The 72,089-nt window shown below is 37.5% G+C and overlaps 1 protein-coding gene across 1 annotated transcript; it reads left to right on the forward strand.

Moving 5' to 3' along the window:
• The first annotated feature begins 2,072 nt into the window (after positions 1–2,072).
• On the forward strand, positions 2,073–29,885 carry LOC140243794 (uncharacterized). The gene is made up of 6 exons (XM_072323463.1): positions 2,073–2,475; positions 16,952–17,248; positions 22,967–23,418; positions 24,254–24,476; positions 26,114–26,257; positions 28,921–29,885. The coding sequence occupies exons 1-6, from the start codon at positions 2,193–2,195 to the stop codon at positions 29,220–29,222; spliced, it is 1,701 nt and encodes a 566-aa protein (XP_072179564.1). The 5' UTR covers positions 2,073–2,192; the 3' UTR covers positions 29,223–29,885.
• Positions 29,886–72,089: the final 42,204 nt, after the last annotated feature.

Here is a 72,089-nt window from a genome sequence, read left to right on the forward strand (position 1 = left end):
CATCGTATCGCTAGAATGGTAGAACATTCTAAATGGAGACAATGTCCCAACAAGAGGCTTCATGACAAAGGTTCTCCCCTGCTGGAAAAAGGAACTCAGTTCTCCACAGTGTGAAACAAAATGTGAAACACAATGTGAAATCTATTCACATCGTTAAATTCGAGCGTTTCAACATTCTGAACACATTGTGAATCATCAGTTCATTCACGGTGTGAAGCAAAACATTACTATGTGTACTCTCTGTGGAAAAACCACACCAGTGTGAAATCACCTCCACACTGTTAAATTCGAGCGTCTCACATAGTCGACTATGTGAACATACTGGGAACACACTGAGGGGCACACTTTCAGCAGGGTCAAAAGGAGTCCTCAGAAGCCTCTTGGACAGAAGTCTCCAACTTGGTTAATCTTCAACCGTCTTTTTCTCGAGGACTTTCAAGTTTTGTTAACTTTTTTCGTAATGTATATTCCTCAAGAATGCGTTCAAGCGGAATTTGCGATACTCGCGTTAGCACTAGACCCATGCAAAAAGTATCTTGTCTTTCATTCGACACAATGGGCGTAGAAATCTCAAAGTACGATAAAGACTTCAGTGAGCCAGTTTACGGTTCCACGTTGCGATCGGTAGAAAAAGGTCATTGTACAATGAGGTCCGTTTTTCTTTCATTGAAATAAACATCCGTGATGTAATGGCTATTCGTATAATCCCTTTCTATGACATCCACCTGACAGCACGTCTGCATGGTATTTGGCAATATCCAAATAAAAATGCATTCAATACAAAACAAAGAAATGGATCAATCCCTGCTGAAGTGTTAATTGAAGGGCGATTGTGGTCATCTGGTCTATACGCAACTTCATTATTTGTTTGAACATGAATTTATTCCATAAATTGTTACTCCTGGGAAGCTTATGCTATTTTACCGCCTGAACACGAGTGAAGTGCTCAGCCGACTGAGAAAAAAAAAAGAAAAAAAAAAAGAGAAAGGTGATTTCTACCAATAGTACGTAACGTGAACTGGCTTAATATGGAAGAAGACGATCCATGGGTGCGGAGTCCAAATCTCTTGTCCAATAGGAACTTACCAAACCGAAAGATCACAGGGGAAAGAGAGCATGAGAGAGAGTGTGTTTGTACCGATCGATGATGACTGCGCTGGTGCGTGCACTTGTTGTATTATTTTTCCAGTACCTAGTGTTTCAAGGACGACCATGGAGCTCAGTCCATGGAACGAGAGAGCTTAGTGCACTGCAGGTGGAGAATCCTGTGAGATTGAAAGGAGCATACCGCGGAGAGGAAGCTGGGGAGGAATGGGAGCACCATCGGCGTTGTGATGCCGTGGCACTAAGTGGTTGACCAAGAACAGAATTAATAGGAAATCTCTGGTGTCTTTTTTTCCGGTTTACTACAGAGCAAACTCCCTGCTACTTTTAGCTTGCAAGGTGAGAAACGGACGCGACTTGATTTTACATGCCAGGGGAAGTTTACAGAGGTAGAAAAGGTAATGATCTAGCTTACAGGGTCCGGACCGTAGCATTTCGGCATTGTACTGAGTTTTGGCAGACTTGGTTTAAAGGGACTGTGCAGTACTGGTTGAGGTGGGGATTCATGTTTTGAACATTCCTAAGTGAGATAATGAAAAGCCTCTTATCAAATATGAAAGAGCATGTAATTCTAAGAAGGATTCAACGTTTATTTGATGAAAATTGGTTTTCAAATGGCTGAGATATCCAAAAAAGTGCTAATGATAAAAGGCGACATGCCACAACTTTATTAGGATCTCTTTGTTTCACCTTGTTTTTGGATATCTCAGCCATTTCAAAACCGATTTTCATCGAATAAACTTTTGATACCCCTTAGAACTGCATGCTCTTTGACATCTCATAGAGTGGTTTCTGAATATCTCGCAAAACATTAAAAGCTAAATCCTCACCTCGACCAGAACTGTACACACCCTTTAAAGGATTTGAAGCTTTCGCACATTAACGATTTGGCAGTGTGTTTGAAGTCATTCCTATCCACGACGCACTCCATATGATTTAATTTTTCCTCTCTTTTGTATCACAGCTGATTCCCGTTGCGACAAACTCGCAGAGTCGCTGTAACTCGAAGGCGAGCTCGCATCGCGATAGTCGCCTCTAGCTCTCCCGGGCGCGGTTCCTTCCTTTTCGTCGTCAACAAAGCCGCCGAAATGACGGGTGGCAGGTCTCTGCGAGGCAAGGCCAAATCTTCGGCTCGTCGAGAACTCGACTACGAGCATCTGTCGAAGGTGGGAGTCGGGGAAGAGGAGAAATACATTAGCAAGTCGTTGATTCCTCTCTACAAGAGACTCTGGGTGGATCCGCTTTACTTTAGATATATCACCACTGTCGTCTGGGCCTTGGGCGTGGGCGTAACGTTCGGCATCATCGGCGACTTCTCAATGTTCTTCATCTTCCTCGAAAGGGACTTCGATTCTTCCATATTAATACTGAGTAAGTTTGTTCTTTTTTTTTCTTAAGTTTTGATCACCTTACTATTAGGAGGAATTTGTAACATTGTTCAAAGTCATTATAGGCACATTGTTTTCCGTGAAAATTTTCAAAAAGTTTTAAAGTGTCACTGCTCCTACCCTACCGCTTTTTAATGATTTTGCACAGTTTTAATGAGTTTTACACATCAAAAGCGATGGAGAGTTACCTTGTAGGGTGCTATTAACAGTGAAACTTTGCTCTCTGTTCAAAGTGATTTCAAAGCCAAAAGAGTTAAACAACAACAATAACAACAACAAAGCCAAACCAGTGGTTTAATAAGGGTTTTATGTGCCCGCTTGTTTCTAATCATTGCAGTTCGTTGTTTGATAAGTATTACCGTAAAGTTATAGCAAAGGTACAAAATGAAATAATTTTATCTGAACTTGCGAGACCGTTATTAGAATTAAAACAGTTAGTCCAGACGCAATGATATTAACTTTTTATCTTTATTGAACAATATCTGGATGAATCAGAACTTACATCAATTGATTACCGCTAAGTTAGTTAATTTTTCAAAGTTTGTCATGTTTCTGACATAACATGTTTATTGGTCAATTTCATAATCATTATCAAATTCAATGAGATGATTGTATCATCGCACCACATTATATCTCAAAGCGACCAGTACAAAAATTATATCACCAAAGTGCGTGTGGGCTTGCGTGTGTGTGTCTGTGTTCGTTAAAGGAGGGTACAGTATTGGTGGAGATGAGAATTGGGCTTTTAACTTTTTGCGAGATACCAAGAAAACACTTAAGAAATAGTACAGAGCATACCATTTTAAGAGGAATTCAAAGTTTATTCCAATAAAAATTGGGTTTGGAATGACTGAAACATCCAAAAAAAAAAAAGTAAAACAAAGCGATCGTAACAAAGTGTGGGTCCCACACTTTGTTAGAATCGCTCTGTTTTGGGTATCTCAGCCATCTCAAAACCAATTTTAAATTTCATCAAATGAACGTTGAATTCCTCATGGAATTACATGCTCTTTCATATTTCATAGGACGTTTCTCATTAATCTCACTTAGGAATTTTAGAAACCTGAATCCCCACCTCAACCAATACTGTACAGTCCCTTTAAACCATTGTAAGAAATTGTAAAGCCCTGACGTCGTCGCCGCATCGAATTTACATAATTACGTGGTTGTGATCAGTATAAACGTGTCGATAAAATATTTGAAATTTTAGAAAGATTCGTTCTTCTGACGTTATGTCCGATTATATGCAACTTCTTACCACCCCTAAATTCGTTAACAGTTCGTTTTTAGAAAGGTCCGTTATTTCCGAAGGTTTATTCCGCAGGGTCCTAAGTCCGAAAATGAATTAAGACTTGTTAATCCTAAAATGAAACAGAGTTCCTTGTTCCGAAGGTTTATCAATCCGAAAATGGGGGGAAAATGAAAGGTTCGTTGTATTTTGAAGCTTTATTAACCCGAAAATAAAAAACAAAGTTCATTATTCCGGAGGTCCGTTAATACGCTCCTGTTGTTGCTGCTTGGGTTTTCTTCATATTTTCGGATTAACGAGCCTTTTATTTCATTTCGGACTATAGAACCTCAGGAACAACGAACCTTTATTTCAATTTCGGATCAACGTCATATACCTTCGGACTAACTAGTGCTAACGAACATTATGGAATAACGAACCTTCGAAATAACTTACCGAATATTCGGATTAATGAACCCTTAATTCTAATTTTCGGACAAAATTCTATAGAGACCTACATAGATTCAGAATAACGAACATCACCTTTTATGTTTCCAGTCAGCTTAAGATACAGAATGGCAATTCGCTTTAAAGCTGTTACAGTATAAAATAAGCAAGATCGGTATCATTATTTAGGGATGCAAGACGGCGGTCTCAATTCTGTCTCTTTCTGTCTATGATGTACAGCCATGAAGATTTTTTTTCCCTCTTCTTTGACGCAAAGGTAGTCTCATCCGATTGCACCGGTGAGAAACGGCACTTAAAAACAAGAAGAACAACAACTGTCTATTATGTTCGATCCCTCGAATTCCCGGGCCAATTTGTCCTTCACATATCACGCTGCTGTGCATGGACTTGACAGTGTGATTCAGGTCATCCTGTATTGGCCCGTGTGTGTCGTATCTGCGTGTTATCTTGGAATGGTTATCTGTGCAAACAAGATACATTAGGTCATCTTAAAGGGATCTATAGTTTTGGTTGAGACCTTATTTCAGGTTTCTAACATTTTTTGGTCAGATAATGAGAAACCTCTTATGAAATATGAAAGATCATGTAATTCTATGAGGAATGAAATGTTTATTTGATGAAAATTGGTTTTGAAATGGCTGAGATATCCAAAAAAAGAGCGATTTTGATAAAGTGTAGGACCCACACTTTATAACGATCGCTTTGTTTTACTTTGTTTTTGGATGTTTCAGTCATTCCAAACCCGATTTTCATCAAATAAACTTTGAATTCCTCTTAAAATGGTATGCTCTGTACTATATCATAAGTGTTTTCGTGGTACATGTATCTCGCAAAAAGTTAAAAGCCCAATTCTCATCTCCACCAATACTGTACCATCCCTTTGATGAACCTATTGTCTATAATGTTCGATTCCTCGAATTCCCGGGCCAATTTGTCCTTCACCTCACGCTGCTGTGCATGGACTTGACAGTGTGATTCAGGTCATCCTGTATTGGCCCGTGTGTGTCGTATCTGCGTGTTATCTTGGAATGTTTATCTGTGCAAACAAGATACATTATGTCATCTCAGTGAACCTATTGTCTATATAATGTTCGATCCTTCGAATTCTCGGGCCCACTTGTCCTTCACATTACGCTGCTGTGCATGGATTTGACGACTTTCAGGTCATCCTGTATTGGCTCGTGTGTTTCGTTGTGGCCAGCGCCACGTTTTTGTAAAAAGGGAGGGGTGGGGCAGTTTCTGCCGAGTTTTATCAGCTGACAAGCAAGCAAATAAATAAATAGATAAATAAATAAATAAATAAATAAATAAATAAATAAATAAATAAATAAATAAATAAAAAAGGCCCTTAGCGCAATTTTCTCCCGCCACTTTCGGATTTCCTCAGCTGACAAGAAAAAGAAAAAAGAAAAAAGAAAGAAAGAAAGAAAGAAAGGAAATAGCCCTCAGTGCAACTTTCTCCTGCCACTTCCGGACAAGCAAAAAGACGAAAACAAAATTAAATACAAAAAAAAAAGGCGTACAACGCAACTTTCTGTTGTCACTTCCGGGTTCCCCAGCTGAAAAACAAGAAAAAAAAAAAAAACACTCCTAAAGCCCTCTAACCACGTCTTTTTTTTTTCTTCTTTTTTATGGTGCCACTTCCGGGGTAAAAAAAAAAAGTGGGGAGGGGGCCCAAGTGGTTACCCTCCCCCCCCCCCCCCCCGGTTCCGCCCGCCCTGTCGTGTCTGCGTGTTATCTTCGTGTTTATCACCAGATGTCTATGCAAACATTATATCCTATTTGTATTGCGGGTAAACAGCGTTAGTAATGTTATCATCGTGACTCATTTCATTAAAGTTGACAGGCACTCACTCGTATACCTGTCAAACATGTAAAAGATATATTTATGACTGACTTTCTTTCAGTGATCATGTTTGTTTTTTGTTTTTTGTTTTTTAGACAGCCTGCATTGAGCCTATAATGTTTCGAATGATCTTACACGTTTCTTTCTGTGAATTAAATAGACCCTTAAATACGAGTAGTACATTATTATTATGCACATTACGTTGACTTTTTTTTAATCTTCCTTGTTTATAATAATAATAAGTAAGGTTATTCATTTTCTACAACTAAAAACGTAAAGCAAACTCCAAAACGACATAACGATGAAATGGTAAATGATGTCCAGATCAGTTCTGTAGCCGCGACGGGAAAGAATCATGTCGTGGTAATCAGATACCACCAATTGCTTTGCGGTAGCATAACCAAGATAACGGTATTTGCGACTAAAACAAAAGCTCCAAGGTAACAAACATGTTTGTGATATGTTAGCATTATGCGGCCAACATTCCCCAGTCTACAATCCAGGCCGCCACCCCTCGTATCCAAGATATTACTCAATGCGTAATCGTCAACTCGTGCTCTAACTTAAAGGGATCGTATAGTTTTGGTTGAGACAGGTTTTTATCATTTTTTGGTGAGATAGTGAGAAACCTCTTATGAAATATGAAAGAGCATGTAATTCCGAGAGGGATTCAATGTCTATTAGTGATGAAAATTGATTTTGAAATGATCAAGATATCCAAAACAGAGCGATCCTAATAAAGTGTGGGAACCACATTTTATTACGATCGTTTTGTTTTACTCTGTTTTTGGATGTGCTGTCGTCGCTGGACAAGGCTAGTCGCGATGCCATTAGTGGCGGGTCCAGAGGGGCCGCACCGGGAGCGCGCCCCCTCTTTATTTTTTGTTAAAACCAAAGAAATAAAAAAAAAAATGGGGCCGTTTTGAGGTACATTTCCCTTAGTCATTGGTGGCGACAGGCTAACACATTCCACCAAAATGAGCTAGATTGACGGGCAATTTCATTGCAAACACACTCAAACGTGTATAAAATACATTCAGCATTTTCTTTTTTCGCCGTTACCTTGAGTCCTCGCGATTATTACCAGCATATTTATCATCATTGCTCTGTGGAACATATCATTTGCAGAAATATTTCATAAAACTATGTAAAACCCCCTTCCGATAAGAATAGAATCCGTGCTGTAATGGGATTTGTCGTTCTTAGATTGGGATATCATCTACAAACTCCTATGTCTTGGTCTGTCTTCTGTTCATCATAAATGCTTGTCACTTTTTGACTAGACGTTTCCACATTGTCATATTCTCTTCTTCAAAATATTTTACTTCCGTTTAGACTTTGAATAGCTTATCTACTTTCACGGTATATGTATTTTGATGTTCCCAAAGTTGTGATAAAGTTACGGCATGGATTTCAAATTCCTCTTGTGATATGGGAATTCCTGAGCTGGACGAACTAAACGTCAGCTCATTGACATGCCTGTTATGTTCGCTCAGATCACACCGCCCAGGCTGGGCGCTTGACCTCTTGTCGAATAGCAAATGACTCAAAATATCACTCGGAATTATCTGCCGTCATGGATGACAACATATTGGTAGTGACACGTAAGATAATACCATAGGTCAAGCCAAATATGAAGGTAATGTAATTTTGTAAGGACTATACATGGAGGTAAGGAGCCTACTGCCAAACATGGAGATTACGCCGTAAAAGAAGAAAACGAAAAAGGTTAATTATGCCATACCTGAAGTATGACTGACCCAAGAAAAGAGAAGATTTACGACAGTGGAAGCAATTGCTGCACAAAACAACCAAGATCTAACGATGAAGGGGAATCTAGACAAATGTTTCACATCGGGTACGTACAGTTGGAACCTTACGTAAATCGACAGTGCCATGTACGGATTTGTAAAATTCATTGTGGTTCTTCAGCAGAGAAACCAATAGGTGTACTCTGGAAAAGGAAAAAAATACACTGAAGAAGGATGATGACAAAGAAGGCTCACATATTTCAGTAATATAGCAAAGTAATTTCACTACAATACCAATTTGCTTAAGAAGTGTAGAATTTCATAGCTGGGCACCCACTTGTGCATTCTTATGAATATAAGGTTGCTATATGTCACTTTATCTGTTCAAATGCAAAAATCTAAAAGTCATCTGGAGGTCTCCTTTAAAGTTCCCACGCTCTCTTGTGGAACAAACTGTCATAAAGCAAGATTCTACAAAAGCGATGCCATTGGATATAGCAGTATAGGTCACGAATGCAAACGTATAAGGCCTATACTTCGTGGCGGTAGTCTGTCAGAGTATCCTACCCTGATTGGGCTCATCCGTTTCCATGGTGATGACTCACCCTTGACCTTGCCCTGGAAGACGTACAAGACATCAAATTCCTCAGAGCTTTGTCGGAATTACGTTGCGTAATGCAACAGCCAGAAATGACGTGTTATGACGATTTCTAGTACAGAACATAATCTTTTCAATGTGGACATGGAGATGAAATGAATTTTAAGGGACAAAAAGGCTGTTCTCAAATGCTTATTCGTAGGCCTATATTCTTCTATTGGTCTCAACACACGCTCTGATATCGACGTACAGAACTTTTCAACCCTACAATCGCTGACCAGTCCCAAAGAGTCCTAAGTAAATCTGTCAATTTCACTATACTTAGGAGTGTCAACGTAATGTAGTCTAGTTAGCTGTAGTTATGGATAAATGTAGGGCCTACATTCTCGGAAAGTGGAAATGCATATCTTTCTGCATAGATGCGAAAAACACTGCCATCTTTGAGGGTGAGACGTGAGCCGTTAGTATGCGCCTTTTCGTAGCTCCGAGGAGGGCAATTCATCACCTTCAATCCGGGAAAATTGCATAAATGGTTGGAACATAATATTATTGGTTTACAGGTTACAGAAACATTGCATTTTCTTTTATGTTTCTCACTCTTCGGGTGACTGCATAGCTCTCTACCTAAAACGCTCTCACCCGATTCAGGTACACCCGTTAGAAGTTTGAGCAGGTCGCGGGCATGAAACGTGTGACATTCTCATTGAAACTCAGCAGTGCCTTCACAACATGTATATTTTTGGCTTCATGTTTATAGTAACACGTGTTGGTCTCCGCGATTCGTCTGTGATGTGCCGTACCTTTATACTTTTCCAATACATTAGCTAACAACGTACCAAAACAAATAAGAATAGTTATTGGGTCACCTGTCCGCGGCACTCAAGACAGACCATGGCTTTTCAGTCATGTCTTAAAAGCGTGACGTTGCCTGGCAAACGGTGTGGAATTTGAAACTAGTGTGCAGTGGATACCACACCAGGTCCCGTTCTATGAAAAGATATAATCGATTATAAATTTCTCTACCACACAGGCTGCCATGGACTCAAATCAACTCAGAAATCAATTATATAATCAATCATAACTCTTCATAAATTAGGGTCCAGATATGCGCGCTCTAAGTAATACAGCGCTCATTGTACTATTAATCAAGTCTGTGTGTGCGTGTGTCAGTATGTGTGATGTAGTGTGTGTATGATTGTGTGTTTGTTTGTTGGGGGAGGGGTAGCTTTAGAAATGGGAGAAGGGATCCATCAAAACAAGGGTTCTGACAGCAGCTTCTGCGCGCCTGTTATGGCGCCACATCAGCACTCTTGACTCATAGAAGGCACCTTCGTAGCGTTTTATTTTGTTATTCTTGAACAGAATTTTCAGAAACCATAGTCTACAGTTAGCAGACGCAAGGAATTTGACTTTGGTACTTGACAGATCTGTCACTCATAAATATATTGTGGTTTGTTTGTTTGTTTTTTAATCTTAAAACTTCCTATACGCTCTAATGGACTGCATTTATTTTGTGCCATCTGTTGTCGAATTGACGCTCTGTAACAATGCCTCACGCGATGCGAACATGCATCGAGGATTTTAATATTGCTTGCCTCCACCTGCACCCTATCCAACTCGCACACAGTGTCATGGTTTGGTAGGTCCATGTAGGTCCATACTGTACGTAGGCCTAGTAGATCCATGGTGATACGCTTATACCATGGAAATATCACACAACTTTAACTGAACCATGAAAGAGCGTCCGTGTTGCCGATTCCTTAGAGCATATTCTGGATTTTGTCGTGTTTCTACTGCTTGAAACTCCCTTTGTCGCTGAAATGATGAAGATATGAAACTCAAAGGGATTGTGACCACTCAAATCATCCTATGAGTATCTATCTTCTTTTTTTTTTAACTAGAACAAAGCAATGACGTCCATGATCAGTAGTTTACGAAGGCTCATAAATTTCAAACCCTTATTGTTTGTTTGTTTTATTTTATTCAATTACGGGATAAAACGCCTTCGATCAGCCAGATAAGGCTGTTTTCAGTGAGGCCGTGCCAGTGTTACAACGACAACAAAACAACACAACAGTTAACAAACCAATCAAAGCAAATTAACATTTAAAGCAAGCATAACATAATCAATGCATTTCCACATCTAGCATAGCAGAAACTATATACCAAGAAAAAAATGTAGACGTAGTCATTAAACACAAACGCTACAAAAGAGGATGACACAAACAGGTTCACGTAAATGCAGACTAATTAGCTCAAACATAAATGAAATCCATACTATATAGCACACAAATTCTAATATTTTTTTCAAAAGTTTTTAAATTACCTATTATTCTTACATTTTCAAATGATGGCAATAACAGATTACTGATGTAATAATTTAGAAATGAATATTGCAGCATGTTTTTCCAACGGTTACTTTATTGCTTCCACCCCAGATAAGTCATATAAAGCTCGAAAATACTAAAACGATTATCTACTAATAAAATGGTGCGGAGAGCCCTTTTCTGCAAAACGCTTATTTTACTTATTAGAATTTTACTCGCGTTCCTCCACACAGTTGAACAGTAATCCAAATGGGGCTGAATTAAACCTTTGTATAAAATAAAGGCGGTGTCTTGCGGAATATATGACCTTATTCTCTTGAAGCATGCAGTACAAGAGAAGAGAGTTTGACCTTTACATTCGCAATGTGTTCCATGTCAGAGTGTCGTTTGAGGTCACATGTAAGTACTTGCAGGAGTTTCTTTACTATACGCAAAAATCAATCACAGCAACCTTAACGTTATCAAAGAGCTTTTTTTTTTTTGAGCATGGGTGTGACAATCATTTATTCATATATTCTACTTTAGCAAGTTACCCTAGTGACAAAAACAGTTAAACGGTATTATGCTAAAACGTTCAAAAAGACTCATCCTGTCTCTATAGCTCGCCTGATTTCTGCGCCTGAATTTTACAAGTAGGTGCGATTATAAACACTCAAACCACTCCATACGCTTGGCTATTCAGCACCTAGTGACAAGGCTCCACACAATAGGCTCGTAACATCATCTGACGCCCACAAGTAGGAAGTAGACATTTCGTCTTCAACAGATGTAGGGAAGGTGGAATGCTAACGAAAGAAAAAGATTAAATTTGCATTATTCCGTCAATAATTCAAGAGTTTTTGTCGAGGAAAAAATCTGTAGGTAGTTCATAAAAGTCAATCTTGTTATGAACCTGAACTCTGCAGTGATCCATGATACGTATCATTATCCTTTCACATAGTGGGATACTACGCGAAACGAAGATTTATTATGGCAAACAACTTAGGTCATATTTTTCTTTTACCCCTTTCGGGTTTTTAGATTTTTGTCAAATTTTTAGCGTTTAAATCGATCTAACTTTTACGAAAATTCAATCTCGATTCAGCAACATTTCAATTCCGATCCAGATAATTTGGCAAAACAACGTATGTCGACTTATGTTGTTTTGTCAAATCACAGCAAGGACACGAGGGTCAGTGTTGTTTTTGCCAAATCACAGCCAGGACATGACGTTATTTTGCCAAATCACAGCTGATAAATACAGGAGGATGTGCCCGGAGCTTGTTTAACAACCAAGACAACGTATGTTGTTCAACCAAATTACAGTGAGTTTAAAGGAGACCTCCGGATGATTTTCAGACTTTTACATTTGAACAACTACTGTATAACCCATGTCATCAACACTGTTCAGTCTAATTTGTTTAAGATTTTCAGACTATTGTTTCTCTGCTCAAGGACCACAATAAATTCCAAAAATCTATACATGGCGCTGTCGATTTATCTACTACATGATGTGAAATTATGAAAATCGTCTGGAATGCCCTAAAGGACAAAGATTTGGTTTGTAATGTATGTATGACAATTTTAATATATTTTTTCCTATGGCCTATAGTAACGAAACATTTCGTTCACTTGCTCCCTCCTACACATGACATTCATTGCTCGTGAATGAATTCAGGCACCTGTTTCTGTCAAAAGTGTTACAAAAACAAAACACACATGCTTGCCTGCTTTTATCGCGTCTTCACGGCCGACAGCCAGCCTGGATTAAAACATTACTTGAGATATTATAAAAAAAAAACGAAAAAAAAAACACAACAAAACTACTTGCTCTGAAGATAATAAAATCCATTAAATCAAGAAAAATGCATGAGCAGTTGTAGTTTATATTGGATAATCATCGCTCAAGCAATTTAATTTTAGGAATACACGTACTTTATACACAACAGAAAACATATATTTTGGCAAGTCGATTGACTTGTCATTCAGTTTTTCACATTTTTCGCAGATGTTTTTCCGAGTAAACATTTACAGTAATAGAAGACTTGTATTTCGTACCAAAGCAACGTTCCGTGCAAGTCCACGTGTCCACCTCAGTAGTTACCAATTTTGTTACACACAATTTGTCATGTTTTACTTATGAGGTTTGCTAGCTGCCCCCATCATTGGTGTTTATTCGAAAGCAATGACACCTCGGCCAAATAAGACCAAAAATACGAATGAGGGAAACGGTTGTTTTGTCATTGACGAAGCTCGATTACACAATTGTCATTGTTCAAACATCTGAATGTACTCATTATGTAACGATACACATAATCAGGTGGCAACGGAGATTATCAAATAAAAAAAAAATACTTCTGTTAGGAGTCCATTACGAGCATATAGTCGGTCCATGCTATAGAAGGTATAACAGGACCATAGACCTAATACACACATGGACTATGAACGGTTTTATTTCGCTTAGGTGCCTTTTCGGACTTACCTGCCTTTGGAAAATCGACAATGATGGGGAGCAGCAAACCTCAAATCATGACAAATTTCGTGTCACAAAATTAGTAATTACTGAAGTGGACGCTTGTGGACGCGCATGTAACGTTGCTTAATGGTAAGACATCCTATCATTTACTGTCCATGTTTACTCCGAAAAAGTGTGCGAAAATGGGAAAAATTAGGGCCTAGATTACAAATTACAACCATCCTGCCGAAATACTTGCTTTCTCTCATAAAGTACGTGCATTTCGAAATGAAATTAACTGAGCGATTATTTCCCAATGCATACTACAACTGCACATGCACTTTTCTTGATTTAAGAGAGTTATTATCTTCTGCGCATGAATCTTAAAGCGCCGTCTTGTTTTTACTCCAGGCTGGCTGTCGATGATGCAGATGAGATCAAAGCAGGAAAGCATTAGCATGTTATTGTGACGCTTTTCAAAGAAACAAGTGTTTGAATTAATGAACGAGCGATGTATGTCCATGTGTGGTAGGTCCATGATATGACAAGCCTTCCGCAGGGAGGTGATTGAGAAGGAGTGGAACCTCTTATCTGTTCTGTGCAAATTTATGCGTAGGTTATAGTATTTATTGAATGCTTAGCAATCAATCCACTGGCTTTGATGTTCGGTAATCCAAGTCGCTCTTCCATAAAGTTTTGATATTTGGGCCAAATAATAGGTTCTTGATTCTAACTATATCCTATGCTGTATTTCATTAAAAAATGTTGAAGTCGTCTGTGATTTTTTTTTTTATTTTTTATTTAATGTTATGGAATAAATCTCTTCAGCTTTTTTTCTTAACAAAAGGCCGGTCAGTTTCTTTTCTTCTAATCTCCTTGTCATCAATACCCCATCCAGGACTGAAAAGAGGAACATTAATATCGCATAAAAAGTTAGCATTAAAAATCTTGCTCATTTTTGTGCAAAATGTTGCTTACCAGGTTTAGTACCTGAATGTGAAATCTTTGCGATTAAGTAATTCCTAATGCATATTTCTGCATGCTTAACTACAATTTGTAGCATAATACAGTTAAAAATACATTTTTTTTTTACTGATCTTTGTTCACGTGTCCTGTTCGTATATGCACACTATAACTGCTGCTCGCTCGGTTTGTCGTGAATAATAAGTAATGATGCATACGTAAATAGCTTGAATAGAAATGTGGTCCTGTGTCAAAACAGTGCATGAACACTACTATAGAACACATGCTGTTGCTTTAAACAGCTACAGAAAAGGAGAGAGAGAAAATGGGACCCTAGATGGGGCACATGGGCGGCACGGCACATTCATAGGTATAAAGGAGAGACACAATAGTCATCATGTACATGCACTTATTTTCTCTCCCCCTCTAACATCGCCCTGCTTCCGGCAGGCTTTGCAGTTAATATTGCTATCAGGGCAACTTTTGTGGATTAAAAAAAAAAAAAATATGCCTAAAATGTGCATACATTACAGAATACTGATCTTTAACGCCTGATTCGAAGGGCCAGCAGTGGCCAGAGTGTGCTGACACAACAATGCATTCTGCAAAATTCCGCACTACGAGACTTACCCTAATTTCCAAGTCTTGAGGGTTTTTTTTTATGACCCCCTCTATATTCTTCTTACGGATGTAACGTTTTCAGTGCTCTAATCTTTTCCTCACAGAAGGAAAGTATTAAAAATCTTTCCTGCGTGTAAGAGGAGTCCCAGACTTTCAACAACAAAAAATAGAACCATCTCATGCCTAGCTTCTTGTTGTTGTTGTTGTTTTCAAACCTCGAATGGCTAATCGTGGTGAGGACGCGTTTCGCAGAACGGAAAATGCTTAATTTCCCCATTTGTAACCGCAGGATCGCAATTAATCAATTACCCTGTTGCTGTCTTTACATCCCGTCCAATTTTGCCCCAAGTTTCGCAGTGTGGAAGGGAAAGACGCGATTCAAGTTGGCACTTTATAGATAGGCCTATATAGTCATGTAGAGATCCCAAGCCTGCAATGTCAATCCGGTATTTTACGTATTTTCTGTTCGAACTTTTATGTACGAGTTTTCTTTATGTACGTACAGGGAATTCCCCCCCCCCCCCCAAAAAAAAAGGGGGGGGGGGTGTGGTAATCGTATTTGAAAGTCTGCATGATCATCAATAGGATAAATGGATAAGGAGTGAAAGAAGAAATACCTTCGGTCCATGGAAATTCGTTTCGTTCAGATGTTTGAAATAAACTGACATTTTGAGTGTGAACCTGACTTAATTATTCAATTCAATTCAATTCAATTCATGCTTTATTTCATTTTTCGAAAAGAACATAAACATTTCACTTTCTTTGGTAACAGAGAATAAGGTTGCATAGTCAAGACAAAGTAAATTGAGAAAAATAAAATCGAAGAACCTTTGAATAAGAAATACGTTGTAATGAAACTTGACTGAAGTGATAAAGACGACATAATGCGTAAGACATCGAAAAATGGAGGGACCCACTAAAAAGACAATGCTTGTAGAATGTGGGCCCCTCAAGTACAGAATGTCAATAGAAATTGAACTGATGCAAAAAGGGGAAGAAAGACTGGGAATAAAGTAAAAAAGAAAAAAGTCTGGAAGCCCTCTAGGAAGATAGAGTATCAAACAGACATTCAGGCGAGTAAACAGAAAACGAAACTAGGACGGCGAAACTAATAAAGGGGGACTCATAGACAAGACAGAACGAGACAAGACAGAACGAGACAAGACTAATATAACAGGAAGACAATACAACGGACAGAAAGACAGAGCAGATCCAATGATCCTCGACAGAATTCATTGAAAAAAATGATGGGATGCGTGAAAAGGATACCATTATATAGAAAAGTATAGAGAAATAGATGCAGAAATAATATAAATGAAATCAAACCTACTCTGTAGGTGTCTCAGGACAAGAGAGACGAGAAAATACGGTATATCACTTGTAAGCCAAGTTCTTCGAAAAGGAATTGAAATAAGCCAACAGGCTAATTCAATTCTGTGGGATCATGAAATTGCAATAAAGAAAACTTTAATCTTCTTTTAAATGAATATATAGAGGGGGAATCTTTTATATCATTATTCAGGAAATTCCAGTAAGTTGGGCCAGTGTAAATAAGTGTGTTCTTAGCAAACATCGTTCGTAAAAGAGGTAAATGAAATTCATTGGAGCGTCGAGTGGGATACTCATGGAATGATTGATTTCTTTGAAACATAGAAGCAAAAATGGACGGGAGTGAGTCGTTGCTGTACATTATCAAAGAATAATTCATCCTCCCCCCCCCCCCCCTCCTCCCTGGGTTTGTCGATTTCACTCAATGATAATGCAAGATGATATCTGTCTGATTTGCTCTGCGATTCAAGTTCATCTCGCGGAGCGTGCTTTTGATCACATTTCATCCGTCTCATCTTTTGCACCACGGGATCTCCCACTCTTATATCAGGGCATATTATCCCCTGATTGTAAAACTTTGCGAAGAGTTAACAAGGGACCAAAGTCGCCTTCACTTAAAAAAAAAAATAATGATAATAAATGAATAGATAGATAGGCCTAAATACAAAAATCTTTGGACAACATCATTTCTGTCGTGATTATAAAACACCAACATCATCAACATTAGCTGTGCTCATGACCTTGCAGAATGATGGGCATGTGAGAAGAAAAGGAGAAGAAAAAAAAACCTAAAGAGCTCAAAAGATTGGGGATGAGACACTCAGCGGTAGAAAGACTACAATGAACGAATCGGTCAGTGAAATTAAAATTTTACTGTGTTCCCTTCTGTTCTAGGTTGGTTGGGTGCGCTTCCCTGGGTTGTCTGCTGCTTATTCTCCCCGCTAGCGAACATCATCGCCTCGATGTTCGGCTATCGCGCCACGTTATCGGCGTCGTGCTTCGTGGCGGCTCTGGGTCTGCTCACCACGAGTTTCGTCCCGAATCTCTGGATGGCGTTTATCACATACAGCCTCACAGTGGGCGGAGGAGCAGTGGTGCTATACACGGCTGGCTGCGTCTACATCACCAGTTACTTTGACAAGCGTCACTGTACAGGTCCGGTCTCGGCAAATGGAGTGGCGTTTGAAACAGGTACGATATGAATATATCCCTACCATACATCTTAGTGTCTAACATTAAAAGCCCTCCATACACAAAAGTAGTTTAATGGGATGATATAGTATTGGTTGAGGTGAGGTTTCAGCTTAAAACTTTTTGCAAGATACTTAGAAACCATTTCATGAAATATTTAAGAGCATACAATTCTAAGAGGAATTAAAAGTTTATTTGATGAAAATCGGTTTTGAAATGGCTGAGATATCCAGAAACAAAGTACAACAAAGCGTTCCTAATAACAGGTGGGTCTCACCTTTTATTAGGATTGCTTTGTGTTAGATATCGTGGCTATTTCAAAACCGGTTTTCATCAGATAAACTTTGAATTCCTCTGAGAATTACAATGCTCTTTCATGTTTTATCAAAGTTTCTCATTATCTGAAAAAAATTGTCATTAAAGAAAAGTTGAAAACCTGAGACCCTATTTCAACCGAAATTGTACCACCCCTTTAAATCAAATTTGTGATTTAAAGTTAGACCGTGGTCGAACCAAGGAGGTCGAACTCAAGCCCCAAACAAGGCCATCAGAGCACGAGTATTTAGTGCATGGAATGTGGGTTCATTTTTGCGCAATGTTCAGTTCATGCGCAATTGCGCGATCGAAATTTGCATGGCTCCTAATTCTTACAAGATTTCCTTTAATGACTGCTATTATTATGTGAAAAGGGAAAAAAATCAGACCGACTTTAAGCAGGTCAGTTGAAGACCAATGAGGTAATGACATCAGCCCCTCTGAATTTCACAACTTTGTTCAAGGTCCGATTCTGAAGAAACCTCCAGGCATTCTGGTATTGCTTGCTCCTGCATGTTTACCAAAGCTAGATTGAAACATGATTTGAAATTGCACAACCAGTGCCATATAAGACCTTTTTTTTTTTTTTTTTTTTCAACATAAATCAAAAGTTTAGCTGACGCGGAGTTTTGTGGACTTTCAATTCGATTACCCTTGCACGTATTTTTTCATAACTAAAAGGATTCGTTGTCACGGTCTGGAGTTCAACATTCAACAACCATTACGGCATAATTTACGAAGTGATAAGTCCCATTAGCTGTCTCCGAAAAGGCCAAGAAATATGACATGATGATATGAAGACAATGGAGTCGAGGGCATCAGTATACAGGGTGGCCCAAAAAGAACGGAACGCTTAAGATCTTGTATTTCAGCAATATCGTTGCAAACATGTCATCATGTTGCATACCATTAGAAAGGCCATTCTTTTTCCAATAGAATGTCACCAAGCTTTTTAATTTCAGACAATGCCTTACGATTTTAGGCCCATTTTTGTCAACCCATGCAATTTTCAAAATGTGATCATTTTGCACTCTCAGAGATACACAACCCAGTGAGAATTCGGCTTACCGTAGAACCAATAGCGTTCGCAATGTGCGGAATGTGGGGCGGACAGTGTTATTGTCGTCAGGTCGTCTCATTCACAATGGTAACGGACAATGACAGCCACATTCCACACATTGTGAACGTTACTGCTTCTATGGCAAGCCGAATTCTCGCTGATTTCGGTGTCTCTGAGAGTGCAAAATGATCACGTTTTGAAAATTGCAAGGGTTGACAAAAATGGTCCTAAAATCGTAACGCATTAACTGATATTAAAGAGCTTGGTGTTATTCTTTTGGGAAAAGAATGGCCTTTCCAATAGTATGCAAAATAATGACACATTTGCAACGATATTGCTGAAATTAAAGATCCTAGGCGTTCCGTTCTTTCTGGGCCACCCTGTATAATTAGAAACTAAACAGGCCAAAGCTCAGATGCACAGGCAAAACGTGAATACATTGACCTGTGATGATCAGGCATTAGATAGTGTGTTACAATGTATGATATGATGATTACCAAAACGTCATATATGGGCTGTGTTTCTGTTTGATGATTTTGAAAACTTCGTTTTTCCGTCTCTTTTTTTCCTGTGTTTTTTTTTACATGACTTACATGTTTGTATGCGAATGTGTTTCTTTTTTGTCTCTTTTCTTACAAGGCAATTTTCCTAGTTTGTTAGTTCAGCAATTAGTTACCAATTATGAAAAGACTGCGAACTATACATACCCTGCTCTTTAGCACTCTCCTCCATTTCCAACAATTGCGATTCGGTATCTGCCATAAAAGCCACAATATCTATTGTACTTCAGTTAACAGTATGCCACTTAATGACAATATTTATGTGTGTGTGTGTGTGTGTGTGTGTGTGTGTGTGTGTGTATGTGTGTGTGTGTGTGTGTGTGTGTGTGTGTGTGTGTGTGTGTGTAATTGTATGTGTTCAAATGTCTTCTTGCAATTTCATGTTTGTTTGTAATGAAATAAAATGAATGATGTTATGCATTTAACTGGTTGTTGAGCTTTGTAGCCTGGAATGTAATATGCTTGGTCGAGCTCTGCACACATTGCTTATGCGGGTTACGAAAACACTGTTTTACCTGGTTTCATACCTGCTTGGCAGGAAGAGTGAAATCTGCAGACTTTCACGGGGATGCGGCTCAATGTTTGGAACTCATTTCAACTTCACCTTTCTTTCTAGTCTCAGATTTCGTAAAATATAAGTCATCGTCAACTATTGCCAGAGATTCCGTAGATTTGGCGACAGTATGAAGCAATGACAGTTCATGTTTGACTTAATGCCATTATCTTGAATAAACCAACAATGCCACTATGATATACTTGTATCTTCATATCATTGTGTCTACACCAGAGAATGAAATGCTGTCAAAACCGGTTTTATGAAATGTTTACACACTCCAGTGGGCTGTTTCTTCATCCCACATAATCCTATTGTGTTTACCAGAGAATAGCGTTTGCCACGTAAAGAAATGAAGACCCGTTTAAACCGGTTCCCATCAATAGGGATATATTATGAGGTTATGTGTTTCATGGCTGAGCAAAATTTAATTTTTCCCTCTATTGATTTTGATATCATGAAACAAAAGACGTGCATGCATGGGACACTTCTTTCAAAACTCCGGGATTTGGGAAATTGTGTTCACAGCTTTTGAAGAAACAACCAGACACAGATTTTTTTGTTTCATGAAATGCACTCGTGAGCATAATCTTGTTCACATCGTTGTCTCTCCCTCTCTCTCTATCTCTCTCTCTCCCTATCTCCCTCACACACACACACACACACACACACACACACACACACACACAATCTATTCACATTTTGTTTTCTCCCTTCCCCTTCTGGTTTCAAGATGCGGGAGTGAAAAAAAAAAACACACACACAAGTGTTTTTGTTAATGTCTAGTTAGCCATATCGATCCATGGCTTTATTTAGCTGGCCCTTCATGGACAAGTGCTGGGTACATTCAAACTACTGAACAGACCTTTGACTGAAGTATCCTGAAATCTGTAAATGACTGCATGGCATACCATCAGACCAACAGAATGATGTCACACCATAAGAGTGATTGTTTATCAAATGAGCATCTTTGATGTAACGTTTATTCAAGAATCCTTAAAAAAAATGGTGCTTGCCAGCATATCCACTTGACAGCAAAATAGGTGTTTGGCAGTATCAATTAAAAAACAAAAGAAGATTGTTACTACATTCAATGCAAAGTAATGAAATGGATGTTTTCTAGTCTGGATTCCTGATCACCCACGCCAGCTCATTCTTTGTTTGAACATGAATAATGAATCCATATCATGTCGGGCAAGCTGAAATGCATTATGTCGCTTTGAAAAAGAATTACGTGCCTATAAACCAACTGAAAAAAAGGGAAAAGAAAGCCAGTACCCATGCATGTGCACATGAGCTAACTCCAAACACACTTATTATGTTGCATGACTCATCGTGTTGTCCTCATCGGGCTGACAACTCTTGAGTTTTACTGACTATTTGGGAATGGTCATTAAGACTGCAAAACCAGAAAAAACTTGACACAGCATCGCCAATTTGAGAGAGAAAGTGAACTTTAATCTTCATTACAAAATATGTGCATTAGAGTTTTAAAAGTTTTTGATAATTGTGCAGCCCGAACGAACAGTGGTATTTGACGAAATGAGGGCTCAAAGGGTTGTTTTTTGTGTTTTTTTTTTTGGTTTTTTTTTAAGGTTTTAATGCTTACGGAATACTAGAGTGATGATCATCACAAAGTGATTCAGCGCAAAACCTTAGGAGACTGACAATATATATGTTGGGATGATAGGCTTGTTTACAAGTAGTGTATACTAAAATTCAACTTATATTTTTTCAAGGTAATCCAACCAACCGAACACACCGAATGCCCTTCAATACTTGCATTAGTTTGAGCTATTTCGGGCAAGCCTCTGTCAAAACAGGCAACAGGCCTTGGGAAAGCTCTCTGATGGCCAAGAAAAATCATTATTATACGAATTAAGACATGCATATATTTTGTTTGTGTTGGTATTAAAAACTGGGTCATTTGGGCCATGTCAGTGTCCGCTCGCAACCAGACACATGACGGTTGAAGCGAGCGACTTCAATGCCCGGGAACGTAGGCCGACGAACTCACACAACAGTCAGTTCCCTGAAACCCTGGAGAAAAAAACAAACAAAAACAAAACAAAACAAAACAAAACAAAACAAAACCGCCTATATATAATAGACTCTAAAAGATAAGACGTCACTGAACAACAGCTTGTTCAAACACTTCTATTTTCATACATATGCCACAAACACATATGTTATCAATCAAGTCAACACATTCTGAACTCTGTGAATACATAATAATGATTTGACAGAATAACCGTTGGACTATGTACTCATTTGATACGAATTAATATTTGATATACTGACAATAAGAATGAGGAGATGAAGGTATATCGTGGCTAATTATCACAGAATATGAGCATGTCAAAGAAGGTGCATTTTGTAGAACAGCAGTGTCATTAACCTTGATTCGTGGGGTTGGACTTTATTTATTTTGAGCATGGTGTGATTGTCATGCTATTATAGAAGTAGCACCACCATAGATAACTTGTAACTGGTCTTCTTACCCATCAGCAATACTCCTGCTGCTTCTCCAGCCCCCCCCCCCCCCCTCATCCTTCTTCCTCCATCCCCAACCCAACCCCTCCCTTTCTCTCTCGGGTGAATCGTCAAACTAGCACCAATTCATTTTCTTAGTGGCCAACATAGGAGCACGTGTCGGGGCGGATCCAGGAAATCCGTGAAGGGGAGGCGCCTTTATAAAACAAAAGGGGCGCTCGCCACCTCCTCCATTTTTTTCTTTTTATTTCTTTTGTTTCAACGAAAAATAAAGAGGGGCGCCCCCCTCCCCCCCCCCAAAGTAGGTCCGCCACTGCGTGTTTGCCTTATGTTGTCTTCTGTCTGAAAAAAAAAAAATCATCCACCGTCAACTGCGATGCTGCTGAGAAATGTAAAGTATTAGCCAGACCTTTCCCGGCGCTGTAATGCAGGGGCAGATAATGATGTCATATACAACTTGTTTCCCGCCACAGAACAGCGGCAATCTCCTCTATGTTATTTCCGACCATTATTTTGTTTTTCTCCGAGAAGTATAGTCTGTCAGAGGTTGGTCAGCATGCCTCCATTGTACAGTATAAAAGGTGCTGGAAAAATAATGTTAACGTGTCAAACGAAGAAATATATTGTTAGTATACCCACAGGCAGTAAATCTCGTCGCTGATTTACATAGAAACCACTCTCCTGTCATAAATTCATAAAGATAACAAGATTGAAATAATCCTCTGGTTTCTTCACAGCTATCCTCGTCTTCAGTCCGATCATTCAGACCACGGCCGAGGCGTGGGGATGGCGATGGTCTATTCGTCTGCTCTCGTGCTTCACGATGACGACCGCCTTTCTGCTGGCGATCTTCATCAGGCCGGCCCCGGACAGTCTGCGCTTCGACAACGAAGACGACGAAACTGAAGGGGAACATCGCGATAACCCCGACAGGAAGACGGCAGAACACAAAACTGTCGAGGATGGATCGGGCGGCGAGCTCAAATATGATGATAAAAATAGGACTGACGACGTTGGAGAAAGAGAACCGATGAATAAGAAAATGGAGACACACACCGCAAAGCCATGCACAGCGCTCCGGAACATACTGAAACGATATTTGATTCTTTTTCGCAAACCAGCTTTCTGGCTCCAACAAATCGGCATTATCATCTCTTTCACCGCTCTGTCTTTCAACCATATCAACTTTGTAAGTTTCAAATTCGCCACTCAACACTCTGGTTATTCTCATTCAACAAAAAAAAAAAAAAAAAAAGAAAAGAAAAAGAGATCATGGTTGTATATTTCCCTGTAGCATTGAGTAATTAGGTTTGTAGTCATAATCATATACCCCCCCCCCAAAAAAAAAAAAAAAAAAAAGAGGAACGCCCACAAAAGAACCCCAAAAAATCAACCAAAAACAAGAACCAGAAACTAAAACAAGCAAACAGACGCTGCGTGTCCATTGCCCTTTCCATTTCAAAAATTTCACGTGTAACAGAAGTGAAGTTGTAAAATCATATTAAGTACCTTCTAACCAGAGTATTATCAAGTATTGTAAGACTGTGAGATGTTAGTTCTACATTTTGCGAAAGCTTCGAGACTTACTGATGTCTCTTAATGTGTACATGCTGTAAAAGTCGATATATTTGAGTGAGTATTTTTCGCGTGTTTTAATTCCGCGGCATCAAGACATGAGCAACTGGAACATTATAGCAAGCAAGAATATTCACGTGCTTTTATTTTCTGGTTTCTGGGGGGTGTTTCATCAACGTTTGTCGGCGCTGACAAATTGAATCACCATAGTAACAGTCAGTGACTAGAGCATCTCAGCCAATCAAAACCAAGGATTTTGCTGAAATTGGTCAGCGCCGACAGTGGTCGGCGCTGACAAGCGTTGATGAAACACCCCCCTGGTTGCGCGATAATGCGCGAAAGTTTCAATACGGCGAAAATGTCACTCTAACAGTAATATTTGACCCATGTCCCCCCCCCCCCCCCCTCTCTCTCTCTCTCTCTCTCTCGCTCTGTTCTCCTGTTCTCAGGGAAGCTACCTCACATCTGTCGGAGTGCCGGACAAGAAAACCGCTGAGCTGCACTCCTTCCTGGCGGGCAGCGCCCTCATCGGTCGTGTGTCCGTCCTTTTTGTGCACCTTCTTCCTTTCTCCATCCTCCTCACCTACCCTGTGATCGCAGCGATAAGTTGCATTCTTCCCGTATGCGTACTCTTCGTGCCTCATGTCAGTATTTTCTACATCTACGCTGTTGGTGAGTTTCCGTTAAAGTTCTTTAATGGAATGATAATAAAGGTTCCGTGACATTTGGTCCTGCGACAATTGCTCTCATGAAATATTAAATTGCACGCTAAGCCAAATACAAAACCTACTCACAAACATAACTCTAACCCTAATCCTAATCCTCACATGAAAAACTAAACGTAAATCCGATCAAAAACCTAACCCTAACCTTCAAGGGATGGTACAGTATTGGTGGAGATAAGAATTTGGCATTTAACTTTTTGCGAGATACCAAGAAAACACTTATGATATAGTACAGATCATACCATTTTAATAGGAATTCAAAGTTTATTTAATGAAAATCGGGTTTGGAATAAGTGAAACATCCAAAAACAAAGTAAAACAAAGCGATCGTAATAAAGTATGGGTCCCACACTTTATTAGAATCGCTATTTTTTTGGATATCTCAGCCATTTCAAAACCAATTTTCATCAAATAAACGTTGAATTCCTCATAGAATTACATGCTCTTTCATATTTCATAAGAGGTTTCTCATTATTTCAACGAAAAATGTTAGAAACCTGAAATCAGGTCTCAACCAAAACTGTACGATCCCTCTTAAGTCCTCGGAGAAAATAAGACGGGAGCAGTTGTCGTAGGAGCACATGTCGTATCACCGATAATATACATGTACTGATTTTATCTTGAGAGGGAATAGGGTATGATGTTTTGCCCCACTCTGTAATTATTGACTCATGAAGTGTTTTTTCTCAGGCGCTAAACCTACAGGGGAAATGAAATCATGTACAAAAAGCTGCTGAAATTATACTATATACATAGGGAAAGTCAAGGTCTAAAATATTGCTCTCCGCACCTCTGTTCTAACTTAATCTCCTGTTTCGAATTTGGATTTGCGCGATGAGATTGAATCACGATTTGTTGGAAAACAAGTAATTTATGTTAGCATATACAGTAAATGGCCTATTCTGATACAGCAAAGGCCTATTCTTTTATCAGAATTTATCGATCGTCACATGAGAGTGTTCAGCCTGTGCTAGAGTTTTTCCGCCGATCGTTATATTCATTAAATCCGAATTTAGTGATGTATTTTGTCTTTTGATGGATATGATTATTTTTGAGACCGTCTTCAGTGAATCAAAGGTTGCTTTTTACTTTATGAATTTCCATCGTAGGACGATCTTTTATCGACAGTAACTGTTGTAGAATTTTTAGAAATTGGTGCTGGACATGAGATACCTACCGAATCAGATCAGATGTTCTTAGCTTGGTCAGTTTCAGAGATTACGGTCAGTTGTGTCTATATGAAAAGACTGCACAATTGATTTTTATTGATTTTCCTCTGTTTGGGTGTATGCTGTAAGTAACAGATGGTGACATCTCATATGTTAAACGGGATATTTTAGAGGAGAAATTTGTTAGTGAGAGATTTATAAGTCCTCTTTCACTACTTTACCAAGCTCTTGTCTCAGACAGTTTCCTGTGGGGACTTCCACCCAAAGACAATATTTTATAAAACAATTATCACCCTCTCACGGTGACCGTAATTTGTAGACCCTGTCAACAGATATCGTAACACATCTCATTGCATGGCGTTTGTTGTAAGTATGGGGCTTTTCTTCTTTATATTCATTATTATGATGTGCATAGTAATTGGATTAATGCGCGGCCTCTACTTCTCGCTGACTACCGGGGTCGCTGTAGAGGTCAGCGGGCGGGAGCTGGCGGCAGAGGGCTACTCGTCGGCATTCGTTTCCTGGGGTCTGGGGAGTGCCCTTGCAGGTTTTGTGCCAGGTATAGCTGCCTATATCGAAGCCTAAATCTCATTGTAACTGCCACTGTTTATTGAGGACATAAGTATCCGCGGCCGGGGAAATAGTTATGTTTACCACGGAGCTACAAACGTTGTAGCTCCATGTGTTTACCAACCCTTGACGTTTCTGCTGGGTTGTGTGTGTGTGTGTGTGTGTGTGTGTGTGTGTGTGTGTGTGTGTGTGTGTGTGTGTGTGTGTGTGTGTGTGTGTGTGTGTGTGTGTGTTTTCACAAAGAAATTCCGCTCACATATAAACCTTCAGATACAAACAAAATGATACCACATTTCATGATCATGGTATAAATGATACGATTTGTTAGACAGCTACAAACAGCCTAAATGATATGAATACGATTCCAGTTAATATTGGATACAAAACCTTTAGTTGTTTTTTTTTTTCTGACATGACATATTGATCCATACCTTCTTCGTTTGCTTGCTTTGTTTTTGTCGCTCTTAATTTTAGAGATAGGGGTAGGAGAAAGTGATAAAAGAGATAAAAAGGTTTAAGAATAAGAATCCAGGACGAACACAATGAAAAAGGAGATAAAGATGACTCTATTGGGCGGATTACAGACCCAGGAATCAATTGGGCGCTTTTGCATTATCTGTAACCTAACGTTTACGCATGGCGTGTAACATGTTCCGAACATCTAAATAAACAAATTCGTCTGGCGAGTATGTCGAAAATGATCAAAATAAAGCCAACCTCTATTCGTCTATTGATTCTGACGTTGCTCCGGGCTGGTTCCACATACTTCATACCGATCCTTTAAACACAAAACTTGCTTGTTTGCAAACATATAGCACATACGTGATGTACATACCTTTGAAGGTGGCGGCGATCATCACTTCAAACCCAAAGAGCAATGTGGATTGAGTAAAAGCAGTAACATTAATAGACCACATAAGTGAAAGTTTGAGGGAAATCGGGCATTCGATGCAAAAGTTATGAATTTTTTGAAGTTTTGGTGTTGGAACCGCTGGATGGGGAGACTACTAGAGGTTATGACGTATAATGAGTGATACACGCCATTAAAACCAAAACAAGAACAACAACAAGTATGAGTGGACAACAATATAAAGAAAATATAAAAGGAATTACACAAAAATTAACTTTTCTAGCAAAATGAAAAGTACTTGACTAACCACTTTCAGAAAGCAGGGGGAATTATAGTGTTACCCCTAGCATATGTCAGTATCAAGTTGATGGAGTGTGTAATTTTCATGAAAATGAATTTTTATTGAATTCCCTTTTTATTTTCATTATACTGTAGTCCACTCATACGTCATAACCTCTAGTGGTCTCCTTACCCAGCAGTTCCGACACCAAAACTTTAAAAATGCATAACTTTTGCATCGATTGCCCAATTTTCCTCAAACTTTCAGTGATTTATTGTGTTCTACTAATGTTACTGCTTTCACTCAATCCACATTGCTCTTTGGGTTTGCGGTCCTTTTAACAAAACAAAAATTATCTCATTCATCGACGAGTAGAATACGATTTATTATTCCTAGCGGAAGTAGAAAGAGTGTGTGTGTGTGGGGGGGGGGGTTCGGGAGATTGTTGGGAGTCTCGAGTGGCAGTCTTGGGCAAGTAAATCAATTGTCATGAGTCACATGAGTCGTGTTGGTGTCCGAGAAACAAGATATTTCCTCATTTCCATTGCTCAAATATTTTCTCCTTATAACAGGTTGTTTTTTTTTTCTAATTGTCAGTTTTCTTTTATTCCACATATATATATATATATATATATATATATATATATTTCCTGTTTTTTTTTTTATCCACTTTTTACCTCTTTCCTTGTTTGGGAAAGGCAAGGTTTGTATAAGCTGACACAATGATATTTACTTGTGAAGTCATTTATGGAAAGAAAACCAGTAAGGAAAGATGACTTGAAATTGATGCAGATTTTACAAACAATTGCATATAATTGTGATAATACAAAGGCACTGCAAGTGAGTGACAGTTGAAGGTTTAATGGTCATAATCGGGTCCATGCACATCTTTAAGAACACAAACATGATTTTAATGAGTAATAAGAACATTGAACTTCACATTTACTTAAGCTTCCGTCTTAGGCGAGCCAGTCTAATGTCATTGTCTACCTCTCAAAATGGTTTGGTTTTTTTTTTCGCAATACAACATGTTCATGTATCATTAAAAATTGATAATTTTTTTTTTATCGCATAGCTATAATATATACATTGTATATAAACTAATGTTTAATTGTGCTTTTTACGTGTTTTATCTACTTTTTAGCTTCTTATTATTTTGGGAGGGCCACTTAATCATAAGCTGACTGGATGATGTTTATTGCTGAGATCTTTCATTGAAAGAAAAATCAATGTTATAAAACACATGGCCGACCGATAAGAGCTTAAATTCGCGCAGATGCAAACAATGGTTATTGTGTATCATCATGGCACTAATACTTGTCGATTTAATCTTTGATATATCAAAAGGAAGAGAACCGTTAATACGGAAAAGTAAATTATGGTACTGTAGTTACAAGTTTTATGTTTGGGTTTATCATATGAATACGGACTCATTGCAAAATAATAAGTGATTACGTTAGTGACAAAGGACTTAATTAAGTCTTGTTCCACAATCTAAAGATTTATTTATTCTTTTTTCCAGGTATCACCCACTCTATTTCCGGATCCTACAGAGCCACAATCGCAGTATGCGCCTCGTTCTGGGGTATATCTGCAATCTTATTCTTCTTCGTCTATCTGCTGAATAGACGTTCGACCAGAGCGAATAGCGACTCTATCACATCAAGCACCAAAGAGGATCCAAAAGCGCAAGACCGCGTCATTGTCAAAGGAGGTAACAAAGCGCTGAGAGACATCGAGAAGAAAGACAGGTTGGAACACACCTTTGCGTCAAATCCCGCGCCAGAAATGCTCTATGTGGTTGACAAACTGTCCAGCGTATGACGTCATGATTTATATTCGTAATAACCGGACGCTGACAGCTCGATATATACAATACTCCATACCATGTGTGGTTCGGTAGATTTTCTCCAAGTCATTCTTATACTCGCCAATTTTGCAATATTTTGCAACAGCAGGGGTGCTTCTAGGTTAAGGTCATGTTCGATACGTTACAATGCAATCACATCAGATATGTTTAAGAGGCTAAGAAGAGAAGACTTTAAAGAGTATATATTTGACTCAGATGTGACTGTGGTTGAAGTAACGGAAATTAAACTTAAGTCAGAGAAGGTGAAGTTATTATTAACACGTGATTAACTGACTGGGAGCGAGAGTGTGTTCAATACTATATAATCAGCCCAACTGAGGCTGTTGTGACGTGTGATGTGTGTTACGAAAATCCTTGTCTTTCATAATTTCTGACAGTTCTGACAGCATTTTGTACTGTGTAGAGAAGTGTCTTTTTTCGTACCTCTATTTGGTGTTTATTGTTTATTTGTTGCACACACGAGTGTCTGTGTGGATAATGGAACCACTGCATTGGTCCCTCTTTACGGAAGGGATCATCAGTCTACATTGTGTGTAGATTTGATCCAAGTGAGCTCTAGATGTCCTATAAGTGAATAAATAGTAATATTTTGTATATAAGGAAGGTACATTGAACATATTGACAAATACAAAAGTGCATGATTAATTTACACTTGTATAGTGTATAAAAACATCCTGACTTCAAGCGAACTTCAAATGAGAAGTGCGTACATGTATACGTCCCCTGGATAAGATGTTCCCACCCATCCGGGAGCAAGATGGGTCCTTGGAAATGTTCAGGGTAATTATTATGGTGACAGAACCCTGTGCAGCGGTTGTTTGACACTGAACAGGATGCTGAAGAGGCCACCTTGTACAAACAAGATATTGTTGTTTTTGTATGATTATGACTATTATCATTCCTTTCACAATCACAATGTTCAATGTACAGCTATAAAGTTCTCATACTGTCAAGTTTCATTTAACTTTTGGTGGCTATCTGTCGTTTCGGGTTGGGCGTAAAATGCATTCACCTCTGAGAGCGGTTGTATAGTTTTGAAATGATAAAGGTGTATAAGAAAATGGACATGTATTTCTATCTTTAGAGACTTAAGTTGAAGACTGAAAATGGCTACAGATATTTGCCCTGGACCGACGTTTCCTTTACCCACAACAGCATTTGCACTAATCTGTGAAAACTGCTGCATATATGTATGTATATGTATATATGTATGTATATATATATTACACTGTATATGAAAATGAGCTGTTATCTCAAACTAATGTAGATTCTTTTCACCTTATCAGCATCTTATCTATCTTAGCATACATTACGATACCACTAAATTTCTTTTTTTTTTTAAATGCAAAGATCTGTAAAAACCTTCTCAACTACCTCTGTTATTGTGAAAACAATTTATTCAAGTTTTTCAGCCAGAGTTCATTACACATTATTTTTGCACAACATGTTTAAAGGTAGTAGAACATCGTTCTCAGAAGGGCTCAAAATTCATTTTCCACCTTAGATGGAATTTCCTTGCAATATACTGGATTGGTCTACCAAGCTATGTCTGGCTCTTGTGATATGCCAAAATAGTGAGTTATATTAGAGTATTTTGATGTCAAAGTGTAAATTATTCGATCGAAGTACTCGACTTTTGTTCCTGAAAAGCACTCTAACGTTCAGTGGTGGGTAGACCTATATAGGTAGAATATTACGTGGTGATCTGGATGTATTTTGATTTAGAAGATCTGTGGTAAGAAGCGATCAAATTTGGGATTGATTCACCATAGATAAAGGAAAAGTGCAATCAGATGATCACGTCTTGGAGAACCGTGAAATGAACATCATTAAAGGGGCAGATTAGGCACAATAGGTCGGAAGGAAAATGGCAATATTACATAATTGTTTCATTTTGAAAAAAAAAATGGGGCAATTGACATTAACAGAAATTCCTTGCCCCGCGATTTTTTTTTTCCACTGGGAGAGGATTATCCTTCCTGTAGTGTTGATTGTCTGTTTGTAGAGATGGGTATGGGAGTGTGTCTGTGCGTTTGTCGGGTGAGTGATATATGTCTATTGAATGTAGAAGTATGTATCTGTGGGAAGAAACCTGTAGTTCAGATCTGCTCTGAATATTTATGACGAGATATTTATCCTACTGCTCGATTCTTTTTTTTTTCAAGAGTGTTATATGTTGTGAATTTTTAGGTATTTTGAGAGTTCATCATGAAATACCCCTCCCCCTCAAACTCACTCGAGCTAGAAGGAATAAATTGTATGTTTTCTTTTTCTGTGAAAAAAAAAACAAACTGGAAGTGTCAATATTATCGGCCCGTTGGGAGAGGCAAGATGAGGTTGGGGGAGTTGGAGATTGGAGAAATGAAGGAGGAGAGAGGAGGGGACTTTTCTTTAAAAAAAAAATACAACTTCATTCAGTGAACATGTTGGATTACGTACAAGGGAAATTAAAATTCTTGAGTTGGTTCAGGCACCTCATACAGCTCTGTTTGTTGTTGTTTTTTATTGAAAACAGCGTGTAGAGTTAATAGGCCTTGATCGTATTCTAAGTGATCGCGCTAAAATGTTTTATATTGTATTATACAATGTTGACACCATAGCTGATACAGTTACGATTGGGAAATGGATTATAACAACACCACATACTGTTTTGTAGAATATTCATTGATTGAAACTGAATAAAACATTTTTTCCAAGCAAACACACAAACGCAGCTGCGTGCTATTCACCCTATTTTGCTGTTGTTTTTTGTTTTAAAGAATGTTTTATTCTTCATCAGTGGAAATAAACTATACAAAACAAATATACGATGTCTTAACGTCAATTCCATAATACTTGCACTCTGAATTATTTCACCAAATATAAATCACAATCCACATACCGCATTATTTTATACTATTTTTTTCTTGAACTGAATTAAACAATCCATTTTCAGTAATGTTCATTCATCACTACACAAATTTTATTATCTTTATCAATAACAGAACATATACATATATATATATATATATATATATATATATATATATATATATATATTATATAGTATATTATATAGTAGAGTGAATGTGCTCACATTCACTCTACCTAACTTTAAATATCAATATAAACTGATTGAAGTTTAATTCGAAAAAGAAGAAAAAATCAAAAAAGTGTCCCCTTCCCCTCCTGTCAGAATCACCCCAACCACCACTAAAATATCCCCGTCAGTTTCCCATTCCCATCTTACTCCCTACCCCTATCTACCACCCTCCCCGTCTCCTAAAATGACAGAAAAAATTCTAAGGGAATATATATATATATATATATATATATATATATGTATATATATATATATATATATGTATATATATGTATGTATATATATATATATATATATATATATATATATATATATATATATATATATATATATATATGTATATATATATATATATATATATATATATATATATGAAGAGTTTGTTTGCAAAAACCGATAAGTCCATATTTGCCAAATGGAGAAATTTGGGATTAAAGGTCAAGAAAAATAAAAAGAATAATAAGAAAAATGTTGCTTCTTTTGACCGTAACTTCAAAAATGTACCTTTATATGTAGTGACCAATGTATCATCTAAAAGGTACTATTTTGTACTCTATGACAGAGATCTTACTTCAAAATCTTCAAAAATGGACTTATCGGTTTTTGCAAACAAACTCTTCATATATATATATATATATATATGCAGTATGCGAAATGCACTTCCTGGTGGATGTCCAACACTATAAATCAAAACAAAAACAGTCTCACAATTTTTTCTACTTTTTCCACTTTTCCAAATGTATTGGAAACGTATTGCGTATAATTGCAAACTTTTTCTTCTAACTTGTCTTGTTTTACAAACCTTTTCATCCAATGTTCCGTTAGCGGAGTGCTATTTTTCCTTCGTAGAATAATTTTTTAACTGAAATTATAACATTGACTAACTGAGATTTTCCTTTATCTGGCAAACCAATACTAAAAAGAATCTCTTCCCAAATTAGCCGTCGCAAATCAACAAAATGAAAAAAAAAATAGTACTGCACTTCCTCCAAACCCCAAAATTCACACATGAAATAAACGTTTATAAATCTCTTCCTCTTTTTGGCAAAAAGATCATAAATTATCATTTACCAACTTAAGTAAATGATAATTTGTGCAAACTACCCCGTGTAACTGGTAACAGTCACGAATGTAGGCCCTCGAACCAGAACATGTAATTAGTTACAAATAAGTCCTTTATTGTAAAAAAAAAAAATAATCCATTGAATATACATGTAACTCCCTACGGTATACATATTCATTTATTGTTATGTTCCAAATTGACATATTTTTTCCAATACAAATTTTCATTATAACTATGTTACAGAACATTTTTCTTCAATATGAATCATTCGATACTACTATGACCAGATTTGTCATCGATTATTAAACACTATAGCAATCCCGATTTGGTGTATTGTTGGTGTACACCTTTATTGCGTGATATTTCGCACTTTCGTCGTCGCCCAAAACACTCGTGTTATGACAGGGCTATTTTTTTTTTTACAACTTTCTTATGCAAAGGCCAGTTATGCCCATTTTAGAGCAAAGAGAGAGAGAGAGAGGGGGGGGGGGGATACGGTTTCTGCAGACGCATGGAAACTATATTTCACTGTTTAGCCATTCACAAAGATATTTCACGACTAGTCCATCGATTACCGGTATGCAAATTACGATTACGTAAATGGGCATGACACATTGCGCACGCCAAAAGACACCGGAAGCTGACACGCGCATTTTTGTGACAATGAGAATGACAATCCCCATAGAGCTCTTGATACAGCTCTATGACAATCCCGCACCACCTTACACAGTATTGGGATTACCGTAAACATTAAAAACAAACATTTGAACAGTACTCTGTATATTGAAACACGATAGAGGGATGATATGCAATATAATAAAAGAATTAGGATACAACATTATTCATCGTCATTGTGATAAGCATAAAAACGTGTGAAAACAAACGGAAGACCATACAAGTGAAAATGTATGCGAGATTCGGCGAAAGAGAGGGAGAGAGAGGACGGGAACAGAGAAGATTTAGAATAAAATTTAAAAATAAAAATGAGCACGAACCGACTTTGATAATTTAATGTCTAACAACGCAGTTGATTTGAGAATAAAACATTAGATTTAATACAGTCTGAATGAGGAAACATACAGGCTTGAACATTTATCATGAATTATCATAATTGTTATATACATACAATACAATGAATTATGTCAAATACGTTTGCACTGTTATTTTCAAACAGAATTCGACGAGATTGAAAAACTGCCTTTTTAAGGCCTTTTGCGCTTTGTGCGAAAACAAACAAACAAGCAGTGATAACAACAAAACCAGCTGTGCAGAAATACTTTCATTTTATGCACAAAGACGGGGCATTCAAAAAGATACAAAAAGATAATACTGTATCTTCCATCGCCTGTAGCTGTTAACGATCGCCCCGTCACTGTACAGGCATGCTAACCTGGAAACATTAAACTGCACATTACTTGAATATGAGACCATTCTGAAACAAATAATTTTCACACAACAATAGATATATAATGTACTCTTAAATGAATCCACAATGGCAAGGATTGGAAATATCATCCCCCACCATTCCCACTGATTCCCACTGATCAGTTACTAGCCATCCCCTTTAATCCGGGCTATGTAGACCCACAGTGGACTACTTTATTCATGGCAGATCCAGAGGTGGGATTGGAGGGGGAGCAATATGCTTTCTTCTTCTCCTGAGAAACACGTGGTCAAATTTGTTCCAAATCCGGTGTATCACTAGGGTGAAAATAAAAATCCAAGCACAACATCAGAGCCCCTTATTTCAAACAGAAAAAAAAAAGAAATTACTGTTAAAAACTGAAAATAATTATTCTGAGTAAATGCATGCACTTTCCAGGTTGTTTGTTGTAGATCTAGGGGTTGGGAGGGTATCGAATAGGGGGAGGGGGAATTTTGCATTTATTATCATTTTTTTTTTTAATTGCATCGTTTAATTTTATGAAGGCAGTGTATTCCTACTTGGCATGTATTTTTACCAGTGTGATGGAATATGCAAATGGACACCATGCCCCCAGCTCTCAAAGCTGCCTGACAACACGCGAAAATATTAACTTCCAAAATGAATCCCTTGCCTTGATGATACGAACATTTCAGTACTAGTATACCATGTCACGGCTTATCGAACAGACCATACTGGCTAAGCTTGTTTACGTACATAGCACGTCCACGTCTAACTACTAGCATGGAGCTAGTAATCTGTTAGTAGCTCCATGCTACTAGTATACACAGCCCAGTCGCCGTAAGGGTGGGATTTCACGGAGCACGCGAACGATTTGCGAAGGACGCGAATGGCAAAATCCAGCATTCGTATTTTAGTCTGCAAAAGATCGCCAAACGAACGTGAGGGTTCGGAAGCGTCGTCAATTGTTCGCGAATGTCATTTTTACTTCGGTGAGAATTTCAAAAAAGTTTGAAATTTTTTGCGAACCTTTTCCGCACACTTGGTCGTGATTTGCTCGTGAATTGTTCTCGAAAGTGTTTTTTAAAGCCTCGTCATATGCGCAAGACCTTCGCAAGACACGCGCGATGTTCGCAAAAATGTTCGTGAAACCCCAAACAGACTCCGAAACTTTGGAGAATGTCTCGCGTATGTTACGCGAAATCTGCGAAGTTTTTCCGATCATTTTACGACGTAATCGCAAACTGTTCGCGTACCATTTGAGACATTCTCGCGAACGTTTAGCGCACGTTTGGGGATGTATGACCTATACGTTTTCTACAAATAAAAATCTTAGCATACATCTAAACATCAATTATTAAAAACTACAATAACAAAAGAAATTAAAGACTAACAAAGAGAAAGAAATGTTTGATATACAAAAAGAATCGCAGAATACACTTAATGTTAATCTAAAGTATGCAAAATTTCATTTGAACTATAGAGATTATGTGTTGGAGGAACTGAAAAAAAAAATCAAATGCTTTACTAGTGGAGATAGGTCCTAGGAAAAAAAATGTAGGCAAGCACACGATAGAAAAATGAGAGAACAAGAAAGGAGAAATAGAGGAAAGAAAAAAATCAACTCAAGACAGCTTCCACCTCTCCTCGGGTACAGTCTCCCATGATTATTGAAAATTTTTCGCAGTGTTCGCATTTCCGTCGCGTGTTCTTTGTGTACGTAACATGCTGTACTTTAGCAATGATACACACGACATTCGCACATACGTCGTGGAAACTTCGCACAAATTGCGCAAGAATAGTTTTCGGCTTTATTGTCGGAAAACATTCGGAGAAAAACTTTTCCGAATGTTGGATTTTGTCATTCGCGTCCTTCGCAAATCGTTCGCGTGCTCCGTGAAATCCCACCGTAAGGAGCATTCGCACAGCACAGCGGAGTCTGGGGGTGGTCGGGCGAGTCCACTTCTACTTACGATTGCTGTAGAACCAATCCATTATCGCAATCCCTGGTACCACTCGTCAGAAATCTAGCGCGATGGACTTAACCACTTCAAAAATGTTGAATTCTAACTTACTAGTTCGCAGAGTTTGATATTTTTTTTTTCATGCAGTGTGTAACTAGTATCGTTCTTATTTGCTAGTAAGTTGAAAATTCACACTTTCTTTGCCACTTCATATTTTCTCTGGTCCCCCAATCGCGAATTTAACCACTCGCGAAAATGTGTGACAGCGGCAATTCGCGAAAATTTATGTACGCGAAAATTATAGCGTATACAGTTAGAACATGACTGATGAATTCCATGAATTGGGTAAGCTAATGCATTCTGTTGCTTGAAGACTAGTGGAGTGCCTAATCAACTGAGAAAGAAGAAAGGTCAGAAATGTACCCATCTGTACATGAGCTAACCCCGAACTGGCTTATTTGAAGTGCACAAGAGACAATTTTAACAATTCGAAAAGGAAACAACAACGACAACAACAACGATAACACCCGCTGCTTCAGAGGAAGGAAACACTTGAGGTGTAATGAACTGTCTGCGAAATGGCGAATTGCTTCCTGTCTCGGGATTCGTGACCGTTCATGACCGACTTTTTGGGCCTTCGGTGATCCCACGGATACGAGGTAGATTGACCTTTTGTAAGTTACTCATAATCGCTCTCCAGTCATCTGTCATTCAATTCAATTCAATTCAATTCATTTAATCGTCCAATAAAAAAAAAAACATTACAGGAAATACATTACATATAAATGACGAAGCGTAACAAATACAATATATACACAGAGAGAGAACAATACGAAATAGTACATGATAGAGATAGCCGAACATGCATGCGAAGTCAAACTAAGAAGAACAATTGTATAGACATCTTTGTTTGTCCATGCATGATATATAGCCGTGTATATATATATATATATATATATATACATATATGAAGAGTTTCATTGTATAAAATAAGCTAAGCGCCATTTTTAAACATTTTAAAGTATGTCCATCGTCAGATAGAGCAATATAAAACATTTCCCGGGAGGTCCTGTAACATAACAAGGAATATTCTACAAGTTATGATTTTAAAAATCTCATACTTTCTCATTTTCTTAGTTTTTTAGCAGCTTTCAGAAATATCTCAGCTTAACATGAATGGAGTTGCAATAAAGCTCTCTATTATATAAATATGAATATATATATATATATATATATATATATATATATATATATATATATTATATATGTATATATACATACATATATGTATCCCCGAAGGGATTTTACATACATATATGGGTATAGATATTGACTGCACGTTTCCTGCGCAAAATGATATGAAGAGTATGACTTTAGAGTCAGTAACATTACTCGTGCGGCCTATGCACAAATCCACAAGTTAATGTATGAACTGTAGTGGTGTGAAATATAATACCAATGTTTAAAGGGAAGATAAACCCCAAAAACAATGTGGATTGAGTGAAAGCAGCAACATTAGTAGAACACATCAGTGAAAGTTTGAAGAAAATCAGACAATCGATGCAAAAGTTATGAATTTTTAAAGTTTTGATGTTGGAACCGCTGGATGAGGAGACTACTAGAGGTTATGACGTATGAGTGGACTACAATATCAAGAAAATATAAAGAAAATACTACAAAAATCCATTTTTCATGAAAATTACAAATTCCATCAACTTGATATTGACATATGTTAAGGGAAGCAATTATTCCCCCTGCTTTCTGAAAGCGGTTGGTCCACTGCTCTTTCATAATTCTAGAAAAGTGAATTTTTGTTGAATATCCTTTATATTTTCTTTGTATTGTTGTCCACTCATACGTCATATCCTCTAGTAGTCTCCTCATCCAGCAGTTCCAACACCAAAACTTTAAAAATTCATAACTTTTGCATCGATTGTCCGATTTTTCTCAAACTTTCACTGATGTGTTCTACTAATGTTGCTGCTTTCACTCAATCCACATTGCTCTTTGGGTTTACCTTCCCTTTAAGATTCAATCTGTAGTGTCACTCCCTAAGAATTTCCATACAATATGGACCTAATTTCTCACTTCATCGCAATATTTTGCTATAAGTTACCGATGAACAGTGATATAACTGAAGATTCGATCGCGTAAGCCATCATCATTGGCATTCTCAGAGTTGAGACTATAATTCTATTTCGTGTTTCTATGAAGCGAAGGAAATCGCTGATTCTGTCATCGAGGTTATGTTCCGTTGAAAGGTTACTGGCTCCACGCGATGCCATTGTTGCATCAAGTGTAAAGTTTATTTTGTAACACTGCATGTCATAGTGTTAATGTTTAGCCACAAGAGTTGAGAAAAGGAAAATAATCGAATGATATTTCAGTCGTGTAAACTATAGCGTCCGGTAAGCAAATGTCAGTTGTCTTTCCGACATTTTTGTGAAGGAGAAAGCTGTTTTCCTTTCCTGGTTATAATCCTTTTGGTGGGAAAGTCCAGCAGGAGGCTGTTTATAGTGAAAATCTTTTCTAAGGTATCCAAATCCCCGCTAAGACAATCTGAATGGGGACGACGGTGACGCTTTCTGTTTTCAAAGAAAAAAGAAAGAGGATATTTTAAACTAATACTATACCTGATGAGTCATACGATTTGCTAACAAGTAACCTAAGTAATCGTTCAATAACTCAGGTGAGTTTTAGTGAACCAATCAGAATAGTGCCGAAAACAATACGAAATACTCTAAATATTAACAAGTAGAGTAACTAATCGATCAATTTTTGGTGAGTTTTAACGAGCCAAATGAATAACTATAATATTTACTGACAACAATACGATAATAATATACTCTATTGTCCAACGCAACTTCCACCTTACGCAAATTATTAAAACAAAAGAAAAATCAATATTCTTAAATCTGATTTCATTGATCCACATGCTGTTTCAGTATATAGCCTAAGCCATTGTTAATCCCCGTCCCATTATCACCCTCCCCTCCCCCATTATGCATCGCACCATTGTGGTGTTGCTCTTGTAGTTTGTGAGCGTTTTCTTTTTCTTGTACTGCGCAAATTAATTTTACATAAATGTATTTCGTCATCTCGTCAAGTAACTTAGCTTTTTGTGGCAGCCCCTACGTCTTAATTTCATTTTTTTTTCAAATTCAAAATCTATTCAGAGTTCTCTGCATTGAACATATCACAAATGAAATTCAGTCATTTTTCCCCGAAAACAATAAGATGTATAATCAGTACATTCGAACAACCAACATCTATGATATGTGTGCAATGGACTGATTCTCTTCAATCTGTCTATTGCGAGATAAAATAAAGTTATTTTAGACTTTTTGAAAGATATCGATTCGTTCTTTTCTTTCACAGTTCATTTAGAAAAAAAAAGACCAGCTATTGACAATATCAACATATCGTATTTGCATTTCTGTCTTTTAATTCATTATTGTACACTTCGTTATATATAATATAAAATCATGCGTGAGTTTACGTTATATGTTTTTATCTTTATGATTGCTGTATGTCATTTCAACTTTTACGTGATAAAAGAGAGCTGCAAATATAAATAAACTGAACATTGATACGGACGGATCTGAACTGAGCTGAGCATCATTATATGAAATGGTCTTCTCTGAATACTCGCACGATTCCTATTATATTCCATCGAAAAGAGCAATTTTTTTCGTGTCCTTGTGTCACTTTCGCCTCGTTTTGTCTTCTTGAAGAAGATCAGCATGTAGGTTCTACTTCTATAGGGTGTCTAAAAATTAGAAAGATGAGAAAACAAGCCAAATGAAAGTATGGAAAATATAATGTGCCTAAGCACCAACGTTTAGATGGGCATGCTATTCAGATATCTAAGTATGCACATTCAGGGGAAATGGTCAAGTTCAAGTTCAAGTTTATTTAACCAATTCATTAAACATTTGACATTTTACAAAATGATACAGCATTAAGAATAATGAATGGTTTGGGACCCCAAAAGAAGCAGAGCTTGTAAAAAAGGGGTCCCGGATAAACATATAAAACAAAGCATAACATACTAAAGTTTTAAACATATTAACAAGAAGTATAATAGTAACATATTTACATAGGAAAACATACTAAAGCAAAACATACTAAAGTTTTAAACATATTAACAAGAAGTATAATAGTAACATATTTACATAGGACAGATGCAACACAAGCACACACACACACACGCGCACACACACACATTCAATCACACAAACACGTGTCACAAAAACGCTCATGCACATACATATAATTCACATGAAATTGCAGAAAGATACTTTCTATTTTACTATACTTTTAAATTCAGCTTCCCTGATCAATTCTTGTTTTACAAATTTCCCTCAAGATAGATGCGACATGTACGTTTAAAGTTGGATAGTGATGAGGCTGACCTAATTCTCAATGGCAAATTATTCCACTCTCTGATACAAACATATACAAATTAATTTTGGGCAGTTTGAGTTCTTGCAAAGGGTTGATGAATGAGATTACTTTTACGCGTATTATAAGCATGAACGGTAGAATTTAACACAAAAGCATCCTTCATGAAAGATTTCGGATCACCTTGTAAGCGTAAAGCAGAATAGAAATTAGTAACCTGTGATGGAGAAGGTATCTGCAAATTGACAAATTTCAAATTTCATGTCAATTGTAATTATTCTCTCGATGGCATTATAAAGTGCCTACTTAGGCCTACATAATCATCGGATGATTAGTGTATGTAAGCAAACACGCGATAATTTCTTTTTATTTGTTTTCTTTCTATTATCCTGTTGGGTGGGCCTATGCAAATGCACGCAACTGCATTCCAAAAGCGCCCGACAGTTTCACATAGATGTCTACATCATGAAAATACATGGTGCACTATGTACATGAAAAGCACAAATCAAGTTACATTGTATATACAACTTCAGAGTGAATCAAACAATATACTTTATAGTACTTCTTTCATGTAGATGCAAAGTCAGAATATCGAATATCACAGTCGAGGCAATTCAGTATAGGATTCCACTGAGAAAAAAACAAAAATAATATCACTGGAAGGATGAAAGTTCATTCAAGGAAGTCCGGCTTCATGCAACGTTTTGTGTCATCATGACACCGGCACGAGCTAGATATTGGTTTTAATAGCTTCTGGACCATTTTCTTCTCGTAGCGGTGGGTGATGCAGTGTACGCGACAAGCCGTAAGAGGGCGTGACATCCGAGGATTGCCCAGAGGGCTCTGGGATTGCCGAAATATGCCAAGAACTGAGATACGCGAAAAACATTGGATCAGAAAATTTGCGCCCTCTCTTCGTTTGTAGCAATTGGCAAAATATCACACCAAGGAAAGGAGCACAGACAAGACACCAGTGAACATAACCCACGAGCTGAACATCAAATAAGATACAGGACCGGCGTTTTTAAAGGACAAGTCCACCTTCATATACATGTGGATTGAGAGAAGGCAACAATATTAGTAGAACAGTAGATCAGTGAAGGTTTGGGGAAAATCGGACAATCTGTTCAAAAGTTAGGAATTTTTAAAGTGTGTGCGCAGTCATTGCTGGATGAGAAGACAACTGCATTGTATGATGATTTTCCCCAGTGACTCTCTTTGGTACAACGATATCAGAAGCGGATCTAGAGGGGGGGGGGGTTGGGGGGGTTGCAACCCCCCCCCCCAAAAAAAAAAAAAAAAAAAAAATCCGGGGACCATTTTTTTTTTTATATATCTTATCTTTTTTTTTTTTAAACTTGTAATTTTATTTTTTTCTATTTATGGCAATGACCTCTATACCAAAAATAGTGGTGTTTTAGATGCAAGAAAACACCATTTTCACACACAGATTTTCAAAAATTCTCCCTACTGTGGGAGGGGGACACCCCCCTCCAACACACTCCCCCCCCCCCCCCCCCTTCGCTCTCTCCGCTCGCTCGGCCTCGGTCGCTACGCTCCCTCGCATACCGCCCCAACCCCCTCCTTTATAAAAAGCTAGATCCGCCCCTGGATATAGACCGATTCTGTGACGCGCTATAGAGCTGTGTATTTTTGGCATGGGCAGCGCCATTACTGCAGTGTCTCAGCCGACCCCCCCCCCCTCCCACTCCCCCACCCCTCTCCCTACATTAGCACGCGCACGGAATGAAAAACTGATGCATGGTTGTTTTAGCCAATAGACGTCTCGTACTGAGTGCGCGGATGCTTGCTTTGTGCGCGAACCTTTGTTACAAGTGCGCGATAAACATGTTGCCCGTGGGGTGGGGGAGAGGGGGGGGGGGGGGTCGGCTAAGACACCGCAAAATGAGCTCATGGCTGCGCCCAGTGCCACAAATTGTCTGCTGCACTCAACGAACCCGAATCGGTCTATAAAGAAAATAAAAAGAGAATTTCGCAAAACTTTACTCTTGGAATAAAGTACACATTTCTTTCACTTGTTACTGATGTATATTAAGGGTAATATTATTCCCCCTGCCTTCGGAAAGAGAAAAGTCGAGTGTTCTTTTGTTAATGCGAGAAAAGTGAAAATATGTTGAATGTTCTTTATTCTTTCTTTATATCGTTGTGCACATGTGACATCACAAGCTATAGTAGTCTTCTCATCCAGCCGTGGCTGAGCAGAAACTTCAAAAATTCATAACTTTTGAACGGATTGTCCGATTTTCCTCAAACTCTCACTGAATTCACTCAACCCACATGTCTATGAAGGTGAACTTGTCCTTTAAAAGTGTGTGTGTGTGTGTGCGGGGGGGGGGGGGGGGCGGTTATATTTCGGGTGCCACTTCCAAAAGGCCTTATCGGGCTCACACCTGTAAATAAAATGGAATGTCCCAGACCCCTTCACAAATTCGTACCAAAGATACCAAAATAAATGAAGAAAAAATTAATTAAAACTCATTAATGCACTTTGGCATAAAACCGAATAGCTGCAGATTATTGAGTATGAATTCCTCTACAAACTGCATTTTGGTTTGAAGAGAAAAGCTTTTCTCATGGAATTTGAAGGGACTATATTTCAATGGGCGCATGTACGGAAAATAGGTGATTTTTTGAGTGAAAAGAACTCTGGCTTTGCGGACCCTTGGACAGAGTTTGAGCAGAAGAATCTGCCTTGGAAATTTGATGGATGACAGGGTATAGCTCACTTATCCAGGTTTTCAATTTCAATTTCAATTTTTTATTTCCATTTCCATTGAATAAACAGGAAAAATCATATACAATACATTTACAGAACATATTTGTAACAATTTCAAAGAAAACGTAGAAGTGGTCACGAGTAACAACAGAAATTCCTTTCTAAGGTAAATACATATACATAATACAAAGATTAGAATGGAAATGGAGGGTCCCACTAAAAAGCAAAGCTTGTAGGGTATGGGACCCTCGGAAATACGTACACAAAATCAAAGAAATCAATGTCAACTGACATGAAATTAACTTAGGAAGGAAAAAAGAAAGAAAGAAAGAAAAAAAAAAGAAAAAAAAGGAAAAAGAAGAAAAAAGGGGAAATGAGACTATGGTACAACACACGCCATCGTGGACACAAGCATACTGTACTTCATGATGTAAATGCAGTGATAAAACGATAAAACGCTCCCTGGTTTGATATTGCGATTGATTGGGTGCATATACTGGTATGAATGCATAGGAACGGATGTAAAAAAGAGAAAGAGAATAGACTCACTGTTGTCTGGTACAATAAAAGAAAAATCTGTGGAAAACTTATGTTAAACAGATTATTTTCTTAAAAGATGATTTCTGTGTGATATCCTAATACTTGTAAAAAAAGTTGACTTGATTGAGACAATAAAACCGAACCTAATTTGGTTGTATATCATAAGATTTCAATAGAAAGAATTTTAATTTGTTCTTAAAAGAATTCAAAGTTTGTGCTGTTACTATGTCGTTGGGAAGTGAGTTCCAATACTTGGGCTCCTCGTAAAATGGCAAATGAAATTCATTGGATTGCATGCCTTGTAGGATAATTATGAACGGATTGATTTTTTGAAAACATTGATTCAAATATATATGGAAGATTATTTTCATTGTAATTATACATAAATTGTCCCAAATTAAACAAATACAAATCTTTAATTTTAAATATTTTATTTAAAAAAAACAACAAAGGATCAGTATGAGACAAATATGCAGTGTGACATATAATACGCAGTGACTTCTTTTGTAGCAGAAGTAATTTATCCAAAAAAGTTTCATATGTATTTCCCCATACAAGAATACCGTAATTTAAATAAGGCAATATGAGGGATGAATATAATGTAAGCAGGGACGACAAAGGAAGACAAAATTTAATCTTGTTGATTATACCAATATTTCGTGAAATAATCTTACATATACTATCAATATGAAATTTCCATGAAAGCTTATTATCAACTGTTATTCCCAGAAATTTGACATAAGAAACATTTTCCAGTGGTGTGCCATTAAAAATAATATCAGCAGGTAGTGCCTCAATGGAGTTGCTGAAAAGCATATATTTTGTTTTTTGAAGATTAAGAGATAATTTGTTAGCTTTTATCCATTTAACAACTTTTTCTAACGTAGTGAAGATGAAACACCTCATTTCTCCCAGCTATTTTAAAGAATTTTTGAATTTTGAATTTTAACACACGTCTCTATGGGGAATTATTTACCCGTGTGAGCCCTTTACGACTATTAACACCTGATGGCAAAAATGCCAACGAACATAATGAACAGCGCCATCTATAAACCAATGATAAGTGCGTACATATTATGCAGGATGTCCATATTGTTTTAATGGTATACAGGGAAGAAACAAATGATATTGGAAGGGCACTTTCGTTACGCAGACGGGCGCGATAGATAATAGATAATAAATAATAATAGATAATAAAAAGTTTTGGTACCTCAAAAGCTTCCCTGAATTTCCTTGTCTTGGTTTGTGTTTCAGGTTAAAGTACGTTGTCTGTGAGAATTACTCGCCCCAAAGTGCTCTCATGTCTTAGTAATCATGCAATAATGGTTTCGTACCAGAGCCGACGCTGTACAGCGTCGATAAATATTGTACGAAACCACTGACTGCGACCAGCAGCGTGCAGCCCATTGTACGCATAGCTAACTGCGACCAGCAGCCCCATACGCATAGCGTAATGGGGCTTCGCATTGTAGCATTCAGGATCGTGACAGAATTAGTATCGCGGGTAAATGTCAACTTAAAATCCAAAAATTTCTTCGATTTGAAGACTTACCAATTAAGTTGAAGTATTGAAAACAGGCTTCGAACAACGTTTGGTTCTGCCAATAGTCCCTTTCTGTTCGAATTGATGACTGAATGTGACTCGGTCGAGAGGACCTTGGGAGAGCTACATACACTGGATACCATGGCCAGCGCATGCGCACACAAACATCTTATCCGTTCACGGATTTGAAATTTGTGTGCATGCGATGTGTTCGCATGCACTGGCTGTAGTATTCAGTGTACTGTATGTAGCTCTCCTGAGGTCCTGTCGACCGAGTCACATTCGGTCATCAATTCGAACAGAAAGGGACTATAGGCAGAACCAAACGTTACCCGAAGTCTGTTTTCAATACTTCAACTTAATTGGTAAGTCTTCAAATTGAAGAATTTATGGGATTTTAAGTTGACATTTACCCTGCGATACTAAATCTGTCATGATCCTGAATGCTACAATGCGAAGCCCGATTACGCTATGCGTATGGGACTACTGGTCGCTATGCGTATGGGGCTGCTGGTCGCAGTTAATTGCATGATTACTAAGACATGAGAGCACTTTGGGGCGAGTAAGTCTCACAGTGTTAGTTATATGAAAGGTACTTTAACCTGAAACACAAACTAAGACAAGGAAATTCAAGGACACTTTTGAGGTACCAAAACTTTTTATTATCTTTAACGTCCACGTCTACATTCCTACCTCTTTACTGTTCAAAATGTAATGTCTATTAACCTGAAACACAAACTAAGACAAGGAAATTCAAGGACACTTTTGAGGTACCAAAACTTTTTATTATCTTTAACGTCCACGTCTACATTCCTACCTCTTTACTGTTCAAAATGTAATGTCTATCAAATTTATGTGTTTTCTATGATATATGGAAATCAAGGTTTTTCTAGGTTGCGCCTCGGTTGAATTTTGATGCACTAGTTTTATTGGAGATTACAATCTTTATGAAATGAAAATTATCTTATCCATTATCTTAATATTATGAAGGGATTGAGGGTTTCATCCCCGCAGTCGCCCTTTCCCTCCCAGCAAAACATGGGTGCTTATTCAGAAAAAATCTAAATAATTATGTACATTTAGGTCAGCCCACTAAAAAGAAAAGAAAAAAAAAAGAAATGAAGTTTAACAAGGGAAGGGCTTCACAAATTGGCCACATGATGTGCACATCTCCTTTACATGTCCCTCTGATAGGACATAAAATGGATGTCCCGTGTATGAGAGAGTCACAACTCATGCACGTAGAAGATCCCGCTTCATTCATTCATCGCAAAGAGCAGGGTGTTTAACCCGGTGAAGTGGTCCCACCTCACATCCAACTGGATCCCATGGAAGACCAGCTTAACATAGCTGAATATGGGCTATCCAGCCATCTTCACAGATGGAAATGTACAAACAAACATGATCTGGAGGGGAAGTATAGTACGAGTGGTAGTCATCAGCGAAAGATGTGGATTTAGCATGAATTCACAGCAAATAACATAACGGTCTATCAAGATATTGCAATGATTCAGAAAAAGAAGATGCTTCTATGTAAGCCGTACACAATAATTTCTTCCTGACAATATCAAATAATATTTTTGAGGAGAATTCTCAGGGAAAAAAAAAAAAAAACAAACAGAAATCGAAATTGCATCGCTGCCACATCAAAAACTTTCTCAAAGTTGAAAACATTTCATTTAGGCCCTATCAGGAGATGATCCCTGCTGGAAAGAACACAGTGTTCCACAGTGTTCCACAGTGTGAAACACAATTTTAAATTTCTTCACACTGTTAGATTCGAGCGTTTTTAACATTGTGAACGCATTTTGATTCATCAACTCACGGTGTGAAACAAAACATTACTATGTGAACACTCTGTGAAAACCTCAACACAGTGCGGAAATCATTTTTACGCTGTTAACATTTGAGCGTTTTCACATAGTCGATTATGTGAACATTACAGACTGTGTAACACTGTGTTCTTTCGAGCAGGGATTACACATTATTATTTTAATGATATGGTTCCTCAAAACGAGTTTGGAAATCTGAGTTTGATCAATCACAGCTCTTTAATCTCAGTAATAATCAACGCATGCTTGGTAACAACAGAAAAATTACTAAATTATCTGTAATTAAAAATGACAGGTATTGCTCTTACCAATGTGATGTACATGCAAGACAATTATAAGTGCTTTGATTTGTTAAACAGTGTCAAACATGAAAAGTTGCAAAATAACCTAGGTTTAGTTAGTCACTCAATTTCTTCTCTTTATTTTTCTTTTTTCCCTTTTTCATGAGTGAGTTTCCCAATGTCTCTGGTTGTTATGCATCAAACACCAATGTTAATTATGGATTCAAATAAAAATGTATGGGTAATTTAAAACAGGACTCAAACCATCTAATCTCATAAAACCTCCCCCACATTAACAAACCACAAATTTGATATGTGGAAGGGGCTAGGTTTGCATGGATTTTTCATATCTATTGTATTGCCAAAGTGGCAAGTTTTTTTTTTTTTCGGCACTAAGAAATTGACTTATCTGAAGTTATCAACGATAAATTCATCATGCTATCACATTATCAACAGTTTCCTGTTTTAATAGCTGCTAGTTATATCTTCTTGTTTTCATTGTAGGTGAAGTGTACTTTACTGTTCTGCAAACTTTAATGTTCTTCACCTTAATAGTGTAAGGGAAGTCGGAAGTACCCTGCACTGAAAAAAACCCCAAACATTTATACGAAATTCACAACAGAAGAGTTTGCGAGTGGTACTTCAAGTCGTTATTATTAGGGGGGGGGGGTGGGAGAACTCAATAGGCCATTGAAGAAGGTGACTTTGGCCGAAGGAAATTATCATGTGAGCTTCCTGCGTGACCTCGAGTTTAAAAAAAAAAAGAAGAGGTAACTATCTTTTCGACGGAAGTCTGTTGTCTAAGCTGCGACATTGTTCCCATTCTAGTCAGAAACGTGCTGATGACCAATAGCATTGTTTTCTTAACCGCAAAGTGTGGATGGAATATTAGGCCTGTCATCATCCAGTCAATTAGACTACAATGCTAGTTTTTAAAAGAATCATAAGTAGATCAGAGGTAACCAACATTGTGTATTTTTCTTTTAAGTTTTTTGATTTGTTGTCATAAGTATATGGGATATTTCCAGCTCATTAGCTTGTATAATAATATGTCGGTGGAGCCATAATATTATGCTTGACGGCACATCTTAATTCAAAGGACAGATCATACATGCGTGGTAGACTTGTTTAAAGGGGATGGCTAGTAACTGATCAGTGGGAATCAGTGGGAATGTTGGGGGTGATTGTTCCAATCCTTGTGGGATTCATTACATTATATATCTATTGTGTGAAAATTATTTGCTTCAGAATGGTCTCATATTCAAGTAATGAGCAGTTCAATGTTGATCGTTAACGGCCGTTAACGATCGCCCCGTCACTGTACAGGCATGCTAACCTGGAAACATTAAACTGCGCATTACTTGAATATGAGACCATTCTGAAGCAAATGATTTTCACAAAACAATAGATATATAATGTACTCTTAAATGAATCCCACAAAAATTGGAACAATCATCCCCCAGCAGTTACTAGCCAGGCCTGTAGCCAGGGGGGGGGGGGGGGGGGGGGTGCGTCGGGTGCGTACGCACCCCCCCCCCCCCAAATTCTGAAAGGTCCACTTTTTCATAATAACGGTTTTTAGCAATTCTCAAGATAACAATCCAAATAAATATAAAGACACATTATATGCTACGTAAATGTGGAAGAGTACGTTTAACAATGTTAAAAATAATTGTACGAAACCCTTTTGTTGTATGAACCATCGGATCGTCCCCATGCACACAAACACAAATGTTATGTATCAATTTGTGCGAGCTATTATTATATTGGCACTGCATGCCATGGCCCTTGGCGCGTGTGACCGGTGTTTTTTTTTTTTTTTTTTTTCCACTGGCCGCCTGAGTACGTGCGATTCGTGTATGACATTGAGGTTGACACTTGCATTTTTTCACAGGAACAGAGGTAAGTGGATGAAAAACTTATAGCCTCAAGTTTACATATATAATAAAAATTAAAGAAATTTCCTCGAAATTACTATAATCGGAAACCTGAGACATTTTACATCTACGTCTCACAAAGATATAGTACATGTATATATAAGTACATGTTGGCATGATAATGCCTGGGGATAGATTATTATGTCAACTATTTTCCATTATGAATGCATGCTCCGATCAAATTGTGAAAAGGTGGTCATGAATTAGCATTTCTTACGAACGATCAGGAGAGACAAAACAAAATGAAAGACCTGTCTTACTCCAGTTCTCTTGTAACACTCATTGGGCCATTATGCATGCCTAACGAATTATAATAGCTGCTTTTTCTAGCCCTTTTGCTAGTACCAACATTCGAGTAACTGTACGATCTCCGTGCATAATCTAATGCTTTTAAACACACTTGCCTACTCGCCTTCAGCTGCCATTTGCTTACGGTTCCAACAAATTATTAGTTATACATTTTCTCTTGAATGTTGTGACAGTTCGATTGGTTCTCATTTTGAAGTGAGCCAAAACCTAAGAACATTCTCACTTATAATTTCCAAAGAGTATTATGCAGGCATGCAAACTCAATTTAGTTGTATTTCAAGTTCAAGTTTCAAGTTTATTTCATATTTCCATTTCTCAGTGATGGGATTACAAAATGATTGACAATAAAACAAAAGTACAAAACATATACAACCATATCTTATGTTTGAAGAAAAAAAAAGACAAACAAACATTACACACAAATATAAATGGTCATTTTCATCTGAGGATATCACAAATAAATGTCAGAAATATGATGGGGCCTACATAAAAGCAAAGATGCTTTCATTTAAATGTAATGGGTTAGAGGGTATGAGAGAGAATGCTGAGCTATGAAGTAAAATGGTAAAGTAAAAAGTTTGTCAGATAGTATTACAAAAGCCTGAATATTGCAAGAGCTCCGGAGTAAAAACAGTCAGGGAAAACCCCTATGTATGATAACATTGTGAGAGCGTTAGAAACTAACTTACAGGTAGCGGATTTCTTTGCAGGCCAAATTCGGAAATGTACTGTTGATTATTACTTATACATTTTCTCATGTTGTGACAGTTCTATTGGTTCTCATTTTAAAGTGAGCCAAAACCTAAGAACATTCTCACTTGTAATTTCCAAAGAGTATTATGCAGGCACGCAAACTCATTTTAGTTATATTTCATTTAAATGTAATGGGTAAGAGGGTATGAGAGAGAATGGAAAGTGCTGAGCTATGAAGTAAAATGGTAAAGTAAAAAGTTTGTCAGATAGTATTACAAAAGCCTGAATATTGCAAGAGCTCCGGAGTAAAAACAGTCAGTGAAAAACCCTATGTATGATAGCATTGTGAGAGCGTTAGACTGCATTGTGACGCATCGTTATTTAATTTACATTCTTTATTGATATATTTTCATAAATATCTCATGAGTCGGATTGGATTACAATTCTCACTTACAGCTTTGTAGAAGTCTGAGTCAACAGTATCACACAGTACTTCAAGACGTATTATAGTACAAACGATTTCTTGAGCCTGCATCGTTTCAGGCTCTGTTCTGGATACGGCGGTAGAAACTCATTCTTTTTTGTTGTTTATTTTATCATTATTTACTAATCTCTTTTCTAACTTACAGGTAGCGGATTTCTTTTCAGGCCAAATTCGGAAATGTAGTGTTGATTATTACTTATACATTTTCTCATGTTGTGACAGTTCTATTGGTTCTCATTTTAAAGTGAGCCAAAACCTAAGAACATTTTCACTCATAATTTCCAAAGAGTATTATGCAGGCACGCAAACTCATTTTAGTTGTATTTCATTTAAATGTAATGGGTAAGAGGGCATGAGAGAGAATGGAAAGTGCTGAGCTATGAAGTAAAATGGTAAAGTAAAAAGTTTGTCAGATAGTATTACAAAAGAAACTCATTCTTTTTTGTTTGTTTATTTTATCATTATTTACTTATCTCTCTTCTAACTTAAAGGTATAGTGGATCTCTTTGCAGCCCAAATTCGAAAATGCCTAGAGACAGCTAGTAACCAAATATGCTACTATAATTTAATAAATAAGAAATAACCATTCCAGTATGTATCTTAGTGTGCACAGTAAGACAGATCAAAGCAAATAGGAAAACATCTGAGCACTAAGCCTGAGGTCTGAATTTGCACTCAACTTCTTCCAATGGCTAACGGATGTTTAATTTTTGAATTTCACTGACCTCCAAATTTCACAAAGAAAACCTTCTTAGCATGATGGTTGATATGACATTTGACTGATATTGGAGATGTTTGCGAATCGGATCTACTACCTTTATTATTAAATCTAAAATGATTATTTGAAAGTTCGGAAATGCTGGAAATATCCTACCACAAGGAGGCAAAATGTAAATGGTTCACATTTACAATTCATTTTGTTTTAAAAATTTTCTTATTTATTTTCGTTTTTGACAAACTCGCATACCAGGTTTCAGGCCTGCTAACGCGGGTATACAATAGAAAAAATAAAAGTTAAAGCAACACCAGGAAAATCACTATTCTCAATTTTGCGGCGCGCTACGCGCGCAGAGTCTCGAACACAATTAAACTTTGCAACTTCCTGGCAAAATGAGTTTTTACTATTTCCTAGCTGAAATACCGTAACGCGATTGCATGCAACAGACAAAAATACAAATTTCCTCGAGACTTTAAAACGTCATTAAAACAGTCAAAATTCACAATTTGCGGCGCGCTTCGCGCGCAAATTCTTACACAACTTTTGTAGTTCGGTCGTCCAAAGAATATATATATAATCATATATATATATGTATATATATATATATATATATATAATTGTGTGTGTGTGTGTGTGTGTGTGTGTGTCAACATTGGTATTGGTACCGAAGGTCCGTTTTTTTAGTGACCGCACCCCCCCTTGAAAAATCCTGGCTACGGGCCTGCTAGCCATCCCCTTTAAAAATGAAACAGCGAAATCGCACAAAGCTAAAATCAAAATTAAAAAGACGTGAAGATGTATCCTCCTAAAATCTCCCAATGAACTGGGCATAAAACTCTGATCTTCCTACTTTTTAAAACTTGAATAAAGGAACAACACAAAAAGGCGTTTTATAGATAAAACTGTTGCAGTATTTAATAGATAACTATAACTGGTGTATGTTTAGGGGGATCCGTTTTAGTCATCCACTAATCAACTAATGATTAGGCATTTCGGGTCAACATTACACGTTATGAGCACGTAACTTTCAGCTACGCATTACATACTTCTAACTATGGTCTTTTGCGTTATTAAACCTGAGATTAAACTTCCATTTTTTTTTTCAGAAAGCCATTTGTTTTTCTTGTGTCTGTTTAGAATTCTAACGAATTGGTTTTAAAAGTACACCTTGAACTGAATATAATTGTTGAGAATATGTCATGACAGATAATAAATGAAAATATAATTTGAATTGAATGCCAGATTCTAAAATAGAGTTTATAACCAGGTAAGTTGGCAGTTACTGTAGTAACCTGCAAATTATAAAAATAGCTTCGGTTTAAATATATACAGTGAAACACTTGGTCGTAAGATTGTGTGTATAGCAGGTAAGTTGGCAGTTAATGTAGTAACCTGCAAATTATAAAAAATATCTTCGGTTTAAATATATATATATATATATATATATATATATATATATGTATATATATATATATATATTTAAATCGAAGATATATATGATGAAACACCGGTTGTAAGATTGTATTTAGTAGTTTCGCTCTTTGCACGCTTTGCACTCGTTATGTATCTACAAAATTATTTCTATCACATTTTTATTCTATTTGTATTCTTTTATATAAGATATAAACGTCTGTAAGCTTGGAGGTGCAGTGTACGTGTTGTATGTTGCTGCATTTTTGTCTTTGTAATCTAATATTTCTTCATTCGGATTCTGCTGAAAGACCACTAAAAGACTATTTTCTTAAAAGACCGCTGGCAGACTATTTTGAAAAGTTTCAAAGAAATTTGGAGACCATGGAGACCATGAAATTTAGTGAAAGATCACTAAGAATCACGAAAGACCTCGGAGATCATTGGAAGTTTACAGAAAGAATATTAAAATATCTTCTAATTTTTAAAGGGGCTGTATACAGTACTGGTTGAGGTGGGGATTCATGTTTTTTACATTCCTAAGTGAGATAATGAGAAACATCTTATGAAATATGAAAGAACATGTAATTTTAAGAAGGATTCAACATTTATTTGATGAAAATTGGTTTTCAAATGGCTGAGATATCCAACAAAAAAGTGATAATAATAAAATACTACAGGCCACACTTTTTATTAGGATATCTTTGTTTCAACTTGTTTTTGGATGTCTCAGCCATTTCAAAACCGATTTTCATCAAAGAAACTTTTGATACCCCTTAGAATTGCATGTTCTTTGACATTCTCATAGAGTGGTTTCTGAATATCTCACAAAACGTTAAAAGCGAAATCCTCACCTCAACCAGGGAGGTATTTCATCATTTTAGTCAGCGCTGACTATTTCAGCAAAATCCTCAGTTTTGATTGGCTGAGAAGCTCTTGTCACTGACTGTTACCATGGTAATTGTCAGTGACTGACAACTTGTCAGGCTGACAACTTTCATGAAACGGTCCCCAGAACTGTACACACCCTTTAAGGTCTTTCAGTGATCTTTCGGAAGTCTTGCCCTGTGTGGAATGGGGGTATGCATGTATACGAGCCATGTTCATGAAATTTTCAACGTGAAACTCAACTGAAATCATCTCATTCTCAAGAATAAATCCTTTCATTCCCTGCTGTTGTAATTAAGAAATTACATTGAATTTGCTGATCAAACTTTTCCATTTTAGGATCAATTAGATTTTTCTTTATAATTCCACTGGTTTATGTTTCATGCGCACAACTTTTATAATGTTTGTTGAACTTTATTGTTTGTTGTTGCATAACGAAGAAATTGGCCCTAACATTTTTGGCCATGTTTACTGCTTTAAAGATGTTCAACAATATTTCGTTATAATTGAATACTAGCGAGCTTTCATTTACACCAACTCGATAACTTGGTTATCTTAAATGTAAATAAATGTGGGATTCGAGCTGTTTTGTGATGTCGAAATTACACACTGAGTAACGCTTGGTTGTTGCATGATTAAGAGATTGGTAACTATCGTGACTATATTTGCAAAAACTGGTCATAATAGAAATAGTAGATTCTCACAAGGCGCTCTTTCTTCCAACAAAAATTTACTCATGGCACTGCAGAAAACAGAAAATGAACAGGATAACAACGTGCTATCATAAGAACATACAAAAGAGCACAACAAACATAATTATTACGAAATATCTGTAAACACTGTATATTAAAGTAAATTAAAGAGGTAGATTTGAAGATTCAATTTGAAAACCTTAACCTTGCTTTGTCGTAGAGATATTAAAATGTTTTTCTACAGTTTTGCGCCCATGTACACGATGTATGCAAAAGTACGATCACCAATTATGTTTGATCCGAGGTATATCTGTGCGACTTATGAGTTAGATGAACGGAGATTTCACGATAGTTCATATAAATTAAGATAATGTTATTGAAGATAGGCTGGGGCAAGTCAACGGCTGTGTAATACGGTAGAAAATGTAAGCTTTGTGTTGTTAATTTTTGCCTACGACAAACCAAACACAACTTCCATAAGCTTCCCCGGTGTAGATTTTATACGTTCAGATATTGTGTACTTTATAATAAATCCTGGCTTTGAACGCCTATTGCACGTCATATCTCTTATATCTTATCTGCGGTCATTTTACCAAATGGAGAAACTCTCTTTGTAACAAAATGCTTCATACGAACAATGTAAAGAGCACATCCATGTACTAGAATTCTGACAATATTGTGAATATCACTGAAATACAATGATCTACCTCTGATATCAGGCTATACTCGATAAGATAATTTCGACTGCCTTGTAGTATGTGTTGAGTGGGAGCAGTACGCTTATACTTCCCCCTAGCCGTCTTTTGATCAGTAAATTGTTTTGAATATCAAGACAAACACTTCATCATATCTTTTGCAACGGTTGTACCTCATCTCGATTATCACAGTGAACCCTGGAAAAAAATTTATCATAAAAGATCCATTATAATTATACGCAAACTGATAAGGACCACTCGAACACGCCCTACAGTGTATGCAAATTGTACAATGGAGTATCCTGTTTTGCAATTGTTTGGTATTATTTGCATATAGAAACAAATAAAGAAAATGACATTGGCAAATACACAAACATCTCTATCAAATTATAGCCCTTAATATTTTGCCGGTAACCATTCGAATATTCTATAATACCCGTCAAGGTATGTGCAGGCATCCGGGGATCGATAACAATGCTTTAGCAACAACAACAACAACAACAAGGACATGATACCATTTAATTTCTGTCGTTTTGCATTCATAGGACTAAAATAACTGTCACGACCAAGAAAAGTAAAAATTAAAAAAAAAAAACTATGGGAGAAAGATATTCCAAAAGTCATGACTGAAGTTCAATCCGGGAGTTCAATGTTAGTGGGTCACCTAATGGCGCGGTTACACTTGTTCATGAGTTCGTAGGTAAGTTGTGTGTATTACTTAAATGAGATCAATGTCTTTATCTTATTCTACTACATCCCCTTACATAATATTATGTAGGCTTAGGTTACCAGACGTATATCAATGTTCAAATTAAAGGCCCTTTCATACTAGAGCGAACGAAAGCCCAACGAATTCGAAAATCTCAAGGTGCGTTCTAGTACTGTTTTACTTTTATTGTATTCATTGGCTATTTTGTACGAATCTGCAGAGATACACTGTTTTATATTTCGGGCCTGTTAAAAAAATAACATACAAACAAAATCGGCTCCAGCGTATCTCTGCGAACCCCTAGATAGTGGATGCAAAAACCATCAAACATGTTATACGATTCTACGAAGTAATCTAATAAAGGCTGCACTATAGCGAATGCCTAGGGGATTAGCAACGAGAGATTGAAGGTAATATTCTTGAAATTGACGATTTGCAAATGTACTAGAGATTAATTTTCATGTACACACTTGAATAACTGTTAATTACCTAAGGTTAGAGTCGTCATTTCATAGAATTCAAACAATACGTCAACATTCAACTAGAGTGGCATGTACCATGTACACATACACACACACACACACAACTAGACGACGAATATTTAAGATGCTTTCATCTGGTATGCCAGCAAATTATTGATTTTTAATTGTTTTTTTTATTTAGATATTGAAATATGATAAACTCACGGATTTCATACATCTTAACGTAAGCATTGTAAACATGAACAATTTTCGTAGTATAGGCTTACCCTATTGACAGGATGAATTAATAATGAATTTAAGATTAGCAACATCGAGTTACACATGGTTGTTGAACATGTCCGAATAATCTCTTCTCCAATTCGTTGCTCTAGTTTTTCTTTTCCTCTCGCAGCTGTCTAGGTATAGTCTTGTTTTTTTCTATCTAATGCTGTCTCGATGGCGGTCTCGACGGTGCTCGCCTCACTTTTTCACTTTTCTCTATATTTTTAGGTGGTGCTTGGTGTGAGTGAGTGTGTGTGTGTGGGTGCGAACTTCTTTTCTGCCCCCCTCCCCCCCCCCCCGCCTCTCCTCTTCTGTAGGCTAAAATTCCTCAAACATCATTTTGGATTTCAGATATGAATATGACATACTCCATAGACTCTTTGATTTTAATGATTATGTGAATATCGTTCGGTAGACGCGGGGTTTCAAATTTCGCTATTGTTTAATGTAAAGATGTATGTAAATGAAAGCATGATTTGAAAAATAAAACGATGAAATGAATTTAACACGTTCAGTTTTGCCAACATAAAGATTCTACTCGAAGCTAAATTTACGCCTTTTATCACTTGTGTTGATGATGATAATGAACAAACGGTTGATGTTCGTTATTTCACATACAGGTTCGTTAATCCGAAAATGAAATAATCTATTATGGTAAGTTATTCTTAAGGTTTGTTATTCTGAAGCATACAAATTCCCTTTATCTGGACTTTCGTTGGTCCGAAAATAGATTAGGTTCGCTAATCAGAGCATTTGTCCCCTTATTAGTTCGTTAATCCGAAAAATGATCTTACCATACAGTGATGTAATGATGCTGTTTGCAACGTGCAATGTTGCATTCAGTGGTAACAGCTGTTCTATATTAAGTTACATTTCCTTGATAATTGCATTAGAACACGCTAGTTAAAGGCTGGTTAACTAGGGCCTACTGGTTTGCACCGGAATTTACATACGATCGAGACCTCCAGTTGTAACTCTGAAGAATCTGACAACAGTATTGTTACTTAATCTCAGATATCAAGATATCATTCTACCAATCAGAGCTCCAACAGAGACGGTGTAGCTTTTTGCTGGGGGGGGGGGGGTAAGTTTTGGTCAGAACAAGCAAAAAAGAAAAAAAGTCTTCACTTTTTTCTTTTTTTTTTTTTGCTGCCACTTCTTTAAAGGCATTATTTACCATTTGCAGATGAAACAAAAAAATCAGCTTAGTGCTTCAAAATAGTTCTAAAATGTGAGTTGGGGAGAGAAACAACCAATGTAAAAAACTAAATCACCCATAATAAAATATTTTAAGTATTGTTAAATATGCAAAATAAAACAGCAAAATTGTTTCTGGACTAAACGCGCTGTATACAGTTATGATTTAGTGAGAAAATACTGATATCTCTTTAGGCTTTATTGCGAAATTTTTATATGGTCAGATGTTTTGTGATACAACGGACCTAAATGTGGCACATTTTTTTTTTTGAATAACTGCTCCCAATGCTTAACAATACCTTTAATAAGAAGGAGAGAGAGAGAGAGAGAGAGAGATAAGACAATCTCAAGGTCGACCGGGGGGGGGGGGGGGGGCGGGGAGAGACCCCTACACAAAAAAAGACAAATATTTGACAGAGAAATACAAGACTATTAGGAGCCACTAGATATGTCCAATGATGATTGGATAGGTTTGGTATACGTGGTTGTTGAGGAAGCTACAGGGATGAAGGCTTGATGTACGCGAGCTTCTGCAACTCAACACGGCACCGACAACTCGCACATTTCTCTCAGATAGACTATTGGCAATGAAGGATAAAGTGTCTTGCCTGAGACTCTAACCATGCAGGGCGTCACGGGGGAGGGGATGCGTTGGATGCGAACGCACCCCCTTTAGATCCTTACAAAAAAAAAATAAAAATAAAAAAAAAATAAAAAAAAAATTACCACTTTAGTCTGCGAGATACCTCAACGTCGGACACTAAATCATTATTCCGTCTTTTTTCTTTTTCGTTTTTTTTTTTCCGTTGATGTTTTCCCCCAAGGACAAACAGTTAGTGGGAAAAAACATTTTGCACCCCGGGCTCTGGCAGCACTGATTTTACACATACTATTCTACAGTGTTTACTATTTACCTACCGTTCTGTACACCCGTACGGTACGGAACACGAACACGTTTGCGTGTACGTTTACTACAAGGATGTAGGGTCTATAACGTACAGCACAGCACTTCTGACCAATCCAAATTGAGAATGCCAGCCCAAGTGCGAGCATCAGCTTCAGCTCACCGGCGGTGGCACCAGCGGCGCCGGTGCGGCGTCGACCGTGCCCTATGTGCTGTTACTGCCAGGCCCACGCGTGCAGGACTCTATACTAGTCCTGTGTTCACATATGTTACTTGCCTATAAGATGCCGGAGCGTCAATCCGGGGGGGGGGGGGGGGGGGGGGGGACAACCTGCCACCCCCATGAAAATTTTTTCATGGAAAAAAAAAGTTGAGTTATACGGCTCACGAGTCACACAGCCCATGGGTACGACACTCATACATATGAATAATGTAGTGGCGAATCCAGAGGGGGCGCAACCGGCGCATGCCCCACCCCCCTTTATTTTTTTTCGTTAAAAACAAAAGAAATAAAAAGAAAAAATGAAATGAAACCCGGAAGTGGCACCAGAAATATTAGTTGCGTGCCCCCCCCCCTTTACAGAATTCCTGAATCCGCCCCTGATGTATGCCACCAGCAATGTATGTATAAATGTACAATATGTACAGTGTATGTGCATGTACATGATACAGGAACAAATAAATCAAATTAAAAAAAAAAATCTCGCAGGTTACTTTCATTCGTGTCAAAACGCACCCCCTTAAAAAAAAATGGTGACGCCCCTGCCATGGAGCTACCCATGATCAGCAGTCACTGGTCTCATCAACTCAGCAACAACAGCTCCTGCTCGTCTGTTCGCAAAAGAATGCCTCAAGTCATACTGCGAGCATTTTCACAGTTCGCTGCTTCTTGTATGGGCGCAGCTCTCTGACCTCACGCTGAGCGTACCCAAATCGCCAGGTCGCAGTTACTCTGGAGCGATGATCGCCTGCACACATTATCCCCTGGACCTGGGATGCGCACATTTCACGTAATCTTAGGGAGATAGCAAGGCATCGAAACAGGTAAGGGCGTATCACCTATGTACATTGTGATGCTGTCTGCTAAAAGTTTGTGTCTGTTACAATGACTGATGGCTGGACAGTAAAGCATTTCAAATTTTCACCCAAGGAACGCTGGTAGCTGCAGCTTAAAGTGATTTTTCGTTTAGTAGATACTCTATTCAATGACTGGTGTATGCTCATATAAGAGGTCAGTGTTATGCCGATTGATGAGCTTTGCAGTCCCTGCGCTTCTCATAAATCGGTTGATGTATAGCATGAAACAAAGTAAGCCTAATCATGTGGTATCTTATGCCTACGGGAAACATGCATTTGCAGTTGATACACTAATGAAATGTGCTAAAATATCACGGCGCCCTGGAGCAAATAAATTATATCTGGTGAGTCTTCTGTATGGTTTTTGAGCGAAAGGAACATCTGCTGGTTAAACAGTGCCCTGTAGGATTGTGTCCTGCGGCAAATACTGCGTTTCCCACTTCTCAGGGTGCATGTGCAGCTGTGGAGAAGCCTGTCTCGGTCCTCGTAGTACCCTTCATGTTTGGGGTTCTCACAAGAGATACAATTCCGCAAAAGCTATATGATAGCGCCAATCGAAATGTTTTGTATTACTTTCTGTTGTTGCTGTCGGTTTTTCTTTAAATTTCTTTTCTTGTTTTTAATTAAGAAACTGCAAGCTTTCCTAGATCTAGGATTTCAATATTAGCCGAGTCATTCATATATTTGAGGTATACTAATATGTAGGTCTACTTTAATATCATCCGGGGAATACCAAAATGGAAGAAGAGCAGTGTGAAAAATGCAACAAAGATATTCAAAAACTCTCATAAAATGACTATTATTACATATCAAATAAAATCGGATGAGCTCGTAAATCTATGGAAAAAAACAACAACACTATTCACATTTTTTTCTCGGACCTTCATAATCTTATCTTCGAATTCCATGTGGCAAAAAGATATACTGATCTGGAATTCGATATATTATATTGTAACGACTACAATTCAAATCTATGGCTGAACTTTAAAAAAAGTCACACACAAACACCTTCGATCATTTCCACAGTTACAGGTGAGAGTTACAGGTGAGAGAGTAAAAAAAAAACGTCTAGGAAGAAATGAAGAGTTTTATTGCAAAATGAGACTAGCGCCATGTTAAAACATTAAGTAAGTAAAAGTAAGTCCATTATCAGATAGAGTAAAACTAGACCTTTCCAGTAATACCTCACTTGTGACATAACAAGGAATATTCTAGAAGTTATGATTATGATAAGTTATGATTAAAACAAAATCCCCATATTTTCTTATTATTTTCTTTGTTTTTAGCAGCTTTAATCACAAATATCTCATAACAAGAATGCTGGTTTTGCGATAAAACTCTTCAAATGTAACCCTGCATAGTCTTCATTAATGGCAGGTATGCCTACCTCTGTAATTAACGTGTGTGTATAATGAATGTAACGGTGCATTACCGTAATCTTATACAGAACTAGAAGAAAACCGGCTGAATCTGGTTAAAGTGTGTGCGTTAGGGGTGGGTGGAGAAGTAGAATGCCTGTCGTCTGCTCGCGTTTATCGAGACTGTATTAACAAACAATACACGCCTGCTGCAGTCGTCGAGGCGTGGAGTTGGCTTCCAATAAGTCTCCACAGAACCGGAGCTATCCGGCATCTGTTTGTGTGGCTTTGCGTTATATTTTTTCAAGGTGTGCTATAGACTTGTTTCATGGACTCCTATAGAGAAGACGTGGCGCAGATAATCAGACTGATTGAAAAGCGCCAATAAACACGAACAACAACAACAATATATACACATGGTGTCACCGCAAATCTTTCTTCCTCATTTACTTCACCATGCAAACCTTCAAACAACACATAACAATATAATTATAATCCATCAATAATCGGGAAAGGCCGAGACTTCAATGGTGTCGGCGGGCGGGTTGAGGACCCGCCCGCCGACAGGAATGACGTAACCCTGCATTTCGGTGCAGGAGTAGGCAGGCGACATCTTTTTTCTAAAACCCTATACCCTTTCTATTTCTGTGAATATCTGAATTGTAAATATTAGATATAATAAGATTTCTTTAAATAATTAGAAGTAGTGTAGGTTTTATAATTGAATTCAAGTGAATATTCAAATAAACATATATTTTGGAGCAAATTGCCCAACCGGCAGAGACCTCCATAAATCTAAAAGAACAACAACAATTTATGATCAAAATAAATAATTCCTTTGCCAAATCTGCAAGCCTTGTTGTCGTATTTGAATGCCATAAAAGATAGATTACAATGTCGTAAATTAATTCGATGTTATCTGATCTGATCTCTTCTCTCAATGATCATGAACCTTAGGTCTATGCAATGACTGACAAAAAAAAAAAAAAAAAAAAAAAAAAAAAGCTGTAAACCTCTTGATTTTGCATCACAAGAGGACCTCTGGCATTGTGCCTGTTTCCAGACAGGTAAACAAAATGTCGTGAAGGAGATGACAGTCACAATTTATCATCATAACACAATGAGATAGCGAGCCCGTAGCAAACTGTTTCGGAACGATCCGCGATGGCACTCGATCGTTTTGCCAGTGACTAACTTGATTTGAAGGTAAGAATGAACTTTTCAATGAATTCTTTTCAACGTCACTCCACTGGATCTTCGTATTATATATATATATATATATATATATATATATATATATATGGTAGAGCAGTGGCAACACTGAAGAGGCTACCCTGGGTAAATAAGACCTTATTAATATTATTATTATTTCGACCTTTAATTGCGGAAAAGAAATGTATAAAAAAATACACAAAAAAAAATTACTGACTGAAGACAGTGCGGGAAACGGTGGTGAGTTGGCTCAGTCGGTAGCGCGTCTACCTCACGATCACGCGGCCCGGGTTCGAACCCGAGTCTGGACTGAGCAATGTAGTGTGTAAGCTTACCGTCCCCTCTAGGAAGAGGCAAAATACTCTGTCCCTCGGATAGGACATAAAATGGAGGTCCCGTGTTGCACGTAAAAGATCCCGCTTCATTCATTCATCGCAAAGAGCAGGGTGTTTAACCCGGTGAAGTGGTCCCACCCCACGTCCAACTGGACCTCATGGAAGACCAGCTTAACATAACTTTTATTAGGATCGCTCTGTTTTGGATATCTCGGCCATTTCAAAGCCAATTTTCATCAAATAAACGTTGAATTCCTCTTGACTTGGAATTAGGTCCTACATGTGCATTCATATTTCATAAAAGGTTTTTCATTATATCACCTAAAAATGTTATAAACCTGAAGTTAGCTCTCAACCAAAACCACACAATCCATTTAATGTGTTTGCGCATTAAAGGAACTGGTGGAACTAAAAAATTCCACTATAAAGTAATGTTGACACACAAAATGTGAGACCGGGCCTTTTGGTATATTATGGCGACTACATTGCCTGGAAAGATCTGTCACTGCACTGCGAGTATCGGGAGTATTGGGAAGTCTTGACACGTACAATGAATGATGGGTAAGGAACAGCTGATATCAAATAGACAAGACCTAATTTGGAAGATTCACCTTGCATGTGTCGATGGATAAACACCACCATTAACCGAGACAGCGCCCCGATGTCAATTATCTGTATCTTGCGTAAATCCCACGGAGAACAAAGCTGTGTGGATTTGCTGACCATCGATAAGAGAGTTGAAAAGGTTATAAGTCTCTTAGGCAAATGGGAAATGAGGACGGATATTGCACCTTCGACCACTCTATGACAATGGGAAAAGTGCAGTCAGGTCATTGATTAACCAGTGCGCATACACTGGTCAATATGTGATTACTGTTCCCAGCGTCAAATCTGATTTGACGTTCCTGTACTTTAACTTTTAGGGCCATTCAAAAAAAATCTTTATGATCATCACATGACCTTTCCAGTTGATTGACCTTACTCAATCATACATTCCATACTTAAAGGAGACCTCCCAATGATTTTCAGACTCCATGTTCCATGTTGATCATCACATGACCTTTCCAGTTGATTGACCTTACTCAATCATACATTCCATACTTAAAGGAGACCTCCCAATGATTTTCAGACTCCATGTTGCATTTGAACATCTATTAATTGGTTATACTGTGTTCAGAGTTACAGACTTCACAGTGATTGGGATAAGGAATAAGAATGTTTTCAAAATTTATTACAAATCACAGTGAACAAGGATGCTGACATAATAGTGGCTTCACATAATAGGAATTCATGATTGGGTGCTCGTGGAGGCAGAAGAAAAGAATAAAGTATGCGTAAATTCTTTACAAGGGAACATGTAAGCAAATGATATGGTAATGGAATTACATCGATACATTACAGAAATATGTGAGCCTCCTATTTCATCATCCTTGTTCAGTTTTATATATTTGGGGTTTTCTCAGAGTATTGATTTATCTATTCATGGACAGCAATAAATTCCGTAAAAAGTGTACTTAGCACTATCAATTCATGTATTACATAATGTAACATATAGCGCATGGAATGTCCCTTTAACATGCTTTGCTAAAATGAAGTTACAACGTTCTTAAACAAGGCCTTTCAGGCCTATGTGCTCTGAAAGGAACAATGATAAAACCACCAGGATCTAGTCTGAAATAAGGTAAATATTTGAATGAGGCTAAATCCGAATCTGACAAAAAGGAGCGAGAGACTATTTCCATCATGTTCATTATGAAGACAAAATATGTCTGCCCTTTACATCGATGCCCAGTGCAATGATATTACGTCTTGAAGGTCCTGTTTACCTTTGGGAGCACCGATTTAAAAAATGTTCAGCATAATAACTTTTGATGCATTTGATGCAGTTGTATCACAAAAAAAAAAAATCTTACAATATAGAATTTTAGGCTTTATTGCAATAAAGCCTAAAATATGAGGAGATATCACTGTTTTTCTCATTAAACCGTAACTGTAGACGGTTAAGTCTGGAAATTTTTTTTTTTTTATTATAACTGTTGTTCACATTTGGTATATTTAACGATACTTAACATCGATTAGACTAGTTCAAATTCTTACATTGGTTGTTTCTATCCCTATCTCAAATTTTAGAACTATTCTGAAGCAGTAATGGTGGGTTTTTTGTTTCATCTGCAAATGGTTAATTATGACTTTACATTGGACATATATCTGAGGACGATTCTAGTTCTCCTGATTAAGATTTGACAACTGAACTTTGAATGAAAATGTTTGTTCGATTCTGACAGCCGTTGTAACACAGATTTGAACGATTTGTTACTTACTTCCTTTTCTGAAAGCAATTAATGATGATGAGAAGTAAAGGTGTGTGTGTGTGGTTTTTTTTTTTTTCAGTGAGTGCTCAAAGCACAGAAGTAGGGCACTACAGGTCATTGTCCGTTCAAGGGATCGCTGGGCCTGGGTTCTGTCTTAAATGACAGATCTGCACATGCATCTATGTTTGTGGAACGAGTTATAGAGTTCAAAGTTTGCCTCGATCCAGCAAGATATGAAGTCCCTCTTCGTAAAAGAGTATGTCTCTTTTTTTTTTTTGGTGTGTGTGTGTGTGTGTGTGTGTGTGTGTTGCTTCTTTTTTTACGCAGTTTGCCTAAGTCTTGTTGGTTCAGTCATTTGTTACTGTTCAAAATGAGACTGCAAAACTACAAGCCCTGCTTTCCAGCAGCTCCGTTCATTTCCAACATCTTGAGTCTGTTAAAGTCATATAAAAGTCACAGTATATTGAAATATGTACTTCCGTTTATAATATATATATACTGATTTTGTGTAACTATGTTCTTATAAATGTTGAGTGACGTTCGTTATGAAATAAGGTTTGTTTTTTCCGAAGGTTTGTTATTTCCAAAGACACAAATTTCCTATACTTAAGGTCTGTTAATTCGAAAATGAAAAGTGGCTCGTTAATCCCAACATTTGTGGCCGTATATTCCCAAGATTCGTTATTCCGAGGGTTCGTTAATCAGAAAATGAAATAAGGTTCGTTATTCCGAAGGTTTGTTATTCCGAAATACACAAATTCCCTATACTTAGAGGTCTGTTAATTCGAAAATGAAAAAAAAAAATGGTTCGTTAATCACAACATTTGTGGCCGCATTCCGAAGGTTCGTTCATCCGAAAATGGAATAAAGTTCGTTATTCCGAAGATATTGCATCCGAAAATGAAATAATGTTCGTTAAACCGAAATGATCAAAGTTCATTATTTCGAAAATTCAATAATTATGGTGTGGTGAAGAATGGCTCATCTTGATGTTGGCGTAGAACAGGGGGAAGGGCAGAATAAGGAGGATCTTTTTTTTTTCATCATTAACATAATTACATAATAATTACGATTGTATTCCAGTTCGTAAATGAGTATGTGTATTGTGTCTGTTTTTGTGCTGATATACAAGTTGTTTGTGCTGGTGTGTGTGATGTGTACATTTTTTCATTCAATTGTCATTGCATAATATACCATATTGTTCTTTCAACTACAACCCTGTATTTTGTCACTAAATAAAGTTTATTTCATTCTCGGAATTACGATCCTTATTGGACTTTCGGATTGACGCACCTTCAGAAAACGAAACCTTATTTCATTTTCGGATTAACGAACCTGATTTCATTTTCGGATCAACGAACCTTGGGAATAACAATCTTTATTTCACTTTAGGAATACGAACCCTCGGAATAACGAACCTCCTGAATGTACGAACCTTCGGAATAACGAACAGTACTCGTAAATGTGTTATTGTCATTGTATTTTATTGGAATTGAATAAAATCAAATAAGATATTCTTGGCCTTAATGAAATGGCCAGAGTTACTGACATGATTGTGCCATGTGTATCACTGACACATGATTGTGCCATGTGTATATCTACGACTCTTCGTTGACGGCATAGGTAGAGGAATTGCACCATATAGCTTCTTTGTATATTCAATTAATTGCCTATGTATGCGCAGTCGGAAGCACAAGAGAGGTGATAACAGACGGAGAGAGAACTAATGCTCTCCTTCGAAGTCATGCTGATAAGTTACACTACAGGTGGTATATCCCCTGGTAATTTGATAAAAGAGCACATCAGATAATCAGGACTAGCACTTTAGCAGCATAAAAAAAACTTCCACTTTTTCCACTATTGCAGCTTGCTCTCTATATGCTGGCAGCAATAAATGTGTGTACTTTGAATTGGAGCAGCGAATTAATGTGCACTGAAAAAAAAAATACACATTAGTAGTAAAAATTAAAACAAAACAAAAACACCCTGGAGCACTTTTCAATGGAGTACTGTATGAAAAGATCAAATCTGCCAGATTACAGGATAGCAAATAACATACATGCGCAAATGTGAGTGTCATAGAGAAATACTCATTTCTTTAGAAGGGGAACTGATTTTCATGTCATTTTGATTTGCGCACAGAAATACAGAACAACATTATTAACATAATGCTGAATTCTTTCCTAAACTGTCCTAAATGCTGATATTTACTTTCATTTTGAAATACAGCATGTAATCCCATGTGAAATGTGAAACACTTTCTTTGTCTCCGAATTTCGTCATATAGTTAGAGCGACACTGAACAAGACTTCAAAGCAAAGGAGAATGTTAGTTATCAATCCTAATGCTTTAGAATCCGAACATGTGTTTGCATGGATTAAGAAGAGTTGTCGCTCCAACTGGGGGTATTTTATGAATCGTTTTGGTCGGATATTTTTCTGACAAATTGTTATAAGCTACTAAAATCCTTGCATCTGATTGGCAGAAAGCAAGTTTGTCCGACCAAATTGTCACGACAAAACCCTTCATGAAATGCCCCTTTTAACACCTCCCTGGTAGGACCATCTCTCGTGAAGTGAACGAAAGTATAGCCAAGTCCATGTGGGCTGCATATATACATCAGCGAAGTCATCTTAACAGCGTATGAAAAAAGAAAGCAAGAAAAGAAACTGTCGGATAGCGCCATAGTACGCTTTGAAATCTGCCTAATCCGTTAAACCTGCATGGCATCCACTAGTAGTTAGGGAGCTGACAAGACGCGGAAGAATGCAATTTTAGCCAATTCCCATGCATTCAGAAATCTCCCCTCATATGTTTCAAATATTCCATTCACTGTCTTTTTTTTTTTCATTTCATTTCATAAACACTGCCCGGCGCTTCTGCACTTTCGAGGAAGGGCAAATTTTCGCTTCCAAATTATGATCGCGACCAAAAGTTCGACTCGAAAATTAGCCTGGGGACACATGCTATATATTTTGCCTATAAATTCAGATACGGCCCCAGTCTTTACTCCGAAGCCGAACATAATCCTTTCCGATGACGAACCGGTGAATGTCAACATCAAAATCATTCAGGGTCCAAGGAAGAATTATTCATCCCTTGTTTCCATAAGGAATAGGAAGCAGAGCCCTTCAGCTCCTGCTAAGTTTTCTTTTTTATCAAGTTACATTCTCATATTGACATATTTTTATTTTAGGTTGTTGTTTGTTTGTTTGTTTGTTTGTTTGTTTGTTGTTGTTGTTGTTGTTGTTTTTTTTTTTTTTTTGGGGGGGGGGGGGGGTAAACAGGCGCTCTTTACTAATATTTTCATTCAATTCATTTGCAAAATTGATTACTGTAATGGATTATATATCTGCAATGTCTGCTCTCAGTACGGAGACACGTGCATGGCAATCAACTCCGGATAGGCGATTCCGTGTTGGTGACGATTGCCCTAAAGGGTGAGCCTTCCGACGCTGGAGGCAGTACCCACGGGAGGAGGAGAAAAAGAGGGTATACTAGACATCACATCTAGCAGCATAATACGTATATATATATATATATATATATATATATATATATATATATATATATAAAATATGAAAAAGTAGAGTGGTAATGCATTTTGACAGTCCAACAGTGCTATTTATTCAGACCAAATTTTCGACGATACATTCGTCTTCCTCAGGGTCGACCCTGAGGAAGACGAATGTATCGTCGAAAATTTGGTCTGAATTTGGTCTGAATATATATATATATATATATATATATATATATATATATATATATATATATGTTATATATATATATATATATGTATATATATATATATATATATATATATATATATATATATGAATATATACTTAAAGGGCTCGTATATTTTTGGTTGAGACCTAACTTCAGATTTTTTAAATTTTTGGGTAAGATAATGAGAAACCTCTTATGAAATATGAAAGAGCATGTAATTCCAAGAGGAATTCAACGTTTATTTGATGAAAATTGGTTATGAAATGGCTGGGATACCCAAAACAGAGCAATACCAATAAAATGTGGGACCCACATTTTATTACGATCGCTTTGTTTTACTTTGTTTTTGGATGTCTCAGCCATTCCAACACCGATTTTCATCAAATAAACTTTGAATTCCACTTAGAATGGCATGCTCTGTACCATTTCATAACTGGTTTCTTGGTATCTCGCAAAAAGTTAAAAACCAAATCCTCAGCTCCACCAATACTGTACCATCCCTTTAAGCTGCTCTCAAATTTATACCCTTTATCATTTCCACGCATTGTCCGAATAGCGAAATGGCTGTCGAAAAGTCATCCTGATTGTCCTATAAATAACATATTGAAGAGCTTGCTTCCAAAAGGCGCTAAATCCATAATTTTCAATGGATTTAGCGCCTTTTGGAAGCAAGCTCCTCAATTTATTATTGTCCATGATTTTAGCACTCCTGACGTGATCCTGTCCTGTCAGCTTTTCCAATTTCCCGGTATTTTTCAAATTACGATCTGTAGATCTGTTCACATTAGAAGGAGCTAACATGAAATGGACGTGAATTGACCTTTACTATCGGCGGTCTAATGAAGGTCGGATTTGTCGATGAATTCACGAAGCGTTGCAGTGATGTATTATGTACCTGGGAGTACAAACAAGTACTGAATTATGACGTAAAGTTATATGCCCCCTGCAAATACTAGTATCTACGATCCTTACATACGTACTGCACAACATGTCTTTTTTACGTAACAAGCTTCCTTAAGCCAAACATAACAAATAAAGAGAATTGATAAGAGGAATTCAACCACGACCAATACAATATATTGCTTTATCTCTGTATTAGCACGAAAGTCGACGCAACAATTAAAATCAGAAAATACCAGCCGTTTTTTAATTCTACCCCGCCGATAGAAAATCAAGTATTAGAAGCCGGGCCTTCAAACAATCATTTTTTTTTTTCCACGAATAGAGGGTGATTACAAAATTGACCAAACCCACACACGTTAACTCGCATAGAAATAAATACACACTGTTGGATTCAGCTGTAGGGTTTTTCTCATCGCGAAAACTTTTCTGGTGCAGGATGAACGAAACTTATTATGCCTATTGGATGTGCCAAACATTAAGAACAAAACAAAGACCCTTGAATTAGTGTCGTTTCAATTCATTATTTCCATATGGATTATGTCCATTGTTCAGGAACATTGTAAGTACACACTCACATACACATCATTAGTTCCTGTGTAAAGTTCTGGTTTTGTACAGAGGGTTAAAATTTGACCAAAATCTGGAGCCTAACTTTGAAATTAATCATGGATTTTATGAAACTGATATAACTTTTCGTATTCAAATCACTTCCAACTAAATTTTACACTATTCAGCTATTACTCATATCAATGACAGTTACATCTGATATAACAGTTTTCAAGCTATTAAGCATCAAACGTGGGAAATGTTTTTTTTTTTTTTTTTTTTTTTTTTTTTTTGTAGCACCTAGTATAAAGTGAACGCAAAATGACGTATTGTACGTATACAGATTGGGCATGGAGGTGTTTGTTTCCCCGCGGGAAAGCTCCTTATTGAGATCGACCGCTGTTTTTGCATTGACAATGCACGCAAACCGAGTTGTATTGAACACCGTGTTGTACTAAGCTTTTAGAAACTTCCATAGACATTACATTACGATTCGGTGAAAATATACACTCGAAATTTTGTCCTTGATTAAAATAATTAATGAACAGTGAATTTTCGCGTTTTCCCACACCATCCTCATCAACGGTCAAAGCCAATCCATTTTTATGTGCTCTGCGCGCAGTGAAGTGCGTACTAAGCGCTCTGTGCGCCAATGTACTGTATACGCGGTCGGTTTCAAAAAGGGTGGTCGATATGTAGTAGGGCTACCATACTCCTTTGTATAGTACTTGTAATGTCATGATTCTGAAATATGTATACCTGTACCTTGATTCATTGAGCGTGATACCAGCGATCTGGTTCTTTATTTGCTCAAGAGATGTAGGTTCTATTGTCCTTATCGGACCAATAGGAAATTGGCAATACGGCTGTCGCTATGCCGTTAGTAAACCTCTTTCAGGTCATGCCATCATCAAGTGTTTTTTTTTGTTGTTTTTGTTTTTGTTTGTTTGTTTGTTTGTTTGTTTGGGGGGGGGGGGTTGCTGTTTGACTCGCATACTCATATAAACTACTGATATACCAGGGATGTGAGTGGGTCTCACTTCTCTGCTGATACAGATCACACACATACACACAGCGCAGAACTACATGGACACGCTATATATCCATGCATGTCAAATACCGCAATAATATGGGTGTGTT

Source organism: Diadema setosum, chromosome 20, assembly GCF_964275005.1.
Source record: "Diadema setosum chromosome 20, eeDiaSeto1, whole genome shotgun sequence".
NCBI lineage: Eukaryota > Metazoa > Echinodermata > Echinoidea > Diadematoida > Diadematidae > Diadema > Diadema setosum.

What these genes read in the sequence shown, in the direction of transcription:
- LOC140243794 (XM_072323463.1), top strand. Translation starts at nt 2,193, where the DNA reads ATGACGGGTGGCAGGTCTCTGCGAGGCAAGGCCAAATCTTCGGCTCGT. An exon ending in TGGAGTGGCGTTTGAAACAG is followed by an intron (nt 17,249 to 22,966) that starts GTACGATATGAA and finishes GTTTCTTCACAG; the next exon opens with CTATCCTCGTCTTCAGTCCG. An exon ending in TTTCTACATCTACGCTGTTG is followed by an intron (nt 24,477 to 26,113) that starts GTGAGTTTCCGT and finishes TGATGTGCATAG; the next exon opens with TAATTGGATTAATGCGCGGC.